Source organism: Schistocerca serialis, chromosome 6 (genome assembly GCF_023864345.2).
Source record: "Schistocerca serialis cubense isolate TAMUIC-IGC-003099 chromosome 6, iqSchSeri2.2, whole genome shotgun sequence".
In the NCBI taxonomy this organism is placed as follows: domain Eukaryota; kingdom Metazoa; phylum Arthropoda; class Insecta; order Orthoptera; family Acrididae; genus Schistocerca; species Schistocerca serialis.
In genome coordinates this window covers 281921540-281993628 of record NC_064643.1, presented here as the reverse complement: position 1 = coordinate 281993628, position 72089 = coordinate 281921540, and the positions used below count along the sequence as shown (strand labels likewise).

General features: G+C 41.9%; 1 pseudogene; it reads right to left on the bottom strand.

The window, feature by feature from the left end:
- Positions 1–58122: 58122 nt before the first annotated feature.
- On the bottom strand, positions 58123–58240 carry LOC126485752 (5S ribosomal RNA; annotated as a pseudogene).
- Between the last annotated feature and the right edge of the window lie 13849 nt (positions 58241–72089).

The following is a 72089-nucleotide window of genomic DNA, read 5'->3' as shown; positions in this document are numbered from 1 at the left end:
GTGCCTTTATGCTAACATAAGGAAAAGACAGTAGTAGTTGAATTAAAAAAAAAAAAACAACTGATTCCCGCACAAATACCTGCTTACATCCCCAAAATATGTTATGTATCTGGTGAGACAGCGACGGTGAGGTGTAGTGCGAATTATTTTCTTTACGTGTAGCCTTTACTGCTGACATTTATTGTCAACAACTGAGACGTCTTGCAGACGCGGTCCAGGAACAACGACCAGGAAGACTGCTTGAAGTGATTCTACTCCACGATAAAGTTCGCCCACATCCTGCTAGATTGAAGAAAAGAAACACTATAGAGGAGCTGGTCTCGGAAGCCATTCCGCATCCGCGTTATTCACCTGATTTTGTGCACTCAGATTTTCAACTCTCCTGCTATCTACGGAACGGCCTTTAAGGAACTCCTGTTTCGGTCGCAAATGCGCTCCGAACATGACTCGATGAGTTCTTCGCCTTAAAACCACATGATTTCTACAATCGCGGAATCGAATCGTTACCCCAGTGCTGGCAAACTGTTGTAAATAGTGAAGAAGAATGTATTATTGATGACTAAAATCTCTGTTATGTGTATCTGTTGTGTTTACTGAACCTATGGAAAAATGCTACGAATTCATACACCAGCTCAACAATTCAGGCCGTAGTTTGCAATTGTTACTCTGAGATGAAAAAGTAAAACAGACAATACGCTTTTTCTATTGTGTATGTCAGTACTCTGAATACTAACTCCAGCGATGGACAAAGGCGACTTTCCACTGTTTCACTGTTGCCAATCTAAACTGTGAGAGTTAAGCTTTCAACATACATATGAGTTTCTGAAATGAAGTCATTACGGTAATCAAGGGAATACTTTTCTTTGTGTTTCGTTCATTTAGAATGGCCTTATACTCAAATGAGACAGCCATTTGCATAAAAATGGCATCATGTTCGAAAATACGCAGTGAAAAATTACGTAGCCTTTACATGAATAGCATCTTACGTCAAACATAGGCATCATTTCTCCGACAGTCAAGAATATTTGTATACATATATACAACTCTGTATTTAAGCAGTGTAACATCAAAGTGATGGATGAAATAGTGTCAGGTTGCATTATTTCTGTGAAAGTCAAATATAATTGCGTAAAAATTATGTTCACAATTTCGTACACACACACACACACACACACACACACACACATACATACACAGGCGATGATCGTTAATTCAATGGATAATACTGAGTGGGACACTTATGATCATTTCATAGGGCGACCATCATTAACCTGAATACTGTTTGATAGGACAGTTAACAGGGTGAGTGCCACGACGTTGACAACTTTTCTGACACCTACGAAGCCACGGCAGCGGGTCTTCCTGCTTTTAGAACGTATCACCACACTGATTCAGCATGCCAGTATGTGATTACTAATAATTAGTCAGCAAGTTTGCTATGTTGTTGTTGTTTCAGAGTTTGTCACAGAACGTGATCATTGAGGAAGATGAGAGTGCTGAATCGCTGCAGACAGTGGACAAATAAGCGGAATTCACATATTTACGTCACAATTTTTTTCTTCTATTTAAGGTGTGCTTAACAGTAATTCATGGCATCGTACTTATTAAAATACGGCAACACTGGGTTAGCAGTTGCTTGCTGCCTGCTGTAGTATGACAGGCCACCCTATTAGACACGTTTGCTTGCATGCAACATTCTGCAGATGTGATGTTGGCTTAGCCGATATTTTCAGTTCCTCTACACAAGAAAATACGATCCTTTGCCCAGGACTCAATACACGCTGCAAAATCTTATGCAATAACAGCGTGAACTTTTTCCAAATCAGTGAAATGCAATTTTAGCAAATGTCTCCCAAATGATGAAATGTTCTCATACATAACTGCAGATATGCAGTCATAAACTTCAAGCAATAATCGATGCCTGGCATAGTTAATTGTTCTACTGACAATCAGCCTGGTTACACCAAGGCAAAGGGGCAGACAATTCACTACCATTCGCTTGTACAAGTGTTTACATTAAAAGGAGAGGAAAAGAACACGAGCATGCCTTATGAAAACTATATTATAGTTTTTTGATGCAAATAATTGACACATTACATAGTTAGTGCTATGATGCAAAACTTGGAAGGATTGTTTTGTACGACACTGTTTTTGACCAGGTAAGCAGAGGGGGTAGGGCAAGAAGAACTTACGATATACATAGATAGCGTGCACTTAACATTGAATTGGAACTGTAGCTGTTATACCACAGGTGGTTTCTGGTGTTGCAAAAAATGGTTCAAATGGTTCTGAGCACTATGGGACTTAACATCTCAGGTCATCAGTCCCCTAGAACCTAGAACTACTTAAACCTAACTAACCTAAGGACATCACACACATCCATGCCCGAGGCAGGATTCGAACCTGCGACCGTAGCGAACGCGCGGTTCCAAACTGAAGCGCCTAGAACCGCTCGGTCACTAACGGCCGGCTCTGGTGTTGCACTTGAAGAATTTTATATAAAAGGAAAATAACGTCAACAAAATGAAAAACAAGCGCATATCCAACGTCTCATATTTGCTACTATATAAAATCTGCTATATGGTTCATTAGAAGACAAGCTGCATGGTCCCCAGTGTCCCATCAGCAAATAATCTGTAACATCACAATGAAACATCGACTGTGGCATTATAGCTAGTATGAATGTAAGAATGATTAGTTCTTTTTGCATATTTTCAGTCAGAGTAACAAATACATATGCACACTTGTCTCCTTTCAAGGCAAGCTAATTTCCTTTTCTTCTTTTTAATAAAAAATAAATTTGTGGCACAACTTGACTATAAGAAGGGATCGTTTGGTAGGACACGTTCTGAGGCATCAAGGGATCACCAATTTACTACTGGACGATAGCGTGGAGGGTAAAAATCGTAGAGGGAGACCAAGAGATGAATACACTAAGCAGATTCAGAAGGATGTAGGCTGCAGTAGGTAGTGGGAGCTGAAGAATCTCGCACAGGATAAAGTAGCGTGGAGAGCTGCATCAAACCAATCTCTGGATTGAAGACCACAACAACAACAAAAAGAAATAGTAAGGTTGTGCTTATTCCCATCTGAAGAAAGCATCTCGTCTTTCTCGCATCTCTGGTTGGACCTTTGAGTGACTGGGGAGTTTCGTATTTCTTTCCTTCGGCATTTTTGCTGAGCTTCACTTGGATCCCAGAAGCATCCATGCTATCTACATCCTTCCATCAGCAATATTACATTTTCTCCACGAATCACGATACTCGTGTCAACAGCAGAAATAGAAAAGATAGCAGACGAATGAGTTCAGTAGTGCTACGTCTGACATTCCTTTAAAGACTGACAACCAACAGAACACAACCAAATAAGAACCAAATGCAGTTTGCTCGTGCTTGCCTACTGAGAGAATTCCCATTTGTTGATACTCATTCGCCTATAGCGGTCTGTAGAATCCGGAATTTGAGCGAGTCTTGCTCTCTGGAATTATGTCTGGCAGCCGTACCCACCAGGATTTCGTGCGGTTAGTACACAATGAAAATAAATGTGTCTTTTTTATCCAGCATTCCACAACTACGTTTTCATAACTTAAAATTTAACCCAGAACATCACCTCTGCTCACGGCTGGAGGTTGCAACTGGCTTGCAAGCAGCAGCTGATTATGATAAAACCGCAAAACTCTGGCTCAGAGATGTGAGGTCCACTTACATGTTTCCTCTTGCTTGAGAAAGGTGAAGCAAGTGTAAACAGCTCGTCCACATCTTAACTTAGGGACTGGTTGAGTCTGCTGTAAATAAAACGTCACAGTATGAACATTACTGTCTGCCTCCTCATGTTTCGACTGGATTCCAAGACTAGCCTCTCCTGCCACTGTTCTTAGTTGGTGTATTTCCAACTATTGCTCAAGAGTTTCTTTCAGCATTGGCTTATAGGACGCATCCTACAGAAAGAAATACGTATAAAGCTCGCAATTGGGCTGTTGGTAAAATATCGATATGTCGATACTACACTAGAAGAGTTCGATACATATCGGTTGTAATTTTCACCAAATATACAGATATATTGATATTATCATGTCAATATAGATTGTTGATATTTTTATTTTATATTATTTTTTTCACAATTTTGTGTACATATTGGAAGTCGTTATTTTGAAATTGTAGTAGAACGCAATTTTGTTCTCACTATGTGAAGGAGTTTACTACTTTTTCAGCTTTCATCACATCCAATCTTTCTATTTGACTGTGTGAAGCGAGTATATGTGGCACAAAAGAAGAACTCTGACTGCTTTTTAAAAAAAAGTTTTTAACGCAACTAGTTTGCTATTTCTTCCCATCGGCATTCTTCAAAAGCAGTTGCTGAAAATGGTGAACAAAAATCTGAATGACAATGTTGGTCTTTGCGGTGGGTGGAGATTTGTGAGGGGAAATGCAGACGTGATCTGCGCTTGGTGCTGTCAACAAAAACTGAAACGTTTAGCTTCACCGTGCAGTTTTGACACTACAACTGCCAAATCTGTGGCGTTAGTAGAAACGAAGAAAAAGGGAGGTTGACGTGAAGTGTTCTGGACAAATCTGATGTGTGACGAAAGTGAATGACAGACCCATCCGACACCTTTTATTGTGTCACTTATATGCAGTTACCATTGTTAGCAAAGCAGTTATCGCCAAGTGTGAACGTGCATCGTTTTCCTCTCAGTTCTTACCCCAAGGGGGATAAACAGGCTGCTAAATTGCTGATGTACAGAATATTTAATAATAAATCAGCACTTAAATATACAGCTCTAAAACCGGCTGTATGATATGATACATTTTATATATCGATATATCCGATCTTCGATATTTTTAAAAATATGAACAATTCCAGTTCATAACAGAAGGAGATTGTTGAGCCAGCACCCATACACAATCTGCTACCATTGTTTGAGCCTCTGTGATGACTAATGACTTTCACAGTTTTTAATTTTGCCTATATTTTCCCTAACATGGTTCATTGTTGCTTCCCGATATGCATGTGGGCGCATGGAATGCTTACGCTCTTTCACCTTGGAATTGCGTACCCGCTCCAGATTAAATTTTCTTTTGTATGTTCTTCTCATGACCACGATTATTATGTGGGCCATGAATGGTAAGGAAGGAAGTACATCACTTATGCATATTCAGATATTTTTAGATTTTTTTAGAATACAAAACGCGATGTGCAGCTCACTTTTCTTCATCATGTTAGAACTTCCAGATAAGGTTCTCATCGTTTCCAAATTTCCATGTACAATATTTGAGCCTGCTGTTTATAATATTAACAAAGTCCGTTCATTATTATTATTAGCATCAAATCCATTCTTTGCGTTGAAACCTAACATAAAATGCGGTTTTTTTGTCACCAAACTTTTCCACTCGCCGACAATTAATTCTGTGCCTCAAGACTCAGTTTAATTAAGATAACAGGCGTTTAATCAATCTCTGTCAATCTCTCTGCATATAAGGAAATGTCCTGGCTGGCTGACGCATCATCGCCCAGATCAAACAGCAAGGATAGAAACTTGAAATTTGGAGAATGTGTGGATCCCATACTGTAGGCGTCGTTTACGAAGGCGTTTTTCGAAGTTTCAACCCTAAAGGCGAGGACTAGGGAATGAAGGTTTCTTTTGAGAAAGTCTCGTTATTGAGGTAATTTTGAAGCTAGACCAACGAAAATTGACATTTGGTTTCTCGGACGGAAATAAAAATATACGTATTTCAGCATTTTTCGAAGTATGGGTGAAATACAGAGTAAAAGCTTTTTCAAAAATAAATCGTTATTAAAGAACTACTAAAGAATTTTTAAGCTACATTTACGAAATTTGGTATTTGACTCCTCGGTTACAATTTAAAAAATACGTGTTTCAGTGTTCTTGGAAACTGAACCCCTGAGGGCGTGAAATACGGGATAAGATTTCTTTATGAAAATATTTTATTATGAAAGCACGTTAAAGCTACATCTACGGAAATTTAAATTTGGATCCTCATAAATAAAAAAAATACATGTTTCACTATTTTTGGAAATTCAACTCGTATGGGGGGTGGAATGGGGGATTAAAATTTTTATGGAAGTATTCCATTGTGCAAATATTTTTGCAGATAAATCTATGAAAATTCGTATTTGTCTTCTCTCTTAGAAATAAAACTTATAATGCCACTGTTTTTGGAAATTCAACCCCCAAAGGGGTGAAATAGAGGATGAAACATCCTATGAAAATATTTTAGTTTGAAAGCTATATCTTTGAGGACTGGTGTCTGGGTTTTCGGTTAAAGATGAAAAAATACGTGTTTCTCTACTTTAGGTGATACAAACCTCAAGAGGGTAAAATAGTAGTTGAAATTTTTCTTGACAGTAAATAATTACTGAAGAGCTACTAAAGGATTTTTAAGGCTACATCTATGACACTAGGTATTAGTCTTCTCGGTTAGAAATAAAAAATACGTGCTTCAGTGTTTATGGAAATTCAACCCCTAATGGAGTGCAATAGAGGATGAAAATTTTCAAGAAAATATTTCGTTATGTGAGAAAATGAATGTAAGCTAAATTTATGAAAACTGGCAATTAACTTCTCGGTTAGGTATAAAGAAGTATTTGTTAGCGGATGAAAGTTGCAATGGAAATATGACTATAAGAACGCAAAAGGCGTGATTAACAAAAACATTGAACTCCAGCTACCAGATTTGCTCTTTGGTCTAAAGCACATTCGTAAAAGACCATGCTTATACGCCTTAATTAACGTGAAAAGCTTAGAAGGCGCTGCAGTTTGTGAACAACATAGAAATTTGGTTACATAAAAACAAAACAAAAAGTCTTTACTTCTCCGCTAGCGAAGCAGCGGGCGATAAGCTAATACAAGATATTAGACGAAGCAGGAGAATTTTACTTCAATTAATCAATTCTAAAGCTTACGTGATCATTATCTGATGATTCTCTTGCTGTCGTCAGTCCACTCCGGCTGGTACAAGACAGTAGACTATTTCACATTACTAATCTTAACTACACTCCTGGAAATTGAAATAAGAACACTGTGAATTCATTGTCCCAGGAAGGGGAAACTTTATTGACACATTCCTGGGGTCAGATACATCACATGATCACACTGACAGAACCACAGGCACATAGACACAGGCAACAGAGCATGCACAATGTCGGCACTAGTACAGTGTATATCCACCTTTCGCAGCAATGCAGGCTGCTATTCTCCCATGGAGACGATCGTAGAGAAGCTGGATGTAGTCCTGTGGAACGGCTTGCCATGCCATTTCCACCTGGCGCCTCAGTTGGACCAGCGTTCGTGCTGGACGTGCAGACCGCGTGAGACGATGCTTCATCCAGTCCCAAACATGCTCAATGGGGGACAGATCCGGAGATCTTGCAGGCCAGGGTAGTTGACTTACACCTTCTAGAGCACGTTGGATGGCACGGGATACATGCGGACGTGCATTGTCCTGTTGGAACAGCAAGTTCCCTTGCCGGTCTAGGAATGGTAGAACGATGGGTTCGATGACGGTTTGGATGTACCGTGCACTATTCAGTGTCCCCTCGACGATCACCAGTGGTGTACGGCCAGTGTAGGAGATCGCTCCCCACACCATGATGCCGGGTGTTGGCCCTGTGTGCCTCGGTCGTATGCAGTCCTGATTGTGGCGCTCACCTGCACGGCGCCAAACACGCATACGACCATCATTGGCACCAAGGCAGAAGCGACTCTCATCGCTGAAGACGACACGTCTCCTTTCGTCCCTCCATTCAGGCCTGTCACGACACCACTGGAGGCGGGCTGCACGATGTTGGGGCGTGAGCGGAAGACGGTCTAACGGTGTGCGGGACCGTAGCCCAGCTTCATGGAGACGGTTGCGAATGGTCCTCGCCGATACCCCAGGAGCAACAGTGTCCCTAATTTGCTGGGAAGTGGCGGTGCGGTCCCCTACGGCACTGCATAGGATCCTACGGTCTTGGCGTGCATCCGTGCGTCGCTGCGGTCCGGTCCCAGGTCGACGGGCACGTGCACCTTCCGCCGACCACTGGCGACAACATCGATGTACTGAGGAGACCTCACGCTCCACGTGTTGAGCAATTCGGCGGTACGTCCGCCCGGCCTCCCGCATGCCCACTATACGCCCTCGCTCAAAGTCCGTCAACTGCACATACGGTTCACGTCCACGCTGTCGCGGCATGCTACCAGTGTTAAAGACTGCGATGGAGCTCCGTATGCCACGGCAAACTGGCTGACACTGACGGCGGCGGTGCACAAATGCTGCGCAGCTAGCGCCATTCGACGGCCAACACCGCGGTTCCTGGTGTGTCCGCTGTGCCGTGCGTGTGATCATTGCTTGTACAGCCCTCTCGCAGTGTCCGGAGCAAGTACGGTGGGTCTGACACACCGGTGTCAATGTGTTCTTTTTTCCATTTCCAGGAGTGTATTACGTAGTAGGATGTGGCGTAATTTTTCGGTAATTTCTTCCAGCTTCTTTCTACAAAATACAACTGCACTTTATTTCACTGCACTAAATAAGTACGCATTCTGAACATCAAAGTCATAAATTTTCCAGAATAATTTTGAACGTTTCCCTTACATAGTTTTCACCCACTTTCTCAAAATATTTAACAGGCCAATGACACTTAGGTCGTACAACATTTTTATCTTCAGTTAATCCAGAACGAGACACATATTCTTTTCCTTTATTGCACCTATTATGCTTAAGCTTCCATTGTGAGGCACATCTCCACCTTTTCCGAGGAGACCTTTACGTCTGTTCTTCTGCCCCATCATGACAGGCATCTGAGACAGTAAGAGACTGCTCGATATTATGGCCAATTCGATCTCCTTCGCGGTTTATCTCAGTAGCAACAAAGATTGCTACTATTATTACTATTGTTATTATTATTGTTGTTATTTTTATTACTTGGACGAATATAAATGATGAAATATGCTTATAAACATAATCAAGACTTCAACAGAAGCAATTAGCTACATATAATCTCTTATTTCATGCAATTCGGGAATTCATGGTATTACATACACTCGACATTATATTCATGAAACGTGCGAAGTGCACGAGATTCGAAAATTTACGTACCTCTGAGTCATCTGACTCATAAGGAATGCGGTTCGGATCCTGGGCAGAGATGTCAGGATCATGAACACTTTTTTCCTTGTGACTATTGAGATGTGGCTATAATCTTGGAAGAGGTGTACTTGGGCCCCTCTTGGCGCCAGACATTTTACCAATAGATTGCAACTATGTTCCAGCGGCAGGCAGCCACAGGCCTTTACCATGAAGTATTGCCCTGACATCTGTTGAGTGTAATTAGAATTTTTTGCCCGTGTATTACAGGGGTCAATTTGTGGGTAGGGGGGGGGGAGGGGGGTAGGGTAGCACCAAACAGGATGTCGGCGTGCCCTTCCAAAGCAACCATCCCAGCACTTGCCTGAAGCGATTTAAGGAAATCACGGTCAACCTAAATCAGGACGGTCGGATGCGGGTTTGAACCGTTGTCCTCCCGGATGCGAGTCCATTGTATTAAAAAAAAATGTTCAAATGACTGTGATCACTATGGGACTTAACTTCTGAGGTCGTCAGTCCCCTAGAACTTAGAACTACTTAAACCTAACAAACCTAAGGACATCACACACATCCATGCCCGAGGCAGGATTCGAACCTGCGACCATAGCGGTAACGTGGTTCCAGATTAAAGCGTCTATAACCGCTCGGCCACACCGGCCGGCCATTTGAACCATTTTTGGACTATAGGGAGGGTGACGGATGCAGTTCACGTTGATTTTTGCAAGATGTTCAGCAACAACATTGGCAATATGCGGCCACGCATTATCGTTGTGTAGCATCTATCTTGCTTCACGGTATTGTCCTTTTTGCCTGATATGAACTTCCAGTGTTTTCAGGACATCCCTGTAGCATTTTCCAGTTACTGATGTGTGTGCAGCCACAACATGCTGATAAACGATTACATGAATATCAAAGAATGAGATGACCATAACATTCCCAACAGAAGAAACCCCTTTTGCTTTTTTAGGGGTTGGTGAAGAAGGGAATTTCCACACTGAGCTTTGCTGTATGCTCTCAGGAACAAAATGATGTAGCCACGTTACATTTTAAAGAAACTCCGGATCTTACTCTAACATCAGCTTTAACTGCTTGCAAACCTGCACGCGAATCTCCTTTTGTTCGGGAATCAACAGTCTTGGAACGCATCGCGCACAAACACGTATCATATGTAATTTTTCTTTCACCAACGTGTGGGTGGCACCCAATGAAATGTTCAGTATTTAAGAAAGTGAACTTAACGTAATGCGTCGATCCTCTCTCACAATGATAGCAGCAGTGTTGATGTTTTCTTCCTTAAGAGCAGAAACTGGAGCATCGGGTCCACCTACCCTTGAAACTGATAGTCTCCTCTCTTAAAACATTTTAAACCACCTTCGAGCTGTTGCTGTAGGTACGAACAGACTCTAGATAGACCTCCGGTAGCATTGTATAGGCCTAAATATTTGCTGATACGAAAGCAGAATTTCAAAGCCACATATTGTTCCTCGCCTGTTACCTCCATTGCAGCGGTAGGCGATGCTGAACATGTCTGACCTTGCCTGCGTCTCACAGGCGGGAACCAGAAATCCCAACCATGAAACTAATACGGCGTGTTTGTTGCACATTATGCTAACAGAATATCGTAAGATTAAATTTAAGCGCGAGAAATTACGACCATCAAAATATTATGATTATTCTTCATTGAACAGCCCTCGTAATTTCTTTTTTAGTGCAGTTCAGATCATGGATGAAACATGCTTTTGTGTTGTTTCCTCCACGAGACGCTTCACTACAATGCCACAATTACGTTATTGCCCCAAAGTTGTCATGGGCTTGAACGCCAAAGTTGTAATATGGAGACTGGCATAAGTAGAACATACACGAGTGTGTAAGAGTTCGAACCAACAGTACTTGTGGCAGACCGACAGCTAATTTACAATTCTTACTTCCACAAAGCGACAAACAACACGACAATTAAAACGTACGTACGTCAAAATGGTTTAATTCATCACTGATTGCCAAGCACGTTTAGAATCAAGAAGGTCGTGGAGGTAGTACCAGCGCCTTCTCCTCGTCACTTACGATTGACCTTCCTCCCATGATGATGCGATTTTGAATAGTATACGCGCATGGATGTAACGGCTTTGGAACAAATAAAATCAATTTCGAAGAAAAAAAAAGTCGTTTAGCGCGTTTAGAATTTTGGGTCTTCAGGTGATTACGGAACAGTGTGACCCAGGGGTACATTTTGTGAGGCAGTTTCGCAGGCGCACAGTACTGCAATTGGGGAACGGCATCCGTGACTCACAACGGATACATCCGCTTTAACGGGTTATCTTACTGCTCGCATCGAGCAGAGAAAAGAAAGGGAATTTCTGTTGGTGGAAACAAACAAGAATCCAGGTCAGAAGTTTACGGGGAAGGTCGGTCGCGTCCCCGGGGAAGTAACGAAGAGGGTTGTCAAGAGGGTGGTGGAGGGGGTTGGGGGGGGGGGGGGAGTGGAACTGGAGGCGCAGGCGACTGCTGACTGCTGCCCCAGGGGGGTCCTGCCTGGCTGCTCGCGAGACTGCCGCCGCCGCTGGCTGGGCTGGGCTGTATTTCTGGACGCTGATAACGCGGCCGCGCGCCGCACTAGGTCAGGGAGACAGGGTTAAAGGCGAGGGCGCCGATAGCGCCGCCGCTGAAAAACTGCGCAGCGCTCTGCAGTCCGCAGCCACAGTGTGGCCTTTATTGTCGACTTTATTCCTCACAATACAAGCTAACTGTCACAAACTTTTATTATTATTCTTATTGTTATTATGCCTGCAAACAGCGAACGCTGTCTCCAATAAAATGAAAATTCTAGACAGTGTTGTGGGACGTCACTTTCCTTTGTAGACGTTGGTCGGAGAGCTCTTCTGCTTCCTCACTAAAATGGGAGCGCCTTGGTACGCAGACCTGAACAAATGATGCTGAGTAGCTTCGTGCCTGATGCAAGCACGTCGATTATACGCACCCTTAACGGCTTATGTGGTAATTTTGCTGTTTGTTAATTCAAGCAGCACTGGACTCACTTGGCTAAATGGAACCAGTTTCAGACCTCACCACCGCGGAAAATTTTGATATCGTCGCTGGCAATCGATCCCGAGAACTCCGAGTTACACTCCTGGAAATTGATATAAGAACACCGTGAATTCATTGTCCCAGGAAGGGGAAACTTTATTGACACATTCCTGGGGTCAGATACATCACATGATCACACTGACAGAACCACAGGCACATAGACACAGGCAACAGAGCATGCACAATGTCGGCACTAGTACAGTGTATATCCACCTTTCGCAGCAATGCAGGCTGCTATTCTCCCATGGAGACGATCGTAGAGATGCTGGATGTAGTCCTGTGGAACGGCTTGCCACGCCATTTCCACCTGGCGCCTCAGTTGGACCAGCGTTCGTGCTGGACGTGCAGACCGCGTGAGACGACGCTTCATCCAGTCCCAAACATGCTCAATGGGGGACAGATCCGGAGATCTTGCTGGCCAGGGTAGTTGACTTACGCCTTCTAGAGCACGTTGGGTGGCACGGGATACATGCGGACGTGCATTGTCCTGTTGGAACAGCAAGTTCCCTTGCCGGTCTAGGAATGGTAGAACGATGGGTTCGATGACGGTTTGGATGTACCGTGCACTATTCAGTGTCCCCTCGACGATCACCAGTGGTGTACGGCCAGTGTAGGAGATCGCTCCCCACACCATGATGCCGGGTGTTGGCCCTGTGTGCCTCGGTCGTATGCAGTCCTGATTGTGGCGCTCACCTGCACGGCGCCAAACATGCATACGACCATCATTGGCACCAAGGCAGAAGCGACTCTCATCGCTGAAGACGACACGTCTCCATTCGTCCCTCCATTCAGGCCTGTCACGACACCACTGGAGGCGGGTTGCACGATGTTGGGGCGTGAGAGGAAGACGGCCTAACGGTGTGCGGGACCGTAGCCCAGCTTCATGGAGACGGTTGCGAATGGTCCTCGCCGATACCCCAGGAGCAACAGTGTCCCTAATTTGCTGGGAAGTGGCGGTGCGGTCCCCTACGGCACTGCGTAGGATCCTACGGTCTTGGCGTGCATCCGTGCGTCGCTGCGGTCCGGTCCCAGGTCGACGGGCACGTGCACCTTCCGCCGACCACTGGCGACAACATCGATGTACTGTGGAGACCTCACGCCCCACGTGTTGAGCAATTCGGCGGTACGTCCACCCGGCCTCCCGCATGCCCACTATACGCCCTCGCTCAAAGTCCGTCAACTGCACATACGGTTCACGTCCACGCTGTCGCGGCATGCTACCAGTGTTAAAGACTGCGATGGAGCTCCGTATGCCACGGCAAACTGGCTGACACTGACGGCGGCGGTGCACAAATGCTGCGCAGCTAGCGCCATTCGACGGCCTACACCGTGGTTCCTAGTGTGTCCGCTGTGCCGTGCGTGTGATCATTGCTTGTACAGCCCTCTCGCAGTGTCCGGAGCAAGTATGGTGGGTCTGACACACCGGTGTCAATGTGTTCTTTTTTCCATTTCCAGGAGTGTATTAACCACCATGAGCAAAAAACTCTTGCTAAAAATTAAGCTATATGGATAAAATCATTTACTATAAACGTTATGTTAAGGATACATTACTCCTGTTAGATGATGACACAAATGATATTAACAAGATACTCGACACACTCAATAAACAAGATAGAAATATAAAATTCACTGTGGAATATGAGACCAATGTCAGCATCAATTTCTTTCATCTAAACATCAGTACAGAAAACGACTCACACATCTTGAAAGTTTACATTAATGCAACAGCAATAGATACCACCATACACAGCTCATCCTGTCACCCCACAACACACAAACTTGCTGCATACAGAGCACTAGCTAACAGAGCCAACAATATACTAATGCATAAATATGCACATCTTGATGAGCTCGGCATAATAAAACAAATAGCTTCAGCAAATGGCTCTGATGAAATGTTAATTGATAACCTTACACAAAAAGGATAATCAATAATAAATCACCTTCCACAAATGAAATGGAAAAGAATCCCTTGCATAACTTTCACGGGCAGAGTCTCCTACAAAATAGCAAACATTCTCAGACCACATGCCATTAACATTGCCTTTACAATACCTGACAAACTGCAACACACACTGAGACACAATATGTACACTCAGACAGATATACACTCACAATCAATCATCTACAGAACAGTATGTAATACCTGCAGATCCCTCTATACGGGCCAAAATAGAAGAGACTTCCAAACAAAATATAATGAATACATAAATGCTTACAGAAGTAACAATTACAATAGATCAGCAACAGCCACTCACATAAAAGACACAGGCCACCCATTCCAGGATACTCTGAATGATCATATACTACATAAAAAAGTAAGGGACACCAAATGGACCTACATGAAGAACTGGAAATCTTCATTCATGGCACAGCACATGGAGATGTATTATTAAATGATAAAATTGAAAGTAATAATGTTAACTTCTTCAAAAAATTCTTCAACATTAAATTTTTATTTAATTGACAGAATAGTTTTCATTAAGTATCCATGTAACAATCTCCGTATTGCCAATACATCTAGATAAAAGTCCTCATCTTCACTACAGGTATACATTACTGTGTCTGAAATTGTAAGTAGTTTAGCTTAGATTTTAAAACTCTCTGGAAAGATGTTAACAGTCTTTGAGATTGTAAGTAGTTTATCTTAGATTTTATTACCCTTTCAAAGAAGTAAACAGATGTTTGTGAAAATGCTAAGTTGTGATTTACCTGTTACTGTGCTCTGTGTGCCAGAAAATTAAATTGCCAACAGAAATGTAAGTAAACGTATAAATATATTACCTAGTCTTGCTATTCACATAATGTACACACTGTAACAGATTTATCCTTCCACATAGGTTTATTTTTCGATTCTTAACCCCACTGGCACACACAGGTAATGTACATAATCTATCAGCTGATGTATAAGTAACTGTATAATGCAGCTGATGATGACAGCATGCTGCCGAAATGCATTGTGCTAATAAAATATTAGTAGAAAGCTACTGCAGCAGTATAAATTATTCCACATAATCTTATAATACAGTCGCAGACCTCAAACAACATCCATATAACATGGATAAATTTAAAAACGAAATAAGTTGTGTTTATGCGTGGAGACAATGCAGATGCCCATTGTAGTGTGTTGGGCAGGGAACGGTGGTGCTGATATTGGCCGAGCAAAGTCGTAAGGAGGCGGTAGGTACTGGAATAGGCAGTTTTCATCCAATGCAGTCATGTTGGACAGTCGTTTGAAATTGCACAGATAGCCGCTATACGTTAATTTACCAATCATTTCTCAGAATGGACTTTACAGTGAGCGTCCCAGCGTCTAGTCATTACGCAGATTCTTATATTTCTGTCGCCGATGCACTTCTGTTATGTTCACCTGACTTTGAGTTACATCGAGTCCATTGTGGCCGTTGGCTGTAACTGTGAAATTAAAAAAGAAAAAACTCCTTAACTACTGTACAGTGTGATCGAATTAATTACGTTGGCAGCTCGCGCTTGCTGTGCTCTTATCTAGTGAGCATTCACATTTGTGTTTGGTAATAATTGTGATACATAAATTTTCTCTTTACTGGAGAAATTAGTTAATTCTTAAAATTGTCTTGTTGTTGTGTGGCGATGTTACTTAGAAACGGTGTGGACTGATGTATGCCAGTGGCAATTCACATATAGTTCTTTTCACTGTGTGCATTCGGATTTGTATATTGTACAACTGAAATCTAATGTTCTGTCTAGTTCTGTTGTAGACAGAATGTGTGCTAGTTGTAATTTCTATGGCATACTGTGTTTCGGCGCGTAGGTCACGTCATTGAATCTGATCACCTGTATTAAATTGCTAGTCAAATGTTCTGATACAGATCATGATCAAAGAAGGTAGCCGGTTAAAGATTGTTAAGTTAGTGTACTTGAAACAAAGCCTTACCTGTTAGAAATTTTCTGTTAAACTATTTCTTTACATTTTACAAAACTGAAACCATTACATTTAGGATAGTTCGTTAGTTGCTGTGTCATATTTTACATATACGGCAAATTTGTTTTGAAAGCACTAAGGTGAACCATTGCCTTGTGGTTTATGCTTGATTAACTTGGTGGTAAGGATCCGAGAGATCGTAAAAATCAGTTCCACAGTGTGCTAGCCTGTGTGACAGAAAGTATATTTGTTGGTCCACTATTTTAATCACTGCATGACTTCGTTGTGTTCTGATCACAAGTATAATTACTGTTGAGACATTATGCCTTTTGGTGTGCCAATTTGATATGTTTTGGCGGAGCCTTTTACTGGTTAAGCACGTGTCTGTGTTAAATAATAGATTCAGCCATTAACTCGTCTGTTAGAACTGAGTCTCTTGTCATACGTTTAGGTACTGGATTATTGTTGTTTGGTCTTCGGTCCAGAGACTGCAGCTATCCATGCTACGCTATCCTGTGCAAGCCTCTTCATCTTCCAGTAACTGCTGCAACCTACATCCTTCTGAAACTGCTTAGTGTATTCATCTCTTGGTCACCCTCTAGGACTTTTAGCCTCAACACTTCCCTCCAGGACTAAATTGGCGATGCCTCAGAAGTTGTCCTACTAACCAAACCCTTCTTTTAGTCAAGTAGTGCTACAAATTCCTCTTCTCCCCAATTCTGTTCAGTGGCTCCTCATTAGTTACGTGATCTACCCATCTAATCTTCAGCATTCTTCTGTAGCACCACATTTCAAAAGCTTCTATCCCGCTTTGTCTGAAATATTTGTCGTCCACTTTTGACTTCCATACATAGCTACACTCCATAAAATACTTTCAGAAAGGACTTCCTGACACTTAAATCGATATTCGATGTCAACAAATTTCTTTTTTTCAGAAACGCTTCCCTGCCATAACCAGTCTACATTTTACATCTTCTTTACTTCGACCATCACTAGTTATTTTGCTTCCCAAATAGCAAACCTCATCTACTACTTTAAGTGCCTGTTTTTCTAATCTGATTACCTCAGCGTCACCTGATTTAATCCAGCTACATTACTGAAATGTAATTTGAAATCGTCTCATGGACAGCAGTGTTAACTTTAAGCGATTTCAGATTCTCTGAATAATTGTCTTGAGTAAGTTATCTGAAAAACCTAATGAATATAAATTCTTGTTGTGAGCTGTCAGGCATGAAGCAGCTACGCTGGAAAAACTTATTTGCATAAAAGTCTCCATATTGTTCATTAAGATATTTTGATTTTGTTCTTTAGTCATTAGTAAATCTTTTACTGACGGTTAATATGTTACGAATTTCTTTGACTACAAGCATGAGTAAATTTCGGAGCAGGCATAAAGGGAGTATATCTGAACCCTGTGTTGCTGTGAAGTTTAAAGCAACTGCTACTGTTGATCTTTGAAGTTTAAGTAATTTTTGCTTGATGACCTCGGTGGAATACAGTTAAATTTTATTAATCCTTTTTGGCCCAAGGAACCAAATTGTGTTTTGAAAAAAATTTATTTTCTATAATTACATTACAAATTATATGTAGAACTAATATAGAAGGTGTGAAAAGTACTCAGGTGTTTGCACATTTTTGTATAAGACATGCTTACATAGTGAAAGCACTGGTCCAGTAGAAAAAGTTCTGACGTACAGTACTCAGTATATTTTATGGTACAAAGCAAAACAATTTTTCACATTACTGACGCAGAGACCTACGCCACATATTTCACAACTCCATTTTCTGCGATGAGGCTTAGCTGCTGTGCTACAAAGTGCACATCTTCAGGATGTGTCTCTCACAGGTAAGTGTTTTGCATTATCGAAACGTGTCTCTGGTGCTACATAGGGCTTGAAAGAGTTTTGCTTTTGTGAAAGTCTCTTTCCTCGACTGGGGCACAACTTTATAGGTCCTATCAGATCTGCAATGACCTCAAGGCGAAACTCTTTGGGTGACATGGATCTGCTCTCTTGACATCTGTCGTTGAAGATCAGGTATGAGTTGACGACAGTTACATCTACGAAGTGCCACAGTATACAATGCCACCACTTTTTACTTATTCTGTCAATTTGATACACAGGTTTGAACATATCTGCTTTATCCACATAAACCATATGGTTGTTGTAATCCTTGACTAATTGTGGACATGAAATTACAGTAACTGTGTCATCCTTATTTTTTCATGTGGCTGTTGACACATCCTCTATGATGTGATAATGGGAGAGAAACAGATTCCTTTTTTATTCTTCCACAACATAGCAACAATTCCTGTCTCAGAACACCTGAACTGGATGTCTCCCCTACCAATTGTCTTTTCACTGGTGAAATCCTTAGGTATCCCAGCTTGCCCATGTTGAACAGTTCCACATGCACACACTTGATGTTGCAGGAGGTGTTTCATGAGAGATAAAGAAGTAAAATAAGCATCGGCAAATATCTTGTGACCCAATCCATGTGGACTTTCAGACATTGTTTTGACAACTACAATATTTCCCACCTTCCCAGTATACATCTCAAATTGTGAGATGTAGCCATTTCCATTTGCTCACACCCATACTTCATATATACAATTTTTATTGACTTATGGGGTAAATATTGCTTCAAACTGGAACGTCCTTTGAATCTAAACATCGATTCATCTAAACTCTGGTTCTTGTTGGTTTATAAGAGTTGCAAAATGTGGAGGAAGCGAAACTTAGAAGAGGGTGTACCTTGTACAATTTGTCATAGATTTCTTCTCATTTCTTTGGTTCCTTGTCATTGACATTTAGGTGAATGTTACCTACCAACAAAAAAAATCTGTTGCGTGAAAATGTTGCAGTAATGTATATATCTCACATTGCAGTATCAGAAGACCAGTAATCCTTGTAACTGGGTGATTTCTTTACGCCCATTAGTAGATTTATTGCAGTAAATCTACGTATTTCGTCTTTGCTTATATGCACAAAGTTTGTTGAACCACCCATCTTTCGCATTGCCTATAGATTTGTTTCATATGGTATGATCTGTAACTGCTCTGGAGGGAATAGTGTTTGAAAAGTGTCTGTGGATGTTTCTTTTTCTTTGTGCCTGTATCACCACAAAAGCGTTTTGGACCTTTGGAAATTGGAAACTTTTCCCATACAACAGCAGCATCAGCAGTTTCCAGCACATCTTGCTCACCATTTGGAGGGTCACATTCAGTTACAGAAAATGGTACAGCTTCATCATCAAAACGAAATCGGTTTGGTGCTTCAGAAATTTGTATTTCGTTGTCGTCACTTCCACTATCTGATATGCAAGACTCAGTATCACTTGGTATGTCATCAAGTATTTGGATCAGCATTTCGGTATTCAATTCACTTGCTTTGAATCTTCCTCTAGAAGCCATGATCAAACACACTACACCAACAACAAAGAACAGCCCTCACTGACCGATGTATCACAGTGGTTTCGTAGTGAAACCACACATATTTTTTACGTTTACATAAAAACTATGCAAGAAATGGATCAAACTAAAATATTAGTCTCCTCTACAATTCACAACCTTTCGTAACTTACCAGAACTACGCCGGCTCAGATGATAATACATCGGAAAACACAATATACGTCACCTCACGAACCTCAGCAACAGCCAACTCTAGCACACATTGCGCAGCTGAATGCCTTTGTTGCCGCCCCGCGCATACGTATTGCCCGAACCGGGAGCGAGTTATTTATCTTGACAACAGAGGGTAGGACACTCCAGTGACGTGGTGGTTCCACGGAACTGCCACTGAGCCGCTTTTGACACATTAAATTGAAGATGGTCTCACTGTGAAACCAGTTGTATGCAAAGTGTTAAGCTCCGATTGGCTGCGAGCAGCACCTTGCCACTCCAACCTAGTTCGCTGAGTAAGTGATATCATCCCGTCCATTCTTCTTGACGGTACTTTCCATGAGTTTCATTCTTAGAATCTTCAGAGAACCTCTTCATGCTCTATCTTGTCAGTCCATATAATTTTTAACAATCTCCCGTGGCATCAATTTTCAAACCTTTCGATTCTCTCCTCTTCCATTTTTCCCATTGTGCCTGATTCACTAACATACAACGCTGTACTCCAAACGCACTTTCACAGAAATATTTTCCTCAATTTAAGACCATATCTTTGGTAGTAATAGATTTCTTTTTTTGGAGGAATGTCCTCTTTGACTGTGCTAGTCAGCTTTTTATGCCCACCTTGCTTCGTCCGTCATAGGGTATTGTCATTGTATTGTCATGTTGCAGAATTCCTCAACTTAGTCTACTTCATGATCACCAATATTGGTGTTAAGTTTCTCGCTGTTCTGGTTCCTGCTACGTCTCATTACTTTGGTCTTCTTCCGTTGTACTCTCAATCCATATCCTGCAGTCATTAGACTGTTCATTCCATTCAGTAGATCCTGTAATTCTTTTTCACTGACGCGGAGGATAGCAATGCCATCAGTTAGTCGTTCCACTGATATCATTTCACCTTTAATTTTACTCCCAGATTTGAATGTTTCTTTTATTTCTGTCAAAGATTCATGGATGTATAGACTGGACAATAGTGGTGGAAGATAGCATCCCTGTCTTACACGCTTTTTAATCCACACACTTCGTTCTTGGTCTTCCATCCTTATTGTTTCCCGTTAGGTCTTGTGCATATTGTATATTACCCGTATTTCTCTGTAGCGTACGCCTATATTTCTCACAATTTCGATCATCGTTCACCATTTTACACTGTAGGCCGATGAATGCTATGAGCTTGTCTTGATTTTTCTTCATTCATGCTTCCATTATCACGTGCAACGTCGGAATTGCCTCTCTCTCTAAGGCGCTGCAGTCATGGACTTTGCGGCTGGTCCCGGAGGAGGTTCGAGTCCTCCCTCGGGCATGGGTGTGTGTATTTGTCCTTAGGATAATTTAGGTTACGTAGTGTGTAAGCTTAGGGACTGATGACCTTATCAGTTATGTCCCATACGATTTCACACAAATTTGAACATTTTTGAACATTGCCACTCTGATGCTTTAACCTATCTTAAAGTGAAACTGGTCGTCATTTAACAGATCTTCAGTTTTCATTTCCATTCTTCTATATATTATTCTTCGCAGCAGCTTGGATGGATAATCTGTTATCCTGCTACTGCGATAACTGTCCTCGGAAGTGTGTGGACGAAATTATTTTTTTTTTTTTCAGAAATCTGTTTGTACCAGTCAGTCTCATTGATTATACACACTAACTTGACTAGTACTATGGTATCCACTTCCCCAGTGATTTTTGAGAGTACAATGGAATGTTATCACTTATGCCTTTCATTATCTCAAGTCTTTCAGAGCTCTTTTAAATTATGAGGTAATACAGGGTCTCTTACGTCTTCCATATCGTCTCCAGTTTCTTGTATCACTTGATGAGACTAGTCCTACACCCGACAGACGCCTTCGTGTGCTCTTCCCACCTATCCGCTCTCTTCTCTGTGTTTAAAAGTGTCATAATGCGAATTATACGCACCAAATAATGGTGTTTTACATACATACCCTATTTTTCCACGTAATCTCCATCCTGTTCTATGGCCTTCCTCCAGCGCAAAACAAGGGCGTGTATGCCCTGTCGTTACCAATCAATGTCCTGGTGGCGGAGGCAGTGCTTCAGTGTGTGAATCACCTCCTCATCATCCTCAAAAGTCTTCCACGAAAAACAAGTGGAAGTCCGAGGGGGCTAGGTGAGGGCTGTCAGGTGTGACAGTCGTGGGTGGTCTCCCCGACCGCTGCAAATCGTGGAGCTTCACCGTACCGCCTTCTGATGACCTAACTTTCCCTATCCAACGACTAATTGCATCTCTGTCGACAGCAGATGCTTCATAAACTTTGTGGATATTCCCCAGTTTGTTTCTCGCCAGCGATAAATTCAATGACGGCACGTTGCTTGTAGCGTACGTCACCTACAGACGTCATTTTGAAACTGTCCTGCAGCTATGCTATCTACCGGAAGTGACGGAAACTTGGCGCACTTATTCAGAAGACTTCTAATAATACATACGTTACATTTCGCATCTTAGCGTTATTTTTGGCTGAGAAAAAAATCCAGTGCATTACTTTCTGGGCAACCCTTGTAAATCATCGGTATGGAGCCTCTTGAAACACTAAACAATTCGGTTACTGTCGTAACGAAGGCACCTATCACAGGGGCACGTACAATTTTCTAACGTTCCAACTCACTTAGGCCCGCCATTATGTATTCACAAGTACAGAGAACAGTGCTCTGTTCACGAATGACTACTGCAGCCTATTGCTAACACTGCAGAGGTGCCTCTCGTGGTCAAACACAGCACCACAATCTGCAGGTAGGCTAGCATCTACATTTATGTTCCAGCATGCATTTGTCACATTTGTCACGGTGTTTCCAGATACCTGTCCAGCCCCAGTGTGTAAACGCTGTGTGGTGGTCAATTATGGTATCATGTCGGTGTTCGAAAATGAACTGTTCGAATACATGCTGAGATGCTGTTTGGGAGCAATAAGCACTTTACCTTTTTGTTTTCTTCTTGTACGTATTGTTTTGAAGAAGAAAATAAATAAATTCGGTGAGGACAGAGGTAAGGGTTCATAGGCAAAGCCTAGTACATTAAATCTACAGTTGCGTCGGTGGTCTTCCATACGAGGACCAATTTTTATGCAGCCCTCCATGCTAGGCTATCCTGTGGAGTTGCTTCATCTTTTCATAACTGCTGCAACCTATGTCTCTTTCAAGTTACTTACTGTATTCGAATGTTTCTCTCACTCTATAATTTTTGTCACCTACACTTACCTCCGTTACGTAACTGACGAGTTCCTGATGCCCTACGATGTGTTCTATCAATCAATTGCTTCTTTTAGTCAAGTTATGCAGTAAACTTTCTCCCAACTCGGTTCAGTACCTACTCGTTAGTTACTTCACCTGCCCATCTAATCTTCAGAATTCTTCGGTAGCACCGCATTTCAACAGCTTCAATTTTTTGACATCTGGAGTGTTTATCGTCCAAATCATATTTTAGTACAAAGGTAACTCGAGACAGATACCACCAGAAAGACTTCCTAACGTTTAAATTTCTATTCGATGCTAACAATTTTTTTTTTCAGAAATTCATTTCTTCCTGTCATCCACAAATTTAAGGGTCAAACCCATCACTGGGCCGATGCCACACTCCATGCGTTACATCTTTTACAAAGAGACAAAACTACGACTTGTGACACATATCGCGCGCCTCCCGTCAGCTTTTGCCTCGTTTCTGTGTTATTTACCCACTGAAGACTTGCAGACTGATTTTCTGCTGTAAGCAGTGGCCTTTTGCGAGGCCTCTACATGCTATTCTATTTATAATGTCCACTCGGAAAATGGTTGATATGGACCTGCATTGACTGACAGCAGCAACTACTATCGGGTTTGAATCCGATTGTCATTGTCATGGCGTGGTAATCTTCTCCAGTCCCTGTGGTTTTGGATCTTTTGACAGCTATTGTCGTTACGCCGTGATACATGACTGTAGATGGTACACCGTATCTTGGAGACATTCAGCGTTGGGACCACTTTATTTGCAGTGTGGTGATGGACACGGCTAAACACAATAGCTCTGTTCTGAAATTCTGTCACATCTCTCGCCAAAGTACTTTAGTGCCCTGTTTCGTTACAACAGACTGGTATAAACCACACCACTACCTTTCTTTACATCACTGGTGGAGTATCACGACAGCGTGCTGCCAGTTCTATACCGTCTCTACCGTTCCAGAAAGGCAAGTGCGCTCTTTTAAGGCTGTGAGCAGATTTTGATTGCTTCTGGCTTTTTTCTATGCTAAAGGTGACAGAACAACGTGTTACGGTGCCTTCATATTTATTTGTCCACCACCAGAGTTGTAGTGGTTTTCTGAACTGGCTGAACCTGCCTCTCCCCACTCATTCAACTCTGCCCTCTGCAGTGATACGGGATCCTTCTTAACGTGACCATTATAGACAACTACATATTTTATCTCCCCTGAACGGGCTGAGTTTGGCTCTTTCCAGTCACTGTAGGCTCTTTCCGCTACAGTGCTTCGGCTTCCTTCCTAACATCACCATTACAGTCAACTGCACATTTTATCTGCTCGGAGTGGCCAGTGTCGGGCAAGTCACGCAGCTGGAAGCAGTGACAACGGCCACAGAAACACAGCGGCGACAGCTGCGGCCGATGTGGCCGCGTGGGAGTGCGTCGGCCTGACAGACGCAGTTCATAATGCACTGGCCGCTTGCCACGCCGCACTGCTCCGGCGTCGAGGCAGGTCCTTAATTACGAAGCGCGCCCGGGACTGTTCATACTGCTCTCTAATGAGTGCGCCTGCGTGCCGACGAGAGTGCAACCAAGTGGTGCACCGAACGGCGTCGGCCACTGCTCCGGTGCCAATACCGTTTCCTTGGGTTTCAAGACAATTTGCTTTCTTTTCATGCTTGATAATGGGCTGAAAAGAATGGAATGAGAGCCAGCAGTACAGTCCTCTCAAATACGAATTCAAGATATCACGTATGCGAAAAGAAATTGGATAAGAGCGACATGTAAAGAATCTTATTGCTTGCATAGTGCCAGATCCTGGAGACTTCATTTTTGCTTATGACTCTTTTGTGGAGCACAAAGCTGTTTTCAAACTAATCATCAACATAGTTATGTTCTTGTTGTTTCTTTTCTCTGCAGTCTATTATGAAGGCTTTTACGGTTTTATCTTTAGCTACCTATGAGCAGTTATTAGAATGGTTCAAACCAGCAAATATAGTCTCTTAGTATACCACAACATCCACGAATATAAGACTGTCTAACAATTACCACATTAGACAATCGTTAGGTATAGCAGGAGGATATACTGGCCGGTGTATACCAGCACAATAACTGGGCATAAATGCGTGATAATGAAGCCGCAGACGGCTTCGAAATCGACTACTAATGAACAAAAAACACAGCTGATTGGAATATTGGTAACAAAAGGGCGTTTATGATCTTTAACAATCCAGGTAAAGAGCATAAAATAGGAGGTGGTTTCAGGTGAAGCTGAGATTATCATCTCTGAGCTTCATGAGCTGTTGTAGTTCTTCAGTTAGCCAAAATGTAGGCTTCCTTCTTACTTTTCAAGTCTTTAGGGAAGCATATTTGTCATATAATGAGTACGTATGTCAACAAATTCATGAAGTTTTTCGTTTATGTTAGAGAAGGGAATAGAACATGTCGCACCGTCTCTTCCCTGCGCCTCAGTTGCAAGTTCAGATAATTCACTGCTTATGAAGCCTCGGTATTTAGTCAGTTTTCGGAATATTTTTGTGATTACGTCATGAAAGTTATCTCGTAAGTGGAGACGCCAGGTTCAGATATCTGAGAGGTACTCATTACTCTGGGGATTTAATAGCAAATATATCCATCAGAGTGCGACTCCTGTTCATATGACAGGCAGGAGCAAGCTGAAGCAGCGACGTGTATGAAGAAGAAAGCATCCGCTTGAATTTCACGCTGGCAGATCTATTGAACAGAAAGCTTGTTAGCGTCACCAACTATAACTATACGCTATTATGAGCAGTTTCAAAGCAGGCAAACGCACATACTTTAGGAGGTTTGTAGGTGACGTATATCAGGCACTTTACGTTAAGGGTTTTGATCTGTGTGAAGGAGTGTTCCACTAGTTTATCTTCATCATAGTTTGATGTGTGTAGCACAGTGGGTGATAAATCAAAGCATGCGTGGGATTCCCCGCCAAATATTAATGGAACAGCTCTTTTGACGTTCGATATGATGTAGGCCACTAATGCATGTTGTCACGGTTCACTGCATCATAATACGTGAACTTAAATTCATACAAGTAAGAGAAAACAACAACTTGTCCGGTTCCGGAGTGAAATTATTGATGGCCCACTTGCATAAAGCCACTCTCCCATTGAAACTGTTTCTATGTAGTTACTGTGCCACTGAGCGGTTGTACGGGTGGAAATTGTGACTGCACTATTCGCCAAATAAATGTATGGCAGGTACTAGTGAGTACAGCAACCTCTCCTAAACTGCCATGAGGATCGTGGCGTAACGCAGTTAAAACAAACGTCTCCATACCCTCACTTCTTGAGGTTGTCCGTCTATTACCGTCGCGTGTTCTCAGACCACTTATTTTTGGAAGTCGTTGCCCAGCACGTGATAACGGAGTGACCTATGGAGCTCTTCGACCAGGATATATGAAGCATACGTCAAGAATGCTTTGTTGGCATTACGTCGGATTTCACCCCGCGACATGTCAATGTACTTTTGGATGTCTGTGCTATGTTTACTGCACGTCAATATTCGTGGCATATCGAACATCGTTGTTTTGACCATCTCACTTAAATAACATTAAGCCACCAGTACATCCACCTAAACAGAGCCAATCACATACAGCCTTTTACATTCATCCCGAAAAGTTTGAACTTTTCCAGCAATCTAACTAATACTAATCGAAATTTAATTTAAATTGGTTTGTACACAGTTGATTCAATTACTTCAACAACATGATAGAAAAAAGTGATGTTCTATTTAAATAAATTTAATACTAGTTGCTATAGTTCTCTGGAAAAGAAATAAATTTATTTATTTAATCGCATGGCTGGGGCCCCCCCTCGGGCAGATCGTTCACCGTGTGCCGGTCTTTCAATGTGACGCCACTTCGGCGACCTGCAATCGATGGAGGACGAAAGGATGATGATCCTGAGAGCTGGGATGACAAGCAACGTATGCGCTTTATAGTAGGTTACATTCAAGGAGAGGGTTCTGTCTGGGGAACAGAAGTAATTGACAGATGTAATAATTACGCTGACTTCGAAAAGCAATTTCTGAACAAATTTCATAACTCCACAACAGGAGTGACGATTCTTACGTTTACCTATCTAAATAAATATTCCTTTGATTTATTACTCTATAACTGACACATAAAAATAGGTTGTCTGGAACACCTTCTAGCTGTAGATCTTCAACTTAGCGCTGCAAATTCAACAAGCACGTTCATAAAACTAATGGGTCCGAATTTTATGCGGAAACTCTTGAAGTTTTTATAAACAAAACAAACATCACTAAGATGTTTTTCTCTTTATTCTTCTTGTACTGATGATGGTCGAAGTAGAGAGGATATAAAATGTAGACTGGCAATGGCAAGGAAAGCGTTTCTGAAGAAGAGAAATTTGTTAACATCTAGAATAGATTTAAGTGTCGGGAAGTCGTTTCAGAAAGTATTTGTATGGAGTGTAGCCATGTATGGAAGTGAAACGTGGACGATAAATAGTTTAGACAAGAAGAGAATAGAAGCTTTCGAAATGTGGTGCTACAGAAGAATGCTGAAGATTAGATGGGTAGATCACATAACTAATGAGGAGGTATTGTATAGAATTGGAGAGAAGAGAAATTTGTGGCACAGCTTGACTAGAAGAAGGGATCGGTTGGTAGGACATGTTCTTAGGCATCAAGGGATCACCAATTTAGTATTGGAGGGCAGCGTGGAGGGTAAAAATTGTAGAGGGAGACAAAGAGATGAATACAGTAAACATATTCAGAAGGATGTAAGTTGCAGTAGGTACTGGGAGATGAAGAAACTTGCACAGGATAGAGTTGCATGGAGAGGTGCACCAAACCAGTCTCTGGACTGAAGACCACAACAACAACAAGAATTCTTCGTGTCTACATATTTATATTTATAGTCCTCCCCCGCTAGAGGGCTTGAAACTGTAGCGTGTAACATGGCCGTGTGTAACACAACTATGTTGGTGCTCGAGAATCAGTGTGCTGTAATCGCGTTTCGAATTCGAAGAGATCATGTACACAGGAATCACCCTCTCCTTCATCAAGACAGTATCAGACCACACACGAGCGCTTTGACATCTGCAACAATCCGGCCCTTTGGATTCACAGGCATTGGCCATCCTTCTTATAGCGCCGACATAGCCACATGCGATTTCCATCTCTTGCTAAAATTTAAATAACGCCATCGAGGACTTTGACAGTGATGAAACGGTGTAAGCAGAGTGAGAATGTGTCTCCGTCAACAAAGTCAGACATTCTACAGTGACAGTATCAACAAACTGGTCTCTTATCGGGAGTCATACGTTCATCGCCAGGGTAATTATGTTAAAAATAAATATGTAACTGAAGGCATTACTTTTCAGCACGTGATCGTAATTATCTCGTCATTGATGGTACACTGAACCTGGACCTTCCACAAGCTTAATGTGTACCACTAGAGCTCACAGTATTTGAACGGCTATAATTCTAACCTACTCCCGCTTTAGCTCTGGACAACATTATAGATCGGTGATCAAGCAAGATAGAAAGAACTGAACAACGCTCTGAACTATTTGGTCCCAAGCAGGTCACCATAGAAGTGTGTGATACAAACCCAGATGGTGCCTTTCGTGGACTGTATTCGCCGTTTTAACGTTTCTGGTACATGTCTTAAACAGTTTTGCCTCTAGCTACATTCAGTTCCTTCGAATTCAACGACGGATTTCATACGACAATGTGCATCTCCGAGGGAATGAACAGTTTGGCTGCTTCGTAATCATAATATTATGAGTTACGACTGAGATGGTATTCTTTGAAGTTTGAACAGTGTTTTCCCTAATTACTAGTTACGGTAAGGAGCGGAGTCAGACAATGATAAGTTGAGGTTTATTGTCAATCATGAATGATGGTGTGGCTCTGGTGGTGAAAACTGTAAGTACTGCCAGAGAAATGTCAGGCAGATACTTTTCTACACCTACAAATAACTCATAGAGTACGTACTCCCCACATTCAGTCCACTAACAATAAGTGTATGACTTAAAGTTCTGGCTCTGGGTCATATCCTTGGCTACGGCCACTGGTAAAACAGAGCCCGCGAAAGGTAGCGTTCTCCGTTCGGTTGCTGCACCAGTACGGAGCTTTAGTAAGCCACTAATGTTCATCATAGCGTATAGTTTGCTAAAGAAGAAAAGACATTTTTGTCACAAATCTGAGGCGTTTATGTCGATTTGATGACCTACGTAAAGCAACTATTATCATTATTGTTATTATTATTATTATTAGTAATTAAACTTTTAATAAGTTTTGTTCCCTAGTAGGTTAATTAAATGAGGTCTGCCACTTTGATGAGAAAATTGGAGACTGCAAGGTGATTATTTATTAGCCAGTTATCATTAGCCAATATGGAATGGCTTGCCAAGAAAACGAACGGCCAACAGTGTGAGTTAAACCTTTTCCTGAATTTCCCAAGTGAAGAGATTAAACTAGAGTCGTTTATCTGCCGCAACACCCTCTGTAAAGGACGAGGTCACACTGTGGCTCGAAGTACAGCCCTATACTTCTCAGTATTACGATTGTCATGGAATTCCACATACTGCTTTGGCAGCAAAAAAGATCGACCTCATTGATAGGAGTTTTTGAACATGGTGTTAATAGTTAAAAATTCGGAACGGGAAGTATAGGAGAAACCTAAAGGTCGTCGAAAGGAGTCCACTGTGCAACGTGTGCGCTATCCGTCGTTCCAGACCTTCCACTTGTACAGGAGGTGGGCACAGTAAACCGATGAGTGAGAAATTGCTTTTGCACTATTTTGTCGTATCTATATGTTTTCCACAATTTATGGCTAACTTAGAATATCCCCAATTTCCTAAGTATGTTTGTGCTCACTAGCCAGTTCTGGATTTTCTGTTTTAAAACTGATGTGACAAAAGTCATGGGATACCTCCAAATATCATATAGGATCTCCTTTGCCCGACGTAGTGCAGGAACTCCACGTGGCATTGACTCAACAAGTCGCTGGAGGTCCCTTGCAGAAATAGAGAGCATTGCTGCCTCTATAGCCGTCCATTATTGCGAAAATGTTGTCAGTGCAAGATTTTGTACACAAAATGAGGTATCGATTATGTCCCGTTAGTGTTGGGTTATATTTACGTCGGGTGATCTGGGTGGCCAAATCATTCGCTCGAACTGTCCAGAATGTTCTTCAAACTAGTCAAGAACAATTGCAGCCTGATGACATGTTTGGGTACATGAAATCAGGAATGGTTGCAAATGCTTTCCAAGCAGGCGAACGTAACCATTTTCAGTGAACCAGACGTTCAGCTAGATCTGAGGACCCAGTGCATTCCATGTGAACACAGAACACTATTACGAAGCCACTACCAGTATGCACAGTGGCTTGCTGAAAACTGGGGTCTATGGCTTCGTGGTGTCTGTGCCACACTCGAACCCTGCCAACAGCTCTTACCAAAGGAAATAGCGACTCACTTGACCAGATCACGGTTTTCCAGTCGTCCATGGTCCAATCGATAAGGTGACGAGCCCAGGAGAGGTGCTGCATGAGATGTCGTTCTGTTAACAATAGCACTCGCGCCTGTCGTCTGCTACCATCACCCCTAACGCCAGATTTCGCCGCACTGTTCTAACGGATACGTTCGTCATTCGTCGCACATTGATTTATGAGGTTATTTCACGCACTGTTGCGTGTCTGTTAGCACTGACAATTCCACACGAACTCCGCTGCTCTCGGTTGTTTAGTGTAGGCCGTTGGCCACCGCGTTGTCCGTAGTGAGAGGCAATGCCTGAAATTTGGTAATCTCGGCACCTAATTCATACTGTGGATCTCGGAATATTGAATTCCTTAACGATTTCCGAAACGGAATGTCCCATGCGTCTAGCTGCAACTACCGTTCCGCATTCAGAGTCTGGTGATTCCCGTCATGGGGCTATAATCACGTTCGAAATCTTTTCACATGAATCACCTGAGTACAAATGACAACCCCGCCAGGGCACTGACCTTTTATACCTTGTGTACGCGATAGTACCGCCATCATTCAACGTGCATGGCGGTGTTCCATGACTTATCATCTCAGTGTATATTTTCTGAGGAAATTAACTAAGTCTGCATGATACCTACTGTGGCTTAAGCCCTCGTTTCGGTAAGACTGAGTGAGTGCTACCTGAAAATGAGTCGTTAGCACCTTTCAAGAAAGTACCTGTGTTAGAGATCTCTTAGTGATATACATCGTTGACCTTTGAATAAAGAAGTGCCATTACAGCAGTAACTTAGGAGGCATCATTTCTTTGATTTCAACAAGTGTTTTCTGTAAAGCAAAGAAAAAAGGAGAGAGAGTTATTGTTGCATGTGATAATATCAAGTCTATTTAGTATTGTTAGCTACGAAACAATTTATAATGAACGGTTTTTCATCTATATTTCGTTTCTGTTTTCTGAGAGAGTCAAATAAAAAAATATGAATTATATGGAACTGATAACCGATATTCCAAACGAAGCACCATATTAGTTTTTTTTCTGTTGAAACACTCCCAAATACTTCGGAGTAAAGATGGACAACTCCCTTACATTCAAAGCCTACTGCGAAGAGGTCACGCTCAATGTTTCTGCACGGAACATCATCATTCGTTAACTTGCAGGAATCATCCGGCCCACTCAACGAAAAGTGCTTCTAACATTTGCCCTGGCACTACGTTTCTTTGTAGTGGAATGTCCTCCAATCTACACCAGTGTGGCAAAAGTCTGAACATGCCATTTAGCATGGTAGAGCTTTGAACGAGACTGGACGCACTGTGACAGGCTGTCTACGGAGAATTCCTGCCACTAAGTATTCACAGGAGAGCAAATGCAGAATTGGAGAAGAAGAAACAGATACTGATCCCAGACAAGTCCTGTTTGGACACCAATCTTAACGGGCAAGACATACATAAGGAAGGAGCATCATCTACAGCAATTCCCTTATCTCCCGGAACTCGCCGTGCGGAACTTTACGATATACTTCGCCTGAGGCACACCGAGCAAATTTCAAAGAGCAACCAGCCTGATGTTCGTACGTGCCTTACGGGCATGGAAGACGCTGAACCGCCAGAGGATGGAGATGTCATGGTGCAAAGTCAACCTCAGGAAATTGGGTTTCAGCAGTCGTGATGAAATTCGTCAGTGAGGTGACTTGCGGGACCAACGACGTCTAGTCTGCAGGGACCTACTAAATACCTATACCACTACTGATCTCGCTGCAGCTAACAGAACAGCAGTCAAAACCGCCGAATACAGCTCCCCACAGAAAATGAACAGAATTGTCTTCCTGTTTGTAGTTAGTTTGCTTTTCTTTATTTACCTGTCTATATTTCATAAAATCATGTTGAACATTTAAATCTACATCTACATCTACATATATACTCCGCTAGCCACCAAGCAGTGTGTGGCGGAGGGCACAATTTGCGCCAAGGTCATATTCCCCCCTCTGTCCCACTCGCAGATCGTGCGACGGAAAAATGACTGTCTGAACGCCTCAGTACGAGCTCTAATTTCTCTTATCTTTGAATGGTGATCATTGTGCGATTTGAAAGTTTGTGGCAATAATATATGCTCTACAACCATGGTGAAGATCGGATTTTGGAATTTAGTGAACAGTCCCTTCCGTTTAGCACGTCGTCTATTTGCAAGTGTGTCCCACTTCAAACTTTCTATTAGATTTGTAATGCTCTCGCAATGGCTAAATGTGCCAGTTACGAATCTTGCCACTCTTCTTTGGACCTCCTGAATCTCTTGAACCAGATCCAACTGGTAACGGTCCCATCCAGACGAACAATACTCTAAGACTGGACGAACTAACATGTTGTAAGCAATTTTCTTTGCTGAAGGACTGCATCGCTTCAGGATTCTACCAATAAACCGAAACCTAGAGTTTGCCTTGCCCGTTACTTGTGTAATCTGATCATCCCATGAATAGTCACACCCAGATACTTGACGGATGTTACTGCTTCCTAAGACTGGGCATTTATTTTGTACTCGTACATTAATGGGGATTTTCACTTTGTTATACGCAGTAGGTTACACTTACTAATATTGAGAGATAACTGCCAGTCATTACACCACACATTTATTTTCTGCAAATCCTCATTGATTTGTTCACAACTTTCATGTGATACTACTTTCCCGTAGACTACAGCTGCTGTCAATACCATCAACCAGATTGTTTATGTAAATCATAAAAAGCAGCGGACCTATTACTCTGCCCTGGGGCACACCTGAATTTACGCTTCTTTCTATTGCAGTCATCCCATTCAGGACGACATACTTATCTATGTGTGCTAGAAAACTTTCTATCCAACTGCATATGTCATCGGATAGACCGTAAGCATGCACTATTTGGAGCAAGTGACAGTGCGGAAATGGTATGAATGCCTTTCCGTTGAGAAATATGGCATCAACCTGGCAGCCGGTATCTACAGCCTGTTGTATATCATGTACAAAGAGGGCCAGCTGTGTCTCGCATGACCGCTGTTTCCTCAAACCGTGCTGGTTTCTCCAGATGAGCTTCACAGAGTCTAGAAAGGTCATTATGTCTTAACAAAAAATATGTTCCATGGTTCTACAACAAAACAATGTCAGTGAAATTGGCTGGTAATTATGTGCATCTGATTTTCTACCCTTTTTATAGACTGCTATGACCTGGGCCTTCTTCCATTTCCGTGGAACTTTCTGCTGTTCCAATGATCTCTGATAGATGATGGATAAGAATGGTGCTATATTTGTAGCATAGTCAACATATAATATTACGGGGATACCGTCTGGGCCAGATGACTTCCTGGCATCTAAGGATCTTAACTGTTTTACAATCCCAGATACACTAAACACTATGCAGCCATCCTTGCATTTGGTCAATAATTAAAAGGAAGAATGGTGCTGCAGACCTGTATTGTAAACGAGTTTTCGAAAGCTAGGTTTAGAATTTCGGCCTTCTGTTTATCATCATCTGTTACATTGCCCACACTGTCAGCAAGAGAAGGTATTGAATTATTTGTAGTCTTCATAGATTTTCCATACGACCAAAATTTTTTGGGGTTATTTTTAGAATCGATAGATAAAATATTGCTGTCAAATTTGTTAAAAGAATCCGTCATTGACCTTTTGACAGCTGCTTTCATTTCCCATAATTTCTGTTTGTCAGAGGGGCAGTGACTATGTTTAAAACAACTGTGCTAAATTCTCTGCTTTCTCAGCAACTTCCTAATATGTTTGTTGTACCAAGGTGGATCCTTTCCCTCCCCTATATTTTTGCTGTAATGATTTGTGCTCACTAAAAGGTACCTAAATACCTGTGCAATGTCTCATCTCTCACATGAGTGTTTCCAAAGTGAAGAGGTGAAGATCAAAGGTAAGTAATGATAATAATGTAACTGCTCAGTTGTCTACTGAGGAAGGTGCTGAACAAACAATAATAGCAAAGAAGAAAGAAGTAACTGTGCTACACATTGCCTGGTGCTGAGGGAGATGTTATGTGAGAATGCAAAGCAACATTTTATGAGGTTCTCAGTCAGACCAAATGAATAGGTCAGACATTAACATAGCTGAAGCAGAGTGGTGTTGTTGTCTATGAAGAAAAGTGATGGAATATGACAAAAAACCCGAAGTATAAAGAAGAAGATGAAAAACTGGCTGTTAATCAATGTTAACCAAGGCAAGAAAGCCACTATTCGAGTGAACTGAGGTGTGATCCCATTAATAAAGACAATAAAACTGCAGCTATATTCCATTACCAAAAAAGCAAAGAAAGCTAAGGATTCTGTGAAAGCTGACAAAGTTGTATTTCTATTGCTGTTACCTTATATCTCTGTTTTATTACATTATCCCTGGAACAGATACTTTGTGTGTAATTAATTTATGTATGTTCTCAATGCTCTACCAGTATTGTAATAATTTCATGTCCTAAAGACGTAAACTAAAATTTAGAAAATACCTGTTAATTATGACCAACTGATCGGTGAATGTCAGGTATAATTTTCATTTTTCTGGTGCGTATCTGCTTCACAATTCTCTAAAATTAAGTAGTGCATAGCGCAGGTCACTGTCGCACCTAAATTTAGTTTGGGAATGGAACGTGTACGGGTGGTACGTTTTCGTCGACTGTTTTCCATGTCTAAATAAAAGTTAATGAGTGTGGTAATGCGGTATTTCCAGTATAGAATGCTACTTTATCGTGTAATATGCAGCAATTATATTTATTCTTGTATGGTTGTAAGTAAATGTTAACGGTATCCGTACGCGGCCAATGCGTTTCTGTGATGTGATTTCGCCACAGGTTCTCAGGCCGCTAGCTACCACGGACTTGTACAATGTGCTCTGAAAAGCAGTACTTGGAGACAGGTCTTGTTGGGCCATTTATATCAGGGAGATGTTAGAAAGTTTCGTGCTTTGTAATACGTTGTCGAGAAATAACAAAGCCAGCCTTTTTTCTGACTCCTGCTTCCTGAAATGCACCACAATACGAGTTGCTGATGTCTGCTCTTTGGCTCGTGACCTTTCCCGTGTCGTACGATGTTCCATCAGTCATTGTGTCACAAAATAAGGTGGGTGTCTTCGCAGGACACAGAGTAACGACTCGCTCACTGTTGTATCTGCTTAACGACTTTCGGGAAGTAGGAAATAAAACTGTGGTGGTAAGTGTGGCCCACCAAGACTGCAGACGCCTACAGTGGTACAAAATGTGCCCAGTGTGGCTGCGAGCTGCGCTGTGCACTATTTAATTTTAGCGAAAAGTAGCTCAAGTACACATCAGCGAAATGAAAATTGCACCTTACATTCACCGACCAGTTGCTCATAATGATCTGGCATTTTTTAATTTTCCCTTACGTGTCCAGTACATGAAATTATTACATCACTAGTAGAGCATTGAGAACATATAGGGATTAATTACATACATTATATCTGTGTCAGAGATAATTTAATAAAGATAAACCATAATAAAAATAATAATATAAGTATTTAAATGTTCTACATGATTTTATGAAACATAGACAGGTAGATAAAGATAAGTAAACGAATTACCAAACAGGAAGACATTTCTCGTCATATTCTGAGGGGAACCGAGTATTTGGCTGTTTTGACTGCTGTGTGACGGTAGTTTAGTTGAAGGACCCAAAATACAGAAGAATAGAGTGGGTAGAGAGTAATATCCAGCGTACTGTAGAGAATATTTGGAATTGTAATTGGGTGTCAGTTTCATGCTATTTGTTTCATATATTTATTTAAGCAGGTAAGTGTGAGAAAGAGAATTATGCACAACGTTCTAAATTCTTAAATTAGAACTCTCTGCATCGCACAGCTGAAAGAAGGGAATCGCGGGCTCCACATGTGTTACTCAAATTGATACTCACCTTAGTCTGATGGCTACAACAATTATGTTGCCTTACTGCATATACGGTCCAACTGTAACGAAAACACTGTTTATTCATGTTAAACCAAAAACGTTTCATCACGTTTGTGCCTTCACGAGTGAGTTATTTATATTAAAATCTGTGAAATGTGATCATGTCGTAAGTGATAATCACTGTACGAAAATTTAGGCCTGGAAATAGTTTTCTCTGTTGCTTCCATAAGCTTCATTTTTTTAAAAAATTACTTGGTAATACAGGACGCTCTGTGCGTTACCATACACTGGTAACATGTCGTCAGCAATTAAAGATTAGCGTGAGTTTCATTGGTAACACATCAGTTTATATTCTAAACGTAACTTTATTGTGCGAAAATATTTCGCAGCTGTATTTGGAATTACTTACATTTTGCCTTGGAAACCCTTTTACATCTTCAACCCCGTAAATTGATGAGAAGCGCGTACAGGCACGACTCGTATTTCGAGGAACTTCATTGGTAAATAAAACTTTTCAACTTTTCCAAAACATAGTGTTTCTTTTGTGTGTCCAGTCCCAGCTGGCGCTCACTTGTAGTCAAGTGAGTTTCATACTAAATTCCTTCTATTAATGCCATTTGTATGATGATTTCTTTTATTGTAAGTTTACGATGCGGCCTATGGCTGGATTTTAATATATGTAAATCTGTTCCTGTTTTAGTTGGGGTGAGACTGTTGGTTACCAGGTCATCAGCAAACGTTGTCTTCTCCATTGACGAGACAATTAGTGTACAGTAGTTGGGGATCATGGGTCGAAATTTTGGGAAGTCCAGGAAATATATTGGAGAATCTCCCTTCTTACGCTGTTAATGTTCCTGACGACCACTACTATTACTACTACTATCTTTACTGCTAGTAAGATGGCAACGTCTACCACCATCACCACCACCATGACCACCACCGCCACAAAAGCTAATAACATTAGTAGTGGCAATTACTTTTATTTGGAAACTACATGGTGGAGTGGACGTTTTAGGGTCGTTACTTGTAAAATATATTAACTCGACGATCCTTCCTCTTCCCAAATCTTTCGATGACATCATCATACCATGTGTCCCAGCTTTCAAGTATTTGGGCAGTACTGGTATTTCATTTCAGGTAGAAGAAATAGCTGATAAGTGATCCTGGGCCATCCTGTTTCTCAAATACGTTTTTACACGTTTAAGCAAGAAAAACTGAAGCACTTGTTGTAGGAGTGATAGCAATTAGACAAAATAGTTTGAAAGCTTCTGGAAGAATTTGATCCGTTTCATTCCCAGCCGTTCTTTTGATAATCTCTCTCAAACTGAAATATTCATCCGTGCTGAAAAGAAAATGCAGTCTCCAGTTCTATACGCAACTCTGAGAGAATGAAGGACCCATAATTCGTTTGTAATAATGAATCCACACCGCCTACGGGGAAATGATGACCATAACTGGAGATTTCAATTTGTGTTATAATATTATCCAACACGTTTAAGTATGCCTGTCTGTATTTTGACATCAATGGATTGCCAATGTATTCATTCATCATTTCAGCTCTATTCATCGATGTTACAACCTCAGAATAAGTCGAGCGTTTCGTGGAACATAAAAAGCTGGTCAATTTATCTTTATTTCTTAAGTTTTTCATGTAAGCTTTGCATTCTGAGACGGCACTGTTGCAAAATTATGAATCATTGTTTTTTTACGAAAATATTGAGAAACAGTTTAGTTTTCAAAAATGTATTTTCAAAACGCAGAGAAGAAAAGCAAAGTCAGAGTCTGAGAAGCTATTTTTGAAACCACATGCTTCTCTTGTAGTCGTTGCTCTATATAGTCAGGACTGTTCAATTATTCCATCAAACAGCCCCGGACGTTTCTCGTAAATGGAAGCTATTTTTCTGGCGTTACAGCTCCATCTCGTTTCACTGTTCGAAGGAATGCGTTTTCCAACAACACTGTCGACAACTTCTGTGCGTTTGGGAAACCCTCGGAAGAAAGCAGGAATACCGTGAAGCGTAGAAAAATATCCTTTCCGATTTTATAGAAAAACAACTCTGCTGCAAAGCTAAATTTAAACGGTGTGCAAAATAGTGTGTTCATTTACACGTTCAGTTGTCTACTGAGAACCATGGACCTTGGCGATGGTGAGGAGGCTTCCTTGCCTCACTGACAGAGGTAGCCATACCTTAGGTGCAACCACAACGGACGGCTATCTATTGAGAGACCAGACAAACGTGGTGTTCCTGAAGAGGACCAGTAGCCTTTTCAGTAGTTGCAGGGATAACAGTCTGGAGGATTGACTGATCTGCCCTTGCAACATAAACTAAAACTGACTTGCGGCTGAAAGTAAGGGTTAACTAAAGCCGTAAATTTTTTACGAGGCACGCATACTTACTGTATGCTTCAATTATGTTGGCATCCTATTGGGTAAAATATTTCGGAGGTAAGACAGTACCCCATTCAGATCTCTGGGCAGGGACTGCTTGTCGCCAGGAGAAACAAAATTGTCATTCTACGGGTCGGAGCATGAAATGTTAAATCCTTAATCAGGCAGGTAGGCTAGGATATTTAAAGGGAAATCGATAGGTTGAAGTTAGATATAGCGGGAACCAGTGAAGTTCAGTGACAACAGAAAAAGGACTTCTGGACATATGAATACAAGATTTTAAGGACAAGATCAAAAAGGGGTAATCCAGGAGTAGATTTAATAATCAATACGAAAATAGGAATACCAGAAATCTACTATAAACAGCAATGTGATCGCATTATGTTATTCATGACAGACACAAAGCCCACACCTACCTCAGTAGTACAAATTTATGCGCCAACTAGCTCCACAGATGATGCAGAGATCTAGAAACGTATGATCAGATAAAAAAAGCAGATAGTTGAGGGAGACGAAAATTTAATAGTCATAGTGAGACTGGAATTCTATAGTAAGAAAAGGAAGAGAAGGAAAAACAGGAGGTGAATATGGCCTGGGGGAAAGGAATGAACGAGGAAGTTGCCCAGTTGAATTTTGCATAGAGCATAATTTATTAATAACTAACACTAGGCTTAAGAATCATGAAAGAAGGTCGTATACGTGGAAGAGACCTGGAGACAATGTAGGGTTTCACACTGATTACATGATAGTAAGACACAGATTTCGGAACCAGATTTCAAATTGTGAGACATTTTCAGTCGTTAGATACGGAGTCTGACCACAATTTATTGTTTATGAGCTGTTAATTAAGACTGAAGAAACTGCAAAAAGGTAGGAATTTAAGAAGATGGGACCTGGATAAACTGAAAGAACCAGAGATTGTAATAATTTTCAGAGGGAGCATTGGCGAACGATTGACAATAACGAACGAAATACAGTAGAAGAAGAATGAATAGCTTTGAGAGATGAAATAGTGAAGGCAGCAGAGGATCAAGTAGGTAAAAACTTAAGGGCTAGTAGAAGAGCTTGGATAACCCAAGAGATGTTGAATTTACTTGGTGAAAGGAGAAAATTAAAAAATGAACTAAGTGAAGCAGGCGAATAGAAATACAAACGTCTAAAAAGTTAGACTCACAGCCATAAGTGTAAATATAACGAACGAAATACAGTAGAAGAAGAATGGATAGCTTTGAGAGATGAAATAGTGAAGGCAGCAGAGGATCAAGTAGGTAAAAACTTAAGGGCCAGTAGAAGAGCTTGGATAACCCAGGAGATGTTGAATTTACTTGGTGAAAGGAGAAAATTTAAAAATGAACTAAATGAAGCAGGCGAATAGAAATACAAACGTCTAAAAAGTTAGACTCACAGGAACTGCAAAATAGCCAAGGAGGAACCGGTAGTGGACATAGAGGAAATGTAGCTGCCGCGTACAAAATATTAAAGAGATCTTTGGAGAAGGGAGAACTGCCTGTATGAGTATCACGACCTCAGATGGAAAACCCTCTTAAGCAATGAACAGAAAGGAGGACTATATAGAGGGCCTGTGCAACGGAGATATACTTGAGGGCAGTATTATGAAAATGAAAGAGGACGTAGAATAAGACGAAATATGAGCTTTGGCATTGAGCGAAGAATTTGACAAAGTACTTTTTTCCTTTCAATTAATGTTTTCACTTTTGACTTGCTTTATTCCTTCTCTTCTTCAGTGTGGTCACATACTTAGTTTCATGCATTTCGTTCCTCCCCCTAATTTCTGGCTGTACAAAAACGTTTGAAAACAAGGCCCTGGGAGTAGACGACCTTCTGTTAAAACTACTGATAGCCTTGGGAGAGCCAGTCATAACACAACTCTTCCATCTGGTGTGCAAGATGTGTGAGACAGGCGAAATACCCTCAGATGTCAAGAAGAATATACTAATTCCAATTCCGAAGAAACCAGTTGCTGGCAGATGTGAAAAATACCGAACAATGAGATGAATAAGCCACGGTTGCAGAATACTAACACAAATTCTTTACGGAAGAATGTAAAGGAGCAGCTACAAATAAGGAAGGACTCTCCAGCATGGGAACGGATATGCTCAAGAGACTAGAGATGGCTACCAGTTCTGCTGTGAAAACCCTGCAGACATCTGGCAAGGAGTGCTGTGCAATATGTGGTGCATAAGCAGAAGCGAACCCAATGTGACAGTCAACCATCGAGCCATAAGTGTAAACTACTTTTGAATCCTGGTACGCATCAGTAATAGACATAAACAGGCAGTGGAGGGCTGCAGGGTGAACTGAGTGCTTTGGGACCTATGAGATGTCGCGACGAGGCTGTGGTCGAGGTATGCGCCATTGAAATTGGAAATTTGTGGTAATTTCTGTGGGACCAAACTGCTGAGATCATCATCCCTAGGATTAAGCAGTACTTAATCGAACTTAAACTAACTTATGATAAGGACAACACACACACACACACACACACACACACACACACACACACACACACATGCCCGAAGGAGGACTCGAACCTCCAACAGCAGGAGCCGCACGAGCCATGGCAATGCGCCTCAGACCACATGGCTACCCCACATGGCTATGCGCCATGCAGGTGTACGTGGGTGGACTCGGAGGAGAGGTGGTAGAGGGAAAGAATCGAGTTCAGTGAGAAGGAACCCTCAGGACTGCATTTGCAATCCTCGATCGGGCCGCCATTGTGGGAGTTGGGCCACTGTGTTAGAGAAAAGGAGACTGCAATTTGGATACTTAGGTGACCTGTGAATATGCTCGATGTTTTTTTTTTGCAAACAGCTGTTGTCGCCTAATCTGCAGTGAAGGAACTTCAGCTTCCACGACTAGGCTGTTCACTGGGCTCGTTCGGAAAGATTCCATCGCAACTTAATAGTTCCAGCATCCGAAATCCTAAAGGAGTTGCTGAACCATACGCCTGGCCCCCATAGTCAAGATGATTCTGTGCAACAGCTTTGTATGGGTTCAACAGAGTAGGATGATTTGCACTCCAATCAGGGTGACTCAGGCTCGGAAAGGTGCCACCAGCACTTCTGCTGAAGCTGACGATGATGGAGAAGCCAAGTTAAGTGGGCGTTGAAAACCAGTCCTAAGAAACGGTTATAGTGAATGGCATTAATAGACATTGTCATCAAGATAAAATTGTCGGTGTAGGTGATCTGCAGAATGGTGGCGAAGTGAATGACCCAAGTGTTGGAAGCTGAAAACTGAAATCCGGGGGTGAGGGTCCATGACTGCATCTTTTGTATGGCTCCATGCAGTCGACGCTCAGCCACACCAACAGTAGATGCGCAAAACGAAATACAAAAGTCGTCACCATATAAGAAAGGTTACACTAAGGACCCCTCAGTTGCTGTGAAACCATTAATGACTACTAAAGAGTGCTACACTTAGTACAGAGCCCTTTGGGACCCTACTTTCTCAACTATGGAGGGACTGTGTGAAGCACTGAGCCAAACTCTGAAGGTATGGAGACCCAAAAACTGAGAGACACAGCTCGTGCCATGTAGTGAGAATTTGGTGTCGCCAAGTGGTGTCGTAGGCTTTCGTCATGTCAAAAAAGATGGCGCTAAGGTGTTGACAGCGAGAAAAGGCCGTTCAGATGGCAGACTGCAGATACACAAACTTATCAGTGCTGGAGCGTCCTTGGCGAAAAGGCGCCGAGACTCAAGGAGTTAACCCAACTGATTTCTCACCACACATCCAAGCAGCTTGCACATAACGTTGTTGAGGCTAATAGAAGGACAGCTATCCGTATCTGGCAGGTTCTTACAAGTTTTTAGCACCGGAACTATGATGCTTTCTCGACATCGCGATAGGAATCCGCCATCGCTTCAGATTCGGTTGAAGATGGCAAGGAGATCGCGTTGGTAAGCCTTGACAGATGGTTAACAGTTTGGTGATGGATGCGATGTGGCCCAGGGGCTGTGTTTGGACAATCAGCAAGGGCACTGAGGAATTCCCAGTCACTGAATGGAGAATTATGTGGCTGAGGGCAGCCACCCACTGTTTTAGGGAATGAAAGGTGAGGTGGTAGTTATGAGACACAAAGGTTAGAACATAGTGCTCAGCAAAGCGCTCGGTGATTGCGTCTGGGTCAGTATATACAGCTTCATGTGTGGAAATCCCACGTATACCTGCACGGGTCTGATATCCTTAGATGTACTGTTTCCAGCACTCCTGCTTCGATCTTTTAATGAGTTGACAGACCCAGGCGGAAGGTGTTTGAAGGCAATGAGGTGCTCCATTGACACTTATGGTGTTATAGGGACCGCCTATGATCCCTAATGGAAGCAGCGATTTCGAGAGACCACCAAGTGTTACAGTGTGGAATTTGTTCAAAGTATTTTCATTGGGGGGAATGCAGTGGGGAAGCTAGTGGGCATTCTAGCGAGATCTTCTCCTGGGAATGCAGAATCTGTAGTAGAAGTAAGTTGATAGAGGATAAGGACCATAAGATCTGTGCCCTTCAGGTGCAGTTGCAACACGCAAAGGAGGAACTAGATAGGTTGAGGAGGGTGAAGGGTGCTGGGGAATGGGAACTGGTAGTCGGCAAGAGGGCAGCTAGGAGGAGGAGGTATTCAGACAGTTATACTTTGCGTATATGCAATAGATTTGACAAACTGTCAGAGTTGAGTGGAGAGGAGCCTCTTTTAGCTGTAGATGTAGGGAACATGCAGCAATCCTTATCAGTTAGAAGGCCTAGGTCAGTTGCAAAGTCTAACAGAAAGAAGAAGGTTCTCCTTATAGGTAGTTCACATGGTAGAGGTGTTGGCCAGCAGTTGCCGGAAGTGTTGGGGAGTGAGTACCAGATCACCAGCATTGTGAAGCCTAGTGCAGGCTTGGCTCAGGCGACTGACAGCATGGAGGAGTTATGCAGAAATTTTATGAAGGAGGATCAGGTAGTGATAGTGGGTGGAGCAGGGAACAGTCTTGATTGGGATGGGGAATAAGATGTAGGTGGTGACCTGGTATACCGTTCAAATGGCTCTGAGCACTATGAGACTTAACATCTGAGGTCACCAGTCCCCTAGACTTAGAACTATTTAAACCTATGTAACCTAAGGACATCACATACATCCATGCCCGAGGCAGGATTCGAACCTGCGACCGTAGCGGTCGCGCGGTTCCGGACTGAAGCGCCTAGAACCGCTTGGCCACACTGGCCGGCTGACCTGGTATAGATAGCTACCCAGACTGGTGGCACTAATGTGCATTTCATGCAACTGTTTCAGCGTCATCATCGGCCTCATCTTAATGCGGCTGTTAGGCGTGCTTGCATGGGGCTGGAGAGGGCACTGATGGCAGATGGCGTGGGTCACATTTCAGTGGTGCCCATTGAGTCTATCAGCACATCGGGTTTCACTAGGCATGGCCTGCACCTCACTATGTATGGGAAAGGGTGGCTGGCAAAGCTGATAGGTGGCAGTGTAGTGGATGGTGGTGGGATCACTCATGGAACCATGGAAAAATTCCTGTGGTAGTTGCTGTTAGAGCTGCACCTATTTTAGATTCAAGTCAGCTAACAGGTACACCTGCTTAAACGAAGTTCCTCTGACTAAGGGCTCACCATCAGAGGACGTCAAGCTTCCTAGTAGAGAAGGAATTATCATATTTCATAAAAATGTAAGACCTATTAGAGATTAAGATAGTGAACTGCTTATATACGTTGACTCTGAAATTATTGGTATATTGGAGCACCACTTAAATAATTTGACAACTCAGAGGCTTCCTTTACTTGTAGTTCTTTTTTTTTGGGGGGGGGGGTGGAGTGACCATGTACTTTAAAACAGTATTCCATTTGAGTCCATAGATGTATCATGGCACTGCACTGAACAGATATTTGAATCTTGTGCAGGGGCAGCGGAATTTAGTAAAACTAAATTTCTAATTGTTGTTGTTTATAGGTCCCATAACTCTGACATCAGAACATTTCTATTCAAGGTTGAGAGGGCTCTCGATTCACTACATGGGAAGTACCAGAAATTAGTTATATGTGGTGACTTCAGTATAAATTTTGTATATGATGGTGCAAGAAAAAAGATGTTGGTAGATCTCTTAAAGTCATGTGATCTGATGCAGCTGTGTTTTTTCAACTAGGGTGCAGGGCAACAGTAGCTGAGGCATAGACAATATTTTTATTCATTCTTCATTGCTAAAATGGCATTCTGTTAGTAAGAGGGTGAATGGCCATTCAGACCGTGATGCACAAATTTTAACTCTAAAGGGCTTTTGTACTCTACACAGGTCTTACATAATTGTTAAGTATGTAGGAAAGTTAATCCAATAGCAACAGAAAGTTTTTCAAAGCTCGTCAAGGAACAAGAGTGGCAGGATGTTTATAGTTTTGATAACATATGTGACAAATATATTGCTATCCTTAACACATTTCTCATGCCCTTTGAGAGTTGCTTTCCATAAGAACGTTCTAAACGGGGTACTACAGTAAATGCAGTGTGGGTGGCTGACTGGTAGGATAAAGATATCATGTAGGACAAAGTGGGAATTATTTCAAAATATTAGAAGTAGTCACAATGAAGCTACAGTAGCCAATTAGAAACATGTGGTGTGCAAAAAGGATAGCTAATTCACAAAAAAAAAAAAAATGAAAACCATATTGTCAGTTGTGAAGGAAGTTACTGGTCAGCAGCACAAAGTCGACGATATAAAGCCAGTGATGTATGTTCAGTATTTAACAATCATTTTCTGAGGATTGCTGGTGAATCTAATAAAAATTTTGTTTCTGCAAGGTATCATATAATTCTCTTGGCAAATACCTTTCTGAGGCTGATGTCTGAAATACTCCTCTGTGACACAGACAAGGGGGAGAGTGAGTCAGTAATTAAATCACTGATGACTATGGACTCTCATCGATATGATGAAGTGCCTAGCAGAATATTGTAGTACTGTGCTGCTCGTGTTAGCCCTGTTTTTAGCCATATTTGTAATTTTTCCTTTAGGAAAGGGCAGTTTACTGAACAATTAAAGTACTCAGTATTAAAACCGCTTTCTAAAAAGGGAGAAGGGGATAATGAAGACAAATTTAGACCTGTTTCTACGCCATCAGTGTTTGCTAAAGTTATTGAAAAGGCAGTGTATGTAAAGATAATTGATCATTTTATATCACACGATTGCTATCAAATGTACAGTTCGGCCTTAGAAGTGGTTTAGAAACTGAAAACGCTATATTCTCTTTTCTTGGGGTACAGCCAAGTGAGGGGTGCTCCAGGGATCAATGGTGAGGCCACTCCTATTGCTTATTTATATAAATGACATGCCCTCTAGTAACACAGTAATTCAAAAATATTTCTGTTTGCTGGAGACATTAGCTTATTAGTAAAAGATGTTGTGTGCAAAATTGGCTCCGTGTCGAATAGTGCAGTTCATGGCATAAATTCATAGCTTGTGGAAAATGAACTAACGCTAAATCACAGTAAGACTCAGTTTTTACAGTTTCTAACACACGATTCAAAGAAATTGATGTTTTAATTTCACAGAATGGGCATGTGATTAATGAAACTGAACAGCTAAAATTTCTAGGTGTTCAGATAGATGGTAAACTATTGTGGAAAGCCCACAGTCAGGATCTTGTTCAAAGAATTAACGCTGCCCTTTTTTACTATTCGAACGGTGCCTGAAGTGAGTGATCGTTCAACAACAAAATTACTCTATTTTGCTTATTTTCATTCGCTTATGTCGTATGGCATTATATTTTGGGGTAACTCTTCCCATTCTAAAAGGATATTTTTGGCTAAGGAGTGGGGTGATTCGGACAATAAGTGGTGTAAGTTCAAGAACCTCTTGTCGACCGCTGTTCACGGGTCTGTGTATTTTGACATTGGCCTCTCAATATATATATTTATTATTATCATTTGTTGTTAACAATATTACCTTATTCCCAAGAGTAAACAGCTTTCGCTCAATTAATACTTGGCAGAAATTAAACCTGCATTGAGATCAGTGTGCAGAAAGGTGTGCAGTATACTGCTGCAGTAATTTTCAATAAGCTACCACTCGAATTCAAAAATCTTAGCAGTAATCCACGCACTTTCAAATCGAAACTGAAGAGTCTCCTCATGGGTCACTCCTTCTATTCTACCGAGGAGTCCCTTGAAAAATTATGCTCATTCTTGTTGTATTGTTGATTGCACTTACGTAAACTTATGGCTTGACATTTTTAGGGCTCATAAATATTTTATTTTTATCTGTTATTACTTTTGTGTTGTAATTTCATGTACTGCTACATTCCATGACCTTGGAGATTGGCTCCTCAATTTGGTCCTACGAAACTTGACGTGAAATGAAAAAAAAAAAAAAAATCGACGCACAAGTCATCATCGGACTGCATGAGGAGATATCTATGGAACATAATCCCCTGGGTCACATTTAAGCTCTTACGAACAGTGAAGAAAGCCACTACGTCATTCAGCTTGTCACAGGCGAGCAATGGACGCAACTGAGCAGAGGATGCTGTTCGTATCAGTACTGACCCGTTCCACATTTCGGCGATTCCCACCACTTCACTGAACTGAAGTTGTCTACCAAAAAGCAGAGGCTTGATAACTGGGCCTGGTGCAAACTAAATATCGGGCAGAATATGTCTGTCCTGCATTCTTCCGACAGAGTAGCCAGTGAAGGGAACGATCTGTCTGCATTGTACTGGCCTTTTCCACGCATAGGCGTGGGTGGCGCTGATCGGCCACAAGCGTCAGACAATTTCATCCACTCCTTTGTGGGTCATCCGCCAGAATGGCATCCACTCCAATCAGGGGCTCGCCCCATGGGCGCCACCCAGCCACAGCAAAAGCCGCTTGGTGCAGTGGTGGTTGCCGGAGTCCTGAAGGCCCAAGAAGACAGGCATCTATCTACTCCTTGGATTACATGGGAAGTTTGCAGCTGAGGTATCAGCAGTACATTCCCTGTATTGTCAGGGGGCTACAACCAAGAGGGTACAAGATACCCTCGGCACAAGATGACCTTCCATGACAGGCTCGCGCAATGATGTAAAGCATGCACCCTGTAAGACGTCCTTGCCCAAAATGGTGGACTAAATATGCAACTACATTTTCATTACAAAAATAGGTGTAGAAGGTCTCAGCACACGATGGATACATGATGCACCACGTAAGGCGACTGTCCCCAAATGGCCCGCACTTCTGTAGAATTTTGAAAGGGGAATGTCTAACCCGGAAAGGAAACCATAACATACTAGGCCGAAAAGCAGGTGACTCATTCTAGCCGCCTCTTACGACAGGCAGGAATATCACGGCTCTGTTCTAACTCCTGATTTCGAACGGGGAACACACTTAAAACAGTAGATGAGTTTTGATATTTCGGCAACAAATTAACTGATGGTGGTTGAAGTAGAGAGAATATTAAATGTAAACTGGCAATGGCAAGGAAAGCGTTTCTGAAGAATAGAAATTTGTTAACACCGAGTATAGATTTAAGTGTCAGGAAGTCCTTCCTGAAAGTATTTGTATGGATTGTAGCCACGAATGGAAGTGAAAGTTCAACGATAAATAGTTTAGACAAGAATAGAATAGAAGAATGTGAAATGTGGTCCTACAGAAGAATGTTGAAGATTAGATGGGTAGATCACGTAACTAATGAGCAGGAACTGAATGGAATTGGGGAGAAGAGAAATTTGTGGTTCATCCTAAGTAGAAGAAGGGATCGGTTGGTAGGACACATTCTGAGGCATCAAGGGATCACCAATTTAGTACTGGAGGAAAGTGTGGCGGGGGGGGGGGGGGGGATGCCAAGGAATTAATACAGGAAGCGGATTCAGAAGGATGTAGGTTGCAGTAGTTACTTCGAGGTGAATAGGCTGGCACAGGATAGAGTAGGATGGTGAGCTGCTTCAAACGAGTCTTTGGACTGAAGACCACAACCTTCTTTTCTGTATAGTTTCTTAAGCTCCCCAGAAGTAGACAGTTGCTCGAGAGTGCTTTCCAATCTTCGTTTCTGTTTAGGACAAGTTAAAAAATGGCCCTGAAATTTCTGGGATTCAGAGACGTGTGACATCAATTAGAATTTTCGGAACGTGTGTTAGCTTTCACTTCATTGTTTTGTCTCATTTTCATCAGCACTGAAATACTAAACACGTGTTCGGATAGTTCGTCATAGGAAGTAAAACTACTTATTTGGTCTTTAGCAGAAGCATGCTGTACTAAACCTCTAATCAGATTTTTCAGATTGTCAGCAGACCATACAGATTTTTCTTGAGCTCAAGAACATACGTGGCCAGGAGAATAATTTTCTTTCTTAACAGCTAGCACATAATCAGTTATGCTCCTCATGCCATGAACTTTGAAAATCTCGTGTTTCGATATTTCTGAAGAACGTGTAGCGCCAATATTTCTTCAAAACTTCGTGTCATTTGATTCCACAACTTGAGAAGGAAAGTTCCTGCAAGGAAGTAATGATACCCCCAATCGCAAGCGTTACATCAGTATTTGTATAGGGTTCCGTGTCATCCACATTTTCTGCACGCCGCAAACCTGCATTGGTGTCACCACAGCTACTGCCTCCTATGGCATAGAAGCGCACGGCAAGACGATTACGACAGCCTGCACCCCCTTTTTGCAGTACTGACGTCATGACTGCCATGGCAGCCGAGTGTTTATAGGCCTCCTGGCATGTGTGTAGCCTCCTCGTCATATGCTTCGCACCTCCATATGATGTATGTTACGGTTAGCTTTCGCACTTTGACTTGCTCTCCAGTGCTGGTGGTTTACAACAAACGACACAAGCTAACGTCTTTTGCAATCGCTGACGAAATCGCATATATTTTAAAACTAATTACTGCTGCTTCTACTACTGTACTACTGCTACTGCTGCTACCTCTACGTTGAAAAAGGGAGGAGCCCGGCCGCCATTGTCTCCCTTGATGACCCGCCACTGGTGTACAGCCACTGAAACGCAGGTAGAGTCCCAGGAGAGCATGATGGCTGATGTGCAGTGACCAGTTTCCGCCCAAGGCGCTGGGCGAGTTCATTAGTTTGTTAGGAAGGGGAGGATGATGGTGTTAGTCATCTTTCAGCTGGTCGGCGAAGACAGAATCGGGGCTCATGACCTGAGTTTTCCTCAGGCGATTTTGTGGAGACTATTCGGCAAAAAAATATCATTTTTGCTTCACTTATAGCATTATGTGTCAGGCACACTATCATGAACCTACCATTTCGTTAATGCTCATAATTATTGTGATATTAACATGAATGTAAGCACGGCGCAAAATTCGAGAAAGGTTGCAACGAAAAATATGGGCGAGTATGATTATGCATTCGGTGCATACTATGTTGCTGCGTATGAAATTTAGCTAACATATTTTGCTATATGGCTATTTTGCAAAACCTCATTATCTACCATGTTCTTCCCCATAGGAAGGATATACTATGAAGGGGCCATTCATAACCGATGAAGCGAGAAATGCTGTGGATTTTCGAACAACGTTAGTGAGGACACGACACGTTTGCTTTTTAACGAGGATGTGCCGTTTCATAAATTACTGAACTTTCTTTCCCACAGTTCCTCACTTAGTAAACTTAATGAAGCACTGTTTCAGAATTCTCTCGCAATTACATCTCCACAATATGTTAGTGAAGTGACATTGCATAAACCTCGCTGAGTTTTGGCAAAAGGAGCAAATTTGACATGGCAACAAGAGAAATATGTAGGTTTCACTCAAAATTCGACACTTACGAAGCTTCTCCGACAGTTGCAGATAGTTAACAGGCTAGGCGAAAATAAATCGCTGCTTTTGTTGCATTTTCAGCGGATCTCTTTTGAGGTACAGATGGAAGCAGAGGAGACAGTCAGTCTTTCGGAATGGTCACCCAGAAAGTGTGAGCAAGGAGGGGCTCCACTTAATATTTATAAAGAATGTGAGTGTAGGCTTCAGTTTTGAACGGCACTTCCCCTCCAGCGCACAGCATTTCCCATATAGCGCCTGCTTGCCACCCCAACCAATAACATTCTCCCCATGTGTGCCCTGCCGACTGTGCGTCTACCACCCACCTTATTGTGCATGGACTCTAACCGTTATAGGTGCAGTAAAATGTCTTTAAAATATGCACCAAATCATCAGAATACCTTTGGACATCTATTTATTTTATTTTTTACTTTATGGCTTTTGTTGGACTACTCTAGTCAGTTATACAAAGGTATATACAAGTTTTTATTTAATAATAATTCACTATCACATTTTTTATAGAAGGATTTTCATCATTTATTATTATCTTCTGTCTGCCCAGCACTTCTTCATTCTTTCACATATTTTCTTTCTTCCTTCGCATGGGATCACTCTTCCTGTAGCCCTTTTATTGATTTTCGTTTGTAGTCTGGTTTGTGTTTTTTTGCAGTATTCTGGTTTCCTCTGTTTTGTTTTTTGGGTCGTCTACAGTAATTTCTGTCCTCTTATATCTTCCTTAGTTTCTGTGATCCTCTTAGTGTTGCTGCTACTATTCCCCAATCTTTCTAATTTTCTCTTATTGAATGTTTTCTGGTTTTCTCACGAGAACTCCAAAAAAATGAGATATGTTTCTCCCTGCTTGTGCTCATTTTTGGTCCTATTTTGATGTATACTGTTTCATTTGAAGCTATTCTCCAAAGCCCATTTACTCGATATTGTTTACTTATGTATGTGCTAATTATTCTTCTTTCTATATTTACTATTTTGTAAATTTCTGCTTTATTAGTTGTTTGAAGATTGTGCAGCTGCTTATGTTATTCCAGGCTGAGTAACGTTTAGTAATATTTTAATTTTGATTGTATTGATTTTTGGCAGTGTAATTTGTTTTCTTCAGTTTTTTATTCTGTTTTTCCATGATAGTTTCTCATTTGGATTGTAACTTACGATTTCACCTAAATAGTTAAATTTACTAACAATTTTTATTTCTTGTTCTTCTTTTCAATTTCATTTACAAGTGATGGGTGAGTTAGACTAATCTCTGTTTCTTTTTTTTTCAAATTATATTCTGTAGCCATACTTCTGTGCTATTTCTTGTGGTGGTTTAACTTGTTGCCTGGTTTCTTGAACATTGTTGGCTAGGAGAACAAGACCATCAGCAAGTCCCAAGGAATTTAAACTGCTACTACGTATTTATAGCACTTGTAATTATGTTCTTTCGGTTATCCTTGTACTATTCTCAAATTATGCAATACAGTGTACAGTTGAACAGTCATGGTACTAGACAGTCACTTCGTTTTAAGCTTGTTCAGATATTTCTTCTGATAACTGCACTTTCGACTTGGTGTTGCTTAAAGTAAGTCCTATTAATTTAATTAGTTTTGATAGAGTACCAGATTCCTTAAAATTCTTGGTATTGCAGGTCTATGGAGAGAGTCGTATGCCTTCTTTAAGTTTACATATGTTATTGCTAGAGGTATGTTCCATTTCCTGTAGTATACCATAATCAGTTTTAGACAAATGATTTGCTCTGCACAGCTTCTCCATGGTCTGAAACATCCCTGGTATTCTCCTGACTCCTTTTCTAGTTGTTCCTTGATTCTTCTATACAGGATCTAGGAAAAAATCTTGTATGTTCTGTCTAGAAGAGAGTATAAAAGAAAGTAAAGCTCAGTTTGAATTTTTAGGCAGATTGCGACCAAATCCCAATGCAATAACGAGGCCCAACAATCCGTATTGTGCTGTAAATCTTATAAGGAACCGAGGCATTAGTTAATGGTAATGCCACCAATGGCAACCGTTTGAAAAATGTGCTTCTAATTTATTTCTGTAGAAAAACCTGCGTCTTGTTGCTATAATAATTAAAATTTCAAAATACACTAAGATCATAATAAATATTTCAGCTATCAACAACCCTACATTACCATTTTATAAATAATTATGAAAGTTACTTTAGGCCGCTTTCAGAGCTCGACCTCTGCAGAAAGGGACGTCATTTAAAGATGAAAGTATCTGAGAGTGCACCAGAGCTATACTGCAAAGGAGATTAAAATAATTGTAGGGAACTCACGAAACACCTATGGCAATTTATATGAGGTTTTAAAATCAATATTTTAGGAAAATTAGAAAGAATGCTGTATTTATCCCACTAGATTCGGCTGAAAATTGGTGCCTCACGTAGTTCACAGAGAAAAGAAATTGGGAGGTAAAGATTTCTGTCAAAATTTTATGTAGAAGTACTATAGGAAACTTCATTTTACAAGTTTGATGTGTTGTGTCAAGGTACCTCGCACACTACCCAACAATCTGCTTAACATCTGGAAGTGTAAGTCTTTGAAAATCTTTTTTTGCTATGTGTCGCTTAGGTTGGAAAGCTCTTTTTCACCATTCACACCAAAACTAATGTCAAAGTAAAAGTCTTATGCCGTTAAACAACAACATGTTTTGTGGCAGTTTTGGCTTAAGTAGCCCATACTAGCAACTGTGTCTCTACAGGTTTACTGTGACAGGTAATAATACACTATTCATCACCATTCTACTGCTTTTTTCCCAATATTTTCCATTGAACATGTCAGTATGTGTCAGTAGTGGGATAAAGTGGGTTCTGGGCCACTGATTAGGCGAGTTGCATACATTCAGGGCCAAATCATCATCCTCTCCTAAAACTATTTATATGCTAATTGTTTAACAGCTTCCTTGGGGTTGATTTATGGCCCCCTAGTGATAACCTGTCCTTGTGAGAAACGTCCCACCCCTCCATCTCCTCCTCATCCCCCTTCTTCTCCTTTTCAAAATGGTTCAAATGGGTCTAAGCGATATGAGACTTGACATCTGAGGTCATCAGTCCCCTACACTTAGAACTACTTAAACCTAACTAACCTAAGGACGTCACACACATCCATGCCTCAGGCAGGATTCGAACCTGTGACTGTAGCAGCAGCGCGGTTCCGGACTGAAGCGCCTAGAACCGCTCGGCCACAGTGGCCGACTTTCTCCTTCTCCCCTGCACCCCTGAGAAAAGGGACACTCTTTTGTCAACCTTCCCATTTCAGTTCTGAGCCACTTTTCCCCCTCCAGGGAACTCCCTCAGTCCTCCCTCTTCCCCCTAATCTCTGACACTTCCCCACATCTCCACTACTTATTTATGTGGGGTAAAAAGACTCATTCTGTCGTGATCTGACAAGAAACTAATTAAAAATCAATGTCAAAAATATATTGCTTCATATCCTTATTTAAGCACCTTACAGGAGAGAGGGCTCCTCCCCATCCCTCCCCAACTTGTGAATTGATAGTGAAAAGGCTGGAGAAGATGATGTGGTCTTTAGTTTTGGGAGGACATGTGTTTAGTTGGGGAGATGATCGTGTTGGACAGAGGGGAGTTTAAAATGTGTATTAGGTGTAAGCAAACAACTGGGAATGCTCCCATAGCGTCCTACAAGAGAAATGAAAGGAAGTGATAATGGATGAGCATAGGGGGAATATTTTTTACCAAATAATGATGATGTAACAGGAAGAACTGATGATGCATTTGGGAACTCATAGGGACTACATAGTGCAGGAGACAGCTCCATTCTATTCCACTTACCCCAGACAGAATAAACCAGAGGTGCTCGCCTTGGTATACTGGGCTCAACTGAGGACACTTGAAATGGGTTTGGCTGCCCTTTACGATAGCATATGTACATATGTTAATCTTGCTGTGTCTTGTAGCCCACAATACCACTCGATATTGGTGAATAACTGTCCTACAGCGGCTACTGAAAGAAATACCACCTACCAAAGTGAAACAGGTGCTTGGGAAATTGTACACAAATACTTGGTATAAGAAGGGATAGGACAGCAGACTATCACTGAATGGCAGGAAGGGTCGCCTCCTACCGATCTGCCAGTATATATCTGCTGAGGAACTTTTACACCGATGCGTGGTAGCAAGGGACTGGGCTGGAAACTAATAGGGCCAATAAATGCTGCAACAACTGACATGAAAGCTTTATTGCTCTAATTAGACATCGAAATTATTATTAACAAACAAAAACCCACCACTCATAAACAATGAGTCATAATGCAATACATGCACTGGGAATTGAGAAACATCATATAATAACAAAACTACCCTAAAAACTGACCCCAAAGGATCTCACGAGGAGAAAGTGGCAGCAGTTGCATGCCTGTTCACCTCGGTGTGCAGACGCAGACTAACCAGCACAGAACCACTCCTACCTCTTTATGTAATTCCCCTTATCCCTCCCACTCCTCCCTTAGATATGTAGCCTGTCGCTGATGGTAGTCAAGGAGATCTACCTGCTAGCTGTGATATACTGTTTCAAGCCTGCAGAAATCAGGAAAAAGACACAAGGACGCTTCCTGGATACCGTTAAACGGATTTCTTGGTAAGACTGATCCCCTGGAACAATAGCGAAGTTCTTGACTATTCAGCATGAATGAAGAACTGAATGGTCAGCAGCGAAGTGCTTTAAAACATTCTGAATGTGCTGACACTGTCTGAAAGTGGTCCTAGGCTAAGTAAAAATTTGGTCTCAGGTGGCCTCCACCACTGCAGGCGGCTGTAACACGTCAATGACCGCTTTTATTCTAATTCTTCGGGTAAACTGTCTGAAGGCTGTCTGGAGGAGTTTCCAGACGCTACACTGTACCAATGAATAACAGGTCTTTGTGTGTGTGTGTGTGTGTGTGTGCGCCTGTGTGTGTCTGTGTGTGTGTGTGTGTGTGTGTGTGTGTGTGTGTGTGTGTGTGTGTGCGTGTTTGTATGTGCGTGCTACTGTACCGACAATCATAAGCTAACATTGTGTAAAGATTATAGTCTTATACTTCTAAAACCGAATATTGTGATAGTGAAAAAGAGTGGATGTAGTACTAAATCGATTATGTCTCCAGATAAATAAGCACAAACATACTCTTCAGTTGTGATTATTATGGGTGCTGCAACGACATGACCTCACATCGTGTAAAGGGTGTAGTCTTACACTTTTAAAACGAATACCGCGACGGCAACAGTGCAAATAGTGGATATAGTACTGAAATCAGTAAAATTTCCAAATAAATAAGTGTAAACTCAAACTCGTGGCATGAACTTATCCTTCCTATAATTACAATTAAACCGAGAACAGTGATTATTGTGTTGCATATATTACAAACGAAGCACTTCACACCATCCAACATCCCTGAAACATACATTCAGCCAGCATTCCACACGGTGAGTGGAAGATTTCACCAATAATGTGATGCTTGTAGGACGAAACGACACCATAACAATCAATAATGAGTGAACATTCCGTGATGGATAGACGTGTTTCTCTTATGAGTGGTACCAGTTTGTCTAAGGAGGACAGGCATTTAACCCTCTTTTAAGCAAGCAACTGTTAAATAAAACAAGAAAACAACACAGTAGCAATGACCATATTATGCTAGGAGTGCATCATGGTCTTGCTTCTGCAAGAAGACGAAACATTGTAATTACAGCACACAACTACCGAAAGAAAAATACCTTCCACCCAAAGAGTCCATGTGTCCTCACGTTGAAGTGTGGATACAGACTAAGCAACTTGGAACCATTCTTCCTCTCTTCCTTCCTCCCATCCTCTGGCCCTCTGCTCCAGTCTTGGGTAGGGATACTGGTTTTCCAGGCCTGTTTTATCCTATCATTGACGGTAAACGAAGAGCTCCATCCACTGCAGGTGCTTTGCTTCGGTTAGTGTTGGGGTGACAGTAATATACGTTTCTAGTCTGCAACTGGTCACTTTGGTAGGTAAAGCTTCAGGTTTCTCAGGCGATGTTCTGCTTTGGTCGGTTTTGGGTTGACAATGATATATTGTTTCAGGACTGAGGAAAATATACATATTTCTAGAAAACGCCGACTCCTTGAACAATACCAAAATATTTGGCTATTCGTAATGGAAAGGCGAACAGCATGCTATGGCGCATGGCTATACCTTGCGGTGGGAAGAGGTACCACTCGCCACGGGAGGGGCCGCTGTGACCGGGCAGGAGCAGTGCCGTCGCTTGTTCACGTCTCTACGGGTAGCGTCTGTTCAGTAAATTTACACCGACCATCCCGCTATCAATGCCCACTTCCAGCAGTCATTCGTAGCCTGAGCATTAAACAGTCATTCACTTTGGTATTACACACACTTCAGACACGTAAATATCAACACAGAACAGCAGTTTTCTCGCTACCTAATCTCATACTTGGAAAAAAAAGTACAGTCGTTTTTACTCCCGACAGCAAGCTACAATTAACATCTGTCACTTCTCGTTACTTCGTAATATCCAACGGTGCCAAACTATGAACTCGGTCTACAATACTGTTGTCGATGACAGATGAGAAAGATACGGAGGTCGGAGCTCTATAACAATCATTTCTGTCGTATTTTTCCCCAGTATTTCATATTTTTTATCAATTTCACAATTTTAGCACTTTTTTGCGTAATTTAAACGCATTTACTTAGTTACTCTAGTTCAAAATCACTGCTCTCAACGACTTCCCACTACAACAAAACGTCTCGTCGCGTAAATCTCATGATGCTATTAGCTACTGATATTTCATCCTGGTTCTCAATTTCTGTATCATGCTAACCCACCTCATCCACTAATAAATGTGGGTGCATTATGAACCGTGTTACACTGCCTACGTCACATGACACAAAAACTGTTCTGCAGTGTGTCAAATAGCCAGCAGCATAGAGGAGGTGCGAATACTACGTTCCTTAGCCGAAAAATTTAATAGGTTCGGCAAGATTTGGTTACGACTGGCCATCTCTCCCTATGTGGATGGGAGTCACAAAACATTCTCACATTCGTAGGATAAAGTCGGAGATAAAAAGACCTCACCAGATCTTTGATGATTACCGCCCCAACTAACGAATAATATCAATAGCAGTACTGTATTTTGGAACGACATGCCCCTTCTTTCAACCTGTCGGCTAAGGATCCTGAGCAAACCTTAGATGGTCTCTCTCTATACAGCTCTTAAATCTTCCTGTATGTTAAACCAAGCCTCTCTGCAACATTCTCCTGCTTAATTTTGAGCTGACCAAAAGTCAGAGGTCACTACAATTACTCCATTAGACATCTTGTGAAGGAAAAGAACGAGCTGAGTTCTACGTAATCAACACACTGCGTTATTATGCTTCCAGAAAGGGCATAACACGTGTTCTAAATTTTTACAACCAACTGACACTATTGATATAGGACAATATTCTGAATCCATTACCGTAACAGCCATTCTCTGAAGACTGTAGAGACGAGACTGATACACTTGAGAGTGTTGTGGCGATATAAAGTAAACTAAACTAAACTCCGTCCGATCAGATCTTGGAAGGCCCAACGGTACCGACCAGCCGCCGTGTCATCCTCAGCCCACAGGGATCACTGGACGCAGATATGGAGGGGCATGTGGTCAGCACACCACTCTCCCGGCTGTATGTCAGTTTACGATACTGGAGCCGCTACTTCTCACTCAAGTAGCTCATTAGTTTGCCTCACTAGGGCTGAGTGCACCTCGCTTGCCAACAGCGCTTGGCGGACCGGAGGGTGACCCATCCAAGTGCTAGCCCAGGCCGACAGCGCTTAACGTCGGTGGTCTGAAGAGAACCGGTGTTACCACTGCGGCAAGGCCGTTGGCGTTGTGGCGATATAACAGACGGTCAAGAAGAAGTAGATGAAGTGTATGGTTTAGGTGTGATAAGGTTCCAGATGGAAGGAGTTTGAAACATTTCAAGTACGTTACTTGTGCTATCAACTCTAGATAACTATTCTAGTGTCTGGAGTCCTATCATGAAGGTACTGGAAAAAGAGAAATGATTGTAGAACATAAATACACACTCCTAAGGCTACACGGTTCTGCATTTACACTACTGGACATTAAAACTGCTACACCACGAAGATGACGTGCTACAGACGCGAAATTTAACCGACAGGAAGAAGATGCTGCGATATGCAAATGATTAGCTTTTCAGAGCATTCACACAAGGTTGGCGCCGGTGGCGACACCTACAACGCGCAGCCATGAGGAACGTTTCAAGCCGATTTTTCATACACAAACAGCAGTTGACCGGCGTTGCCTGGAGAAACATTGTTGTGATGCCTCGTGTAAGGAGGAGAAATGCGTATCATCGCGTTTCCGACTTTGATAAAGGTCGGATTGTCGCCTATCGTCATTGCGGTTTATCGTATCGCGACATTGCTGCTCGCGTTGGTCATGTATCCAGTGACTGTTAGCAGAATATGGAATCGGTGGTTTCAGGAGGGTAATACGGAACGCCGTGCTGGATCCCAACGGCTTAGTATCACTAGCAGTCGAGATTACAGGCATCTTATCCGCATGGCTGTAACGGATCGTGCAGCCACGTCTCGATCCCTGAGTCAACAGATGGGGACGTTTGCAAGACAACAACCATCTGCACGAACAGTTCGACGACGTTTGCAGCAGCATGGACTATCAGCACGAGGACCATGGCTGCGGTTACCTTTGACGCTGCATCACATACAGGAGCGCCTGCGATGGTGTACTCAACGACGAACCTGGGTGCACGATTGGCAAAACGTCATTTTTTCGGAAGAGTCCTGGTTCTGTGTACAGCATCATGATGGTCGCTTCCGTGTTTGGCGACATCGCGGTGAACGCAAATTGGAAGCGTGTATTCGTCATCGCCATACTGGCGTATCACCCGGCGTGATGGTGTGGGGTGCCATTGGTTACACGTCTCAATCACCTCTTGTTCGCATTGACGGCACTTTGAACAGCGGACGTTACATTTCAGATGTGTTACGACCCGTGGCTCTACCCATCATTGGATCCCTGCGAAAACCTCCATTTCAGCAGGATAATGCACGCCCGCATGTTGTGAGTCCTGTAACGGGCCTTTCTGGATACAGAAAATGTTCGACTGCTGCCCTGGCCAGCACATTCTCCAGATCTCTCACGAATTGAAAACGTCTGGTCAATGGTGGCCGAGCAACTGGCTCGTGACAATTCGCCAGTCACTACTCTTGATGAACTGTGGTATGGTGTTGAAGCTGCATGGGCAGCTGTACCTGTACACGCCATCCAAGCTCTGTTTGATTCAATGCCCAGGCGTATCAAGGCCGTTATTAGGGCCAGGGGTGGATGTTCCGGATACTGATTTCTCAGGATCTATGCACCCAAACTGCGCGAAAATGTAATCACATGTCAGTTCTAGTATAATATATTTGTCCAATGAATACCCGATTATCATCTGCATTTATTCTTGGTGTAGCAATTTTAATGGCCAGTAGTGTAATAAGCAACAATGTTAAAGCAGTGTGGTTTTCAACACCTGGCATACATTTATCGTGTAAATTTTCTATTCCACTCACTACTGCGATAACATCTAAGATGATAGGAATACTAATTTTTGCACCAAAGAAGAATAACATAGTTTCTTCTGTAGCGAGGAAATGGTATACTTCACATGAATCTTTTTTCTCCTAGGGGAGGGTACCGAAATAGGTTTTCCATCGGATTGGCAGACATTATTCATCATTCATGCGTTGGAAGTTCTCTGCCGCCTGTGGCATGGGACGTCTGCTATTGACAGTTGCAAGTAGACAACACTCTAAACCCAAAACCTCCCGCTGTCAGGCACTGATCGGAAGCAAACATTGTGTGTCGATAGAGTATCAACCAAAACACCGATTTAGATCGTGCTGTTTGCTATCATCCAGTAGAAGATGTGTAAACGGTAATAAAAGGTAACACCAGAAATGCGGCTTATAGGGAAACCGTATTTGGAAGAACCGAACTTTGAGATCTTTGATAGGTTAGTTGGTAGAGCTTTGGATCGTTGTACTAAGGGTCATGACATCGAAACCCGCTGATGGCGAGATCGCTTTAACAGATTACGAGTGAAATTGTTATAAGGGAGAAAATTTTTCTGCCAAGCAAAAGGACGTTTCAGAGTTTGTAGCAATGTTTTTTTGCAGTCTACTTTTGCTTTGCTGGCTGAAAGAGGCAAACCTATAGAGAACATTTGTATAGATAGGTGCGGTCCTATACAGTGTAATCTACTAAAAAAATTACCATCAATGAGTTTCAAAATCGAGGCCTTTATCACGACGATCTGATACTCTAGGAGCTCACCAGTCACAGATCTTTACATTGAGAGATCACATATATGGTTTATCTTTACTCTGTAGTTCTGGTGACTTTTAATTACAGTTTACGCATCTTATACTGAACGACAGCACACCACGAATTAAATCTGTGTTTTGGTTGATAATCTATCGACACACAACGTTTGGTACCGATCTGAGTGTCTGATATCTGGAGGTTTTGGTGTAAGTCACACCCACACACCCAGTACAATCGAACTGTATATGAGTCGAATGCAGCTTATACCACGAATATGTTTCAACCTGAGATAAGAACGGAAAAAAACGTTAAATGTGCAATAGATGACCTGCCACAACATCTCTAACTCTCTGTACTGCATCATCTGTCTACCTCGTAACAACCCCGTTCATCCGATTACTCCTTCTACTCTGTATCATCCTTTAACGCAGATCCATGTCAATTTAGGGGTAAAGCGTTCTCTTTTCTAAGAAAGCATCTAACACAGCAGTTAACTTTTTTGTGTCTCTATTACCTCAGTAGACACATTGCAGACTGTTGCTAAAAAGCATGCATGCATTTGTTAGCTGACAGTGCATGGTTGTGATTGGTAGAGAGTACAGAGAAATACGTTGTAAATACTGTTTATTATAGTTAAAAACACCTAAACACTTGCACAGGATCAAACAAGCGGCCCACTCTCTAGTTATGTGCTGCAGTCCCCAAGCTGCTAATACAACTCTTTTTAGTTAAGGAGGACATAATGTTTATTGTAGTCACATGTCTGAATAATTTGTAGACATCCATAAATGTGGTTTCTGGTAACTGGGCTTGTGATCCGGCATAATGCAAGGAAAACAAATACGACGAGCAGGGACGAATACGGAATCAATCCAGCCCCGTGAATGGGAAAATCCACTGACATAACCTTTGCTTTCACAAACGACCGATTGTAATTCTATATTCGGTGATCATCCACGTAAAACTCTTTAATGCAGAAGTTTATCGCTGTCCACGATCAATTACTATTTACCTGTTTCACTTAACCGTATGTCGACTTTATCTTGTGTTCCTCTTGCTGTCACACACTCGTTACCATGTACAAGAGTTTTCCTGTACAGTGTTTTCCAAGCACAGTGCTCTCTCACTCGCCCTCCGTTTTCCCATATTTTGTCGTACTTTCCCTCAATTTATAAGTAATGTCTGTTAGTTTTCGTTGTTTTATCAATTTTAAGTGATTTTTCGCACATTTTTTCGATATGTTTACATTCATGTCGCTAACATAATCAGGTGTGGCTTGATTTTATACAGGTAATATTCGCCAAACTATTAAAAAATCCTGCGAATATCTGTGTTCCCGATTACCTGCAAGTATTCATTTCGGATGCGACAAGCATGAAAGTAATTGAATTAGATAGTTGAAAGTATAGCAACTCTCGTTTCAAAACTATATGAATCTGGCATGTGAAGGACATAGTGAAAAATGAAAGTCTGGAAACAATACATCAGAGAGTGTGTCTGCAGAGTCATGTAGTGGTGCAGTTGATGACGACTCTAAGTCTGGAAACACATTTACTTATTGACTTTATTCCCGAACCAATGTGTAGGAAGTTGCAACAGGGAGTCGACCTGTGTATGGAGCTTGTCCCTCAGTTTTCCATACGTATAGTTTCTTATTGCTTACTGGGTGTCGTCTGCTATTTCTGTTTATGTCATCCAATTCTGATACATATCTCAAACCCATCCAGGCTATCTAAAGTCGTCGATAAAACACATGTACATGGATCGCTGTATAGGGTTAGAAGACTGACGTTATCCTGTCGTAAACACAAGACATGGATGCTGATTCATGTGGTATTTTCCCAGATGGGTGCCGCACACCCTCTCTCCCACACTCAACCAGCACTGAAAGCATCTCCTAGATGGCAGCAGACTGGGGCGGTTTCCGATACGCATGTGGGTGATGAATTCAGCTGTGCTAAGAGTGGGATATCGATAGTGCTGGGTCCTTATTGAGCCACATCCAGGTATGTTATTGGAGTGATGTGTTGTACGGGGCAGGTCCATCCACCCAAATCCATCGACCTAATAATTCCCAGATATTTTACAAAATGGATCCACTCCTGTATGTAATCCTAGGCAGCGTCTGAAAAGTGGATGCACCTGCAATAAGTCCGAACAGCCTTGGAAGACCCAATGGTACCGACCAGCCGCCATGACACCCTTAGCCCACAGGCGTCTCTGGATGTGGAGATGGAGGGGCATGTAGTCAGCACACTGCTCTCCTGACCGTATGTCAGTTTACGAGACTGGTCCCGCTACTTCTTAATCATGTAAGTCCTCAGTTACTGAGTGCACCCCACTTGCCAACAGGGCTCAGCAGACTGGATAGTCACCCATACAAGAGTTAGCCCAGTCCGACAGCACTTAACTTCGGTGATCTGTTGGGAACCGGTGCTACCACTGCAACAAGGCCATTGGCACCAGCATGTTGTACTTCTCAGAATATTGTTCCAGCTGGATCTAGCAATTTTTTGGGGCCATGCATGTAAGAGCCTGGGTAGTGTTTGGGTACAGTTTGTAAATTAGATCCTCCTATGTTAGGTTCGACGCTAGCACCACAGACGATGCATGTGGTGGTAGTGGAGTACAGGAGAGAGATCATTGAGCCCCCACCTTGCAACCCACCACAAGGAACAGTGAGTTTGCGTTTGTTTGCAACACAATAAAGTCAGCACTGCAACCTCAAGCAGCGATCCATGTACATGTTTTTTATTAAAGAACTGTAGATACCCTGGCTGGGTTGGGGGCATGTATCAGAGTTGGATGAAATAAACAGAATTGCAGACCATACCCAGTAAGCAATAAGAGCAAATACTTACGGAAAATCGAGGCAGCAGTAGCAGCGAAAATCAGCTCTGCAAGCAGATCAAGTTCCTGTTGAAGCTCTCTCTACACATTCGAGTGGAAATCAAGTCAACATGCAAAACTGCTTACAGACTGAGTTTCCGTCAACTGCATCACAACATGAGTCTACAGATACGCTCATACGACGTATCCGTGTAGGACACTGTATTGTTTCCAGACTTCCAGTTTCCACTATATTCTTCGAATGCAGCAATTGTTGCGATATATATTTATGAAACGAGATTTACTATACTTTCAACTATCTTACTCAATTATTTTCATGATGTCTAATCCGAAAAAGCATGTATGTAGATCATCAGGAACATCGAATTACTCATGATTTTTGGTAGGTTGAGGAATATTATCCGTATAAAATCAAGTCACATCTACTCATGTTAGCAATATGAGTCTATGTAGCCGGCCGGTGTGGCCGAGCGGCTCTAGGCGCTTCAGTCTGGAACCGCGCGACTGTTACGGTCGCAGGTTCGAATCCTCCTCGGGCATGGATGTGTGTGATGTCCTTAGGTTAGTTAGGTTTAAGTAGTTCCAAGTTCTACGGGGCTGATGACCTCAGATGTTAAGTCCCATAGTGCTCAGAACCATTTGAACCATTTTTGAGTCTATGCAGTTCGAAGAAATTTAGGAAAAATCAGATAAAGTCGGTAAAATCACAAAAACTAACGGAAAATACGTAACACTTTTGGTAAAAAATACGACAAAATATGGGAAAATTGAGGGCGAGTGAGAGAGCACTGTGCTTGAAGCAGGAAAATTCTTGTACATGGGAACAAATGTGTGACAGCTAGAGGAATACGAGAAAAAGTCGACATGGGAGCAGAGGGAACCAGGGAAACAGTAACTCATCGTGGACAGCGATAAGACCGCTGTAGTAAATAGTTTAACGTCGATGGCGACCAAATGCGGAGCAGTAAATTTATATACGTCGGATCACAAGCCCATATATCGATTAGAAATGGGGTTATATTATGTAACTGTGTATCTGCAATTGTGGACTGTATATTCGTTATTTAAAGTCCTTCATTTCTAACTAAATTAGAATTTTGTAATGTATATATGAAAAAAAGCAAAACGATTTGTTAAAATGACAAATTATTATAGTATGTGTATATTCATAAAAACAAGATGGTTGCTGAAAGCTCGTTCATGCTTAGGGAACTTGTGTCTGTAATATATAAAAGTTGTGGCGAAGTTCATCCGCAACGGGAGTGGAACGGCGCGATGTAATAGGTGGTTTTGGCGGTCGAACTGAGCGGCTGCTTGGCGTGGACGGTACGTAGCATGTGGCTACACTTCGACGGTGCTAAGAGAGGCAATTGGAAGCTGCTTTACAATGGATTTCCCTCTGATGTAGATCTGGCTATTATTTGGTATTCTCGGCAAAAAGGAATGGCTCTAATATGGTGATAATCCAACGCCAAGAAGAGATTTTATAGAGCATTCGAACATCAAGAACTGTGATTACAGTTAGCCGCCATGTCGGTTGCCACCAACTTTCTCCACTGCTTCACTAACTACATACATTCAGTAATGTATATGGGCATGGACTAGTTAATTTGTATGTGGTTTGAATAATAATCACTAAAACAAATTAGTGTCCAGAACCATATTTTCTATCCTGATCACGAACCTATGCAGGGTCCTCACGTAAGTGCTACTAAAAGCGAGTATCCTGATTTAGTGAACAATTCTTGCATTCAAGTGCCTAATGTAAAAGGAACAGTACAAGATAAAATTGAAACCACACAAGTGAAGTGAGATAGCATTTTGTTAAAGTATCCTTAGTTTATTACAAAGTATAATTTTATAGCAACACAGTGCAAGATTGTGTAAATATTATTGTCTAAAATACCTGCTTCAGAGGTAGTAAAAAGGCAAATAAGTTCAGCTCGTTTTCAAAAATAGTGTGGGTTTGATTTCTATCATGAATGGTTCCTTTTTTTAAGTTAATTAAGCCCAGTGTTGTGTTCTATTGTCTTACAAAGTAAATTATGAACTACTCCAGGTGAAGGGAATGATTTCCTTTTTGCCTTAGGTTTTTTTACTGTAATAATCAGAGACAGTTCGCTGCAGAAACTATATTAGTTTATGGGTCCCCATCATATTCTCCACTTATTAGGAAAAAATTGAACTGTTACTGTTGCTGAGGAAAACTGATGATGTAGAGGAGCTTAAACAGTGTGTTTATGAGATTATTCATCTTTATTGAATTATTTCATGTCAGTTAAGATAAAAGCACCTCATGTCCAAATTTACTTCTTGTATCCTATTTGCTGTTCAAAGGGAAATCTCAAAGAAAGTAACTTCAATAACCAATAGTCTATTTTCTTAAACATATATTTCCAAATTAATGTGCGTAATTGTGCTAGCGCCTGTTCATTTTTTTACTCACTTATGATTTTATCACTTTCATTAACTCCCAAGGTTAAAGTCTGTTTGGTGTTCTTCTGTTCATTTCACCAAATTCAAAATTATAGTCCGATACCTTTGTCCATTAGACACACGCGTGGTCAATCTTCAAAATCCTTCCAGAGGGCAACATTAGATTGTTTCACGGCATCTTAGTGTTATAATGTGACCCCAAAGTCATCGGAAACCACATTACAGATTGCTAAAAAGTGTGCAGACAGGTGACTACGATAAACTTCGTGTCTTCCTGAGCTAAAGAGTATTCATTGTATTACCATCTTGGAGACGCAACTTACCACTAGAACATGGACTGTGTGTTTGATCCCCTGCAAGACTGTTTAAGTATTTTAAATTCTCGCTAGCAGTATCTACAATATGCTTCTCTGTACTCTCTACCAATCACAAAAATGTTGTTTCAGCTAACAAATACCTTGCAGAAAATTTCTTCATGGTTTTTAACAACATTCTGCGGTATGTGTTCTGAGTTAATAGGAATGTATGCAAGTTGACTGCAGTCTTGGATGCTTTCCTAGAAAAGATAACCATCTACCCCTAAATTGACTTGGATCTGCGCTAAATGATGACAGATAGCAGATGGAGTAGTCGGTTAAGAGAGGTTATAATGAGGTAGAGCGATAATGGATTCTAGAGTGAGGGAGATATTGTGGCGGGTAGTTTATTGTACATTTAACATTTTTTTTCTTTTTTCGGGCGGTATCAGTTTTGTGATACAACCACCGTTCGACAATGCAATCATTTGGTTCTGGATGTGACATAGAGCGTTGTCTACTTGCAACCGTTAACAGCAAACCTTCCCCAAACATAGCTGGCAGACTACTTCCAACGCATGTGTGCTGAATTATGACCACATACCGATGAAAGACCTATTTCGGTAACATCATCTAGAGGAACAAGATGCTTGCAAAGTATACCATTTCCCAGCTACGTAAGAAACCATCTTGTTCTTCTTTGGTGCAGAAGGTAGTAGGTTTATCATCTTAAATTTTGTCGTCTTTGTGGGTGGGATAGAAAACATCCCGGGTATATGAGAGAGTTGGAACTTTAATAGTGGCAACTATTTATTTACAGCTCGTACAAAATAGATACGTCTTTCAAAGTTTTAATGACCCTCGAAGTGGTCACCAGCATTGTGTATAACCCGTCGCCAGCAATGTGGAAGTCGTAGGCTACTCTTAGCAGTGCCAGTTGTTTTGACAGTTCGAGAGGCGTGGTCTATTGCCCGACCAATTTGTAGCAGTTCTGAAGCGAATGCTCTGTACTGTTCATTTTTGGAACACAACCTACGACCAGCTTAGAAACATAAGTGATGACACTTTCTGCAGGACCTGACCATCATTTTGCAGGACAATGCTCAAGCACGTACAGTGCAAGCTGTTACTGATTTGTTTGACTGATGGGGCTGCTAAGTGCTGTACCACCTACTGCACTCCCCTGACTTAAGCCTTCGTGAGTTCAACTCGATTTCCAAACTGAAGGAAACACCTCACGGCATTCGCTTCAGAGATGCTACAAATTGGTCGGGCAATAGACCGCGCCGCTCTAACTGTCAACACAAGCGGCACTGCTAAGAGTATCCTACGACTTCCACATCTCGGGCAACGGGTTATCCCCAATGCTGGTGATTACTTTGAAGATCAGTAAAACTTCGAAACACGTATCTATTTTGTACGAGCTGTAAATAAATAGTTGCCACTATTTAACTTCCAACCCTCGTATGTGTCAGGTTTTGGAAACCGCACTGCGTTAACGCTTTAGCATGTTTAAAAGCATAATCGTGTGTTTATGATCTACGATGATTTCTCTCTCTCCAGTACTTTCTTGATATGGACTTCAAACACTAGAAGAATACTCCAGAATTGATATCACAAGTGATTTACGTAAATAGTTTCTAACTCCTTCCATCTGGAGCACCGTCATGTATAAACCATACGTTTCTTCTTCTTCTAGACCGACTGTTATATCACCACAGCACTCTCAAATGTATCAGTCTCGTCTCTACAGTCTTCGCAGAACGGCAGTTACGGTAATGGAATGAGAATGCTGCCGTGTATCAACAGCATCGGTCGGTTATAAGCGTTTAGAACACGTGTTATGCTCTTTCTGGATGCAAATTAACGCAGTGTATTGACTAGGTGGAACTCAGCTCGTTGTCTTCCTGCACGAGACGTCGAATGGAGTGATTATAGTAGCCTCTTACTTCTGGTCAGCTCCAAATTAAGTAGGATACAACGTTGCAGGGAGGGTTGGTTAGAGCTAGAGGAAGAATTCAGAGCTGTATAGAGAGAGAGTTTTGCTCAGGATCAATAGCCGACAGGTTCAACGAGGGGGCACCTCATTTACAAATACAGGACAGAGTGCTTCTATGGTTTTTTTTTCTTTTGGGGTGGTAATCATCAAAGGTGATGGTGAGATCTTTCAATCTCCGACTCTATTCTACGAATGTGAGAGTACTTTGTGACTCCCATCCACATAGGGATAGATGGACAATCGTAATAAAATCTTACCGCACTTGTAAAAATTTTCTACTAAGGTACTTAGTTTCTACATCTCCTGTCTGCTGCTGGCTAAACGCAATACGAAACAGTGTTTATGTCATGTAATGTGTGCAGTGTAACCGATTCGTGGTATGTGCACGTGTATATATGACTTTAAAAGGGGGTGAGGGGGGGGGGGGGGGAGTCAGCAATGATACAGCAATTGAGAACCACGTTCTACATTGGAGTGTTATTGGGTGAGACAGCATCACGAAATCGACGTGGTGAGACGTTTGGTTGACGTGGGACTTCGTTGAAAGCAGTGGTTTTGAACTCGAGGAATTGGATTAAAATGCTCTGAAATTAGGGAAAAACCTGGCGAAATACGTAAGACTGAGGAAAAAAATGACTAAAATGACTGTTGTCATGCTCCAATCTCGGCAATTTTCTCATCCGCCATTGAGAACAGTAACTTAGACCAAGTTAGTACTTTGACTCAGTTGCTATGAAATAACGAGGAGAGACGGATGATAATTGTAGATTGCTGTCGGATGTAAAGGCGACTGCGCTTTTTTCGCAGTATGTCAATAGATAGAGCGTGAGCACTGTTCTGCATTGATATTTATGCATTCTAAATGTATGTAATACCTACATGCATGACAATTTATTTACATGGCTTCCACAGATTTTGAGTGTTCCGGCTACGAGAGGCTGCTGGAAGCGAACGGCGGTAAAAGGGTGCTGGGTGCCCACAATGGCTTTAATGGCATCCTGTCAGTGAACCCCCGCGGTTCACGATCACAACATCCCCCCTCTGGCGAGTGCTACCTCTTACCAACGCGAGACGTGTCCATTCCGTGACGAACAGTCAATGGGGACGCCATTTCCTACAAATAAATTTGATTCCTGCACACCTGAAACAGTATATCATTGTCAGACTGACACTGACCAAAGCAAAACATTGCCCGCAGATAAATCTCGTTGTGTGTCATCAGTAAGAGTATAGAACATTCCTGGGAAAGCCGAACCACTACCTGTGGGAAGGTCCAGCTGCAGACTGGAAACATTGTATCACTTTTAACCCAACACCAACCAAAGCAGTGCATCTGCAGTGCATGAAGGTCTTTGTGTACCATCAGCGGCAAGATAGAAGAGGCCTGGAAAACAAATGTTCCTACATATGGGGGGAGGGCGGAGGTAGAGCGATGGAGGAGGAGAGGTAGGAGGCCATTTAAGGCTAGTTCTAAGCTGGTTAGTCTCTATCCACACATCAGGTGACGATACATGCACTGTTCTGGTGGAAGACTCTTTTTTTATAGTTTTCGGTTTTAAGATGATTACGTTTCTTTGCTCTTAAAACGAACTGGTACCACTCACAGGGAATACATGTCTATCCATCCTGGAATATTCACACAATACTGATTATGGTGCTGCTGTTGGTTCTACCAGCACTACATATCTGGTGAAGTGGTCTACTCGTCATAGTGTATAAAACTTGCAAGCTGAATGTACGTTTAATGAATATTGAATGGTGTTAAGCGCTTATTTTCAATGCAAGACTCAATGTTTCCGGTTTAATAATCATTGCAGGAAGCATAAGTTCATGCCACAAATATGGGTTTACATTTATTTTGTTGGCGATTTTCTTGATTAGTACTATATCAACTATTTGCTTTGTTGCCACTGCAGAATTCGTTTCAGAAGTGTAGGGCTACAATCTTTACACGATTTGAGGTGAGGTTTGACAGTATAATATTAGTTGTAGCAAGCATAAGAATCACACCTAGAGAATACATGGCGGTAATGCTTCTTGGAGCAAATGAGGTTTGTATTTATTCAGTCACATTCTTTAAGTCAATGACCTGCCTGACATTACAGCACGTGAGGTGCTAAGCACAGCAACACTTTGGGCAGTCAAGCAGTGTGTTACCCCATGATGAACAAGTGATATGTGTAAAATTCCCTCACCATCTATTCCTCCACGGTCTGTACAGCAGGAATCTCATCCTTCCATAGTAAACGACAAGATACATACACACACACACACACACACACACACACACACACACACACACACACAAACATAATACATACTTAGCTGTTTTTCATTATGGTGGAGTGCTGAAACCTCTGCCAGACAGCCCACAGACAATTTACCTAAAGTATACAATAAACATTTGCTGACGATTGTCTATAAACATTTGCAGTGGTAGCAGCTAGCAACTATGGACAATGTGTCCACCTGTCGGGGACAGAGGGGGCGGATCGGCGCACTATGAGATGACTAGTAGGAAGATACCTGTTTATCTCATTTATGCAGGACATATTATCTCAGTGATTTTTCTACGTGAGACTGATCTTTTTATTTAGCTTAGGACCGCTTTCAGACAGTGTCAGGGTATCCAGAACGTTTGAAATTACTTCACTGCTGTCCATTCAGTTCTTCATAAATAACGAATAGTCAAGTACATCACTATTGTTCCGGAGGGTCAGTCTTTCCAAGAAATACATTTACCAGCTTGCAGGAAGCGTCCTACTCTTGAGTCTTTAGTCCATTTGTGATTGTCACCAGGTGGATCTCCTTGTGTACCATTATGACAGGCTGCAATAGGCCTGAAAATCACTATCCCGACTTATGGGTGAAGAGGGAGAGAGGAGAGGAGGGAAGAGGGAAGGTAAGACTGGTTCTAAGCTGTATCCACACATCAAGGTGAACAGACATACAACTTCCTCCACCCTCTCTTGGTGAGAACCTTTGGAGTCAGGTTTTGGGGTGGTTGTGTTATTATGATGGCTTTTCTGAATTTCCAGTACAGGTGTTGCTTTATGATCGGTTCTTTATGCATGGTGTTTTTTCTTCACGACAATTTCGATGTGTAATTAGAGCAGTTAAGCATTTCCTATCATTTGAGATAGCATATATTGGCCTTCCTACACTGCAGCAGTAGTCAGTTGTCCTATCCCTTTTTATGATGAATCTCTGTTAAATTTCTTCAGCACCTATTTCACTGTTAGATCTGTAGGAATCAACTCTTCCTACACTTCAGTGATAGTTTTCTGTCCTATCCCTTACCGAGCGAGGTGGCGCAGTGGTTAGACACTGGACTCGTATTCGGGAGGACGACGGTTCAATCCCGCGTCCGGCCATCCTGATTTAGGTTTTCCGTGATTTCCCTAAATCGCTCCAGGCAAATGCCGGGATGGTTCGTTTGAAAGGGCACGGCCGACTTCCTTCCCCATCCTTCCCTAATCCGATGAGACTGATGACCACGCTGTCTCGTCTCCTTCCCCAAAACAACCCAACCCCCCTCCTATCCCTTCTTACAATGTATCTTTGTACACGTTCTTGAGCAGTTATTTCACTTGAAGATCGGTAAGAAGCAACTCTTCGTGTACTTCAGTGACAGTTTGCTGTTCTGTCCTTTGTATCCATGCTGCATGTTTGTGTGCTTGGGTGTGTGTGTGTGTGTGTGTGTGTGTGTGTGTGTGTGTGTGTGTGTGTGTACAACTTCCTTAGTGGTATTTCATTTGTAGATCGGTAGGAGGACACCCTTACTACACTTCACTGGTAG